This window comes from Lactuca virosa, chromosome 8 (assembly GCF_052849685.1).
Source record: "Lactuca virosa cultivar CGN04683 chromosome 8, Lactuca_virosa_CGN04683_v6, whole genome shotgun sequence".
In the NCBI taxonomy this organism is placed as follows: domain Eukaryota; kingdom Viridiplantae; phylum Streptophyta; class Magnoliopsida; order Asterales; family Asteraceae; genus Lactuca; species Lactuca virosa.
Genome location: NC_136433.1, coordinates 236,829,227 through 236,901,315, shown reverse-complemented (window position 1 = coordinate 236,901,315; position 72,089 = coordinate 236,829,227). Strand labels below are relative to the sequence as shown.

At 38.7% G+C, this 72,089-nt stretch overlaps 4 protein-coding genes and 1 long non-coding RNA gene across 10 annotated transcripts in view; all 5 read left to right on the top strand.

Annotated features, from left to right (window-relative positions):
* The first annotated feature begins 23,763 nt into the window (after positions 1-23,763).
* Positions 23,764-35,260, top strand: LOC145131339 (uncharacterized). The gene is made up of 4 exons (XM_079066043.1): positions 23,764-23,896; positions 24,121-24,161; positions 24,289-24,467; positions 34,141-35,260. Exons 1-4 carry the CDS (start codon positions 23,764-23,766, stop codon positions 35,258-35,260), a joined length of 1,473 nt encoding a protein of 490 aa, XP_078922169.1.
* Positions 35,261-38,569: 3,309 nt separating this feature from the next.
* Positions 38,570-40,865, top strand: REME1 (Pentatricopeptide repeat (PPR) superfamily protein). Its single transcript, XM_079063683.1, has one exon. It carries the CDS (start codon positions 38,677-38,679, stop codon positions 40,612-40,614), a length of 1,938 nt encoding a protein of 645 aa, XP_078919809.1. The 5' UTR covers positions 38,570-38,676; the 3' UTR covers positions 40,615-40,865.
* A 2,763-nt stretch (positions 40,866-43,628) lies between these two features.
* Positions 43,629-46,339, top strand: LOC145133357 (uncharacterized). Of its 2 annotated transcripts, none has more exons than XR_013718558.1 (6): positions 43,629-44,197; positions 44,333-44,407; positions 44,542-44,683; positions 45,255-45,444; positions 45,580-45,725; positions 46,085-46,339. It is a non-coding gene; the product is annotated as an uncharacterized LOC145133357 (long non-coding RNA). The 2 variants fall into 2 exon arrangements; XR_013718557.1 differs by having other exon boundaries at positions 45,243-45,444.
* A 4,220-nt stretch (positions 46,340-50,559) lies between these two features.
* On the top strand, positions 50,560-55,551 carry LOC145133355 (uncharacterized). 5 transcript variants are annotated; one of them, XR_013718555.1, is made up of 10 exons: positions 50,560-50,726; positions 51,320-51,356; positions 51,719-51,890; positions 51,966-52,233; positions 52,330-52,426; positions 52,500-52,630; positions 52,723-52,807; positions 52,918-53,057; positions 53,163-53,332; positions 53,440-53,555. XR_013718555.1 is itself a non-coding variant. In XM_079068300.1 (8 exons), exons 3-8 carry the CDS (start codon positions 53,724-53,726, stop codon positions 55,283-55,285), a joined length of 963 nt encoding a protein of 320 aa, XP_078924426.1. In that variant the 5' UTR covers positions 53,167-53,332; positions 53,440-53,560; positions 53,685-53,723; the 3' UTR covers positions 55,286-55,355. The 5 variants fall into 5 exon arrangements, 3 of the variants coding, with proteins under 3 accessions (XP_078924426.1, XP_078924425.1, XP_078924427.1); XR_013718556.1 differs by lacking the exon at positions 50,560-50,726 and adding an exon at positions 50,821-51,216; XM_079068300.1 differs by lacking the exons at positions 50,560-50,726; positions 51,320-51,356; positions 51,719-51,890; ... (3 more) ...; positions 52,723-52,807; positions 52,918-53,057 and adding exons at positions 53,685-53,912; positions 54,026-54,164; positions 54,278-54,340; ... (1 more) ...; positions 54,707-55,186; positions 55,272-55,355 and having other exon boundaries at positions 53,167-53,332; positions 53,440-53,560.
* Positions 55,552-70,890: 15,339 nt separating this feature from the next.
* LOC145134062 (putative late blight resistance protein homolog R1A-10) overlaps positions 70,891-72,089 on the top strand; it is a 2,970-nt gene continuing 1,771 nt past the window's right edge. The window contains exon 1 of the mRNA XM_079068984.1: positions 70,891-72,089. This exon is cut by the window's right edge and continues 1,771 nt beyond it. Within this exon, the coding sequence (XP_078925110.1) occupies positions 70,923-72,089 (1,167 nt within the window). The 5' untranslated portion in view covers positions 70,891-70,922.

Genomic DNA, 72,089 nt, shown 5'->3' with positions numbered 1-72,089 from the left:
AAGTTATGGAATTTCAAAAGTTTTTTCTTTAAAAGAGTCATAGGTTACACAGTTGAAGAGTTTTTCTCATAAATAGTTTTATGGACTCCATAACTTGTCCTCAAGTTATGGATGTCCAAGAGTCTCTTCATTAAAGTTTTTTTAAAGACCTTATTTAAACTCATAAGTTATGAAAAGCCAAAAGTTTTGAATTGTTCTAAACTTGCCCTCAAGTTTTGGAATTTGTAAATTCTCACAAAAACTTTAATTCCATACACTAGAGTTTAAAAGTTAAAATTCAACCCTTATACTTTATAGTATTATAAGATAATAATATATATATGTATAAGAGCAAGTCAGTTTTACCGTTAGTAGGCCTCATTCACGAAGCCAGTCTATAAGGGGGTATAAGGTTGTTGCCTATAAAATGGCAGCTTAATGGGTGTCCACTATCACCCACCGCTTCCTTGACTGGTGGAGGGTCGTTAGCCGAACGGGTAGGACAAGGACTATAATTCTCATTATAAGTATAATGATGAATACAAAGTAACTAAAACTTTTATAAAAAATTCCCAATCTTAGTTACTTTAGGAAAATGTGAATTTGGTGCTAACCCATGAAATTACACTTTGTACCTTACCAAGTCGTTGGTGAAGCGTGTGTGGTTAACCGGAAGACTAACTTAGACTAGTAAGGATGACAAAGGGTAACTTAATGTTTATCATAGATCGGTGGAGCGCGTTTGGTTAACCGGCACATCGATTAGGTGATAATATTAAGGGTACCAAGTTAATTTGCATGGTTATTCACACCTTGTTTGTGATCATCGGCATCCCAGTCACAAACTTGAGAGGGCACAATCAATATTTAAACATGCCATTAAAAAGTTCAATGAATCTCAAAAGATCTAGGAGTTTCAAACCAATTAAAACCTAATTTCTATTTCGTTTTTCATGGTGGAAATTGGTGAATCGTCATTCGCCTACCTTCAAATATTTTATAGCTTGGATTACAGCATCCCTCTTCCAAGTTATAAAACATTGTGCTAGGTCCTAGCCTTAATATTTCATATTGGGTGTTATATTAGGGGCTTAAATCAACTAACTTGAATTTCTCCCATTGTAGATGTCTGGTTCAGACAACTATGGTCTTCCCAAATCTATTGGAACAATCTTTCCTAATGAAGATGATGTCCCGCGATTGGATCATGGAAATCATACTTCTCTTCCTCCACCTCCGCCAATTATTCTCCCTGACCCACAAGCTCGAAGACTTGAAAAGTTCAAACTCACTCAAGTCCTATTGGATAGTAAACACAAGGATGGAAGGCCAGTGTGTGCACATGTCTTGAAGATGAAGGCACACATTGACAGGCTAAGGATGTTGGTGTCGTTTTCCCAAGGAAGTTGGCTATTGACTGGGTTCTTTAGTCACTTCCTGAGTCATATAGTGAGTTTGTTAAATATTACTATATGACAGATCACGACATGACCCTAATAGATCTTACCTATTTGCTAATTGCTGTTGAATCAGCAATGATTTGACGCAATGGTCAAACAAATTTGATTGGAAGGTCTGCCTCCCAAGCTGACATGGACATCCCAAAATTGATTCCTTCTCCTATAGGGAAGGAATTGGCCATGGTCAAAAGTCATGATCATAAGAGAAAGGCCATTTCTGAGACTGTTCTATGTGCTGGCTCAGATGAGCCTGTGTGTTTCTATTACCAAAGAAAGCAACATTGGAATCGAAGCTGCCCTGACTACCTGATATCTTTAATCAGAATGTATGGTTCTGCTTCAAGTAAGTCCATTATCTAACTCTGTTAAGTTCCTAATTGTTGATTCTTATTACATGATGTGACTAGGTTGCATTTTGATGCTTTGCAGGATCAAGCAAAGGGAAGGAAGCTTAAAAGAAGAGTATGTTGAATCTGATCACGAAGATGGATTTCTATCGCATGGTTCGAAGATTGGATTTTTGAGCTGCTGCTTAGGAGTTATGATAGATTGCTAGGAAATATGTAATAGCATAGTTTTTCACTTGTAATCGCACTGTAAGGGAAAGTTTTTTTCCGCATTTTATAAAGGAATAAAAGTTTTGTTTTATTTTATATTATATCTCCTTACCATGGCATTTATGAAAAATTGATGTTTGTATGTTTCTATGTTAGCAATATGAATTTGATTCTTTCATTTGTGGTAGTGTCTAAATTGACCAAATAAGGAAAGATTCTCATCACCCAAGTTTCAATTGGAAAGAAACTTGGAAGCATGCAGGTTGTATTGTTTGATGAATGAGAATTTTCATCTTTGGTAAATTAAGACTAATTCCCTGTTCACATGTATATGTGAGTCAAGTGAAGGACTAGGGATCGGGTACACTAGGTGTGCGCTGGTCAAAGTCCACCACAAAGATCGATGAGACTATTCGTCATGATTTACTAAAGTTTAGTAAATATGGTTGTACTTACAAGTTTATGTATAATTCTGAAACATTGAAAAAGTTTCAATGTATGGCAGGATGAATGGGAAGAATCAAATTAGGCAGAAAGATAAAAGTTTCTCAAATCTGAAAAGATGGGAGAGTACTTTATTATCATGTTTTATGATCATCTTAATGATTATGGAACCATATCACAATTTGATTCTCTAAGGACATCTTAGTGCTTTTGTATGGCTAAGAAGAGGAATCATGAATTGTTGGAATGGTTAAAATCAAGAAGATGAATCATACTTCGTTCCAAAACAATTCTTAGAGTCATACTCTAAGATTGTAACCTTGAGTGACATAAAGGAAGGTTTAAAACACTTATCAAATGTAGAGTAAAATGTTTTCTACTCTTGAACATTTGAAATTGGTAAGTTGTGATGTGTTGGATAAGATAAAGACCAACTATGACCAATTGTGTGAAGTGTTTGTCTTGATAAGAATCCGCACTAACTCTTGAATATTTGTTTGTTTGTCAAGGAATGGTTCTTGACAAAGAGAAACTTATATGTCAAGAGGACAGTGGGAGTCTTATAGGTGTTGAAAGTTTCAAGAACTAGTCAAGGATGAAACCTATTGTTATCTCTAGCACACGACTTGAGATTTGTAACCTATCGTGTTGACATAATTCTTGTTTCTGTGCCTATTCTGGTAAAGTTGACTATGTATGTGAGTTCTGTGAGTTCTCACTTGTGTGCATAACAACTTGGAAGCAATGGTAGGCCCTTGTGCTACCAGGTGGCAAGAAATTAAGGTTGAACAAGTTCAATCCATATGGTTTGAATTTGTCACTAACCTTGTCTTGTGATTATGGTCGTGACAAATTCTCATGGATGGGAACACATACACCATAAAATCTAAGTGTCGTAAGGTTTCTTTCCGATTCATGAAAATGATGGTGAGGAAACGCTTTCACTAAGAAGATTTTAAGTAGATATCAATTGTGATATTTGCATTCTCAAAGTCGTTAGTGGAGCGTGTGTGGTTAACCGGCATACTAACATGGACTTGTGAGAAATGGAAAAAAGGGTCTAGACATTATGATTAGGGCATCCCTCTTCATAATTGTTTAGACACATACATGTGAGCTATCTAAGGAAAGGTGTATGAGTTTGAGAAGCTTAGATAAAGTTTTGTCAAAGCATGTCGTATCAGAAATCTGAACTTTAGTGATGAAAGTCAGTAAAGTATTGATTTCTAGAAGTCCAGCTAATTTCTAAGTACATGTCAAAGCTAGTGCATGGGAGCATACGTGTTATGCTAGTAAAAGAATAATTATCATGCTAGTGGGAGCATGATTATTATGTTAAGTATTGCAAGTTAGCAATGTTAGTTATAGAAAACAAAAGTCTCAATTCGTGGAGTTGCAGGGGTTGAAAAAGTTGTTTTGCTATAATTAATGGAGAGGAAATTATACTTCATTTCAATTCTAAAAGCTATATATTGAGATTTTAATCAATTTTAGTCAAGGATATATATGAATGTTATGTTGGAATGGTTCAACATAAGGAAATTCTATATATTGTGTTTTCAAAATTCGATTATGATTACTGCATCCCTCTTCATAGTCAAATTATGAAAACATGGCAAATAAAAATATTGTAGCAAAAGACTGGTCCATGATCATGTCTTTATGTGAGACATCATGAATCGTGTCCCATATGCTTCGGATATAGGATCGATTACATGTGCTATAATATTTATCCTTTCTAAATTTTCCAAATGCCTAGGGCATTAAGAGGGGAAAAGGTCTAGAATTGGATATGACTAAAATGATTAAGCAATTGTTGAGGACAATCTGAGGTTTACCAAAGATTGGTTGCTCATGGACAGTTGGAAGTATGGTGCTAAATTTTGGAGAGAAACCATATTGACATATTCTGAAAAGAGACGACTCTTGTTCAGAAATGATAGTCAAAATGAGAATACGGAAATGTTTTCCATATTGGGAGTTGGATTTTAAGAATCTATGAGAAAGTTAGAAACTTTTATGCAAGAAGGATGTTTAAAGGAATGTACTTTGAACTTGAGACTTCATCGCCTTGGAATTGTCTTGTAACAATTTCCAGTGGATTGTATTGTAATATCATTGGTCAAGTCTTTGAGACTCTTGGTGCCTAGACATTACAAAACAATATTGCATAATAGTGTAGAGTTTAACACATTCGAGCAGTGACAAGAGTTTGGAATTCTTACACTTGCAATAAAGATTTGGGATTGTGAAATGAGCATCATTGGAATCATTTCCAATTGATCTATTTCACAAAGTAAGGATCATAGAAAAACATAGTTTGCATACTTGGAGTATGGCATAACTGTTGTTTAGAAAACATAGTGTACATGCTTGGAGCATGGGACAACTATTGTTTTAATTCAATTATTAAGTTGATAAATCGAAACGTTATGCAATGAATAATGTGTAATCAATATGGTGATGAATAAAAGGTGTTTTATTTATATTCATAAGTTCTTAGACCATATTGGATCCAATTATTCTTGTGTTTCACTTTGCATGTTTTGACTTCCAGAATAACTAGGTTATTCTTTCCGAATGACTAAGTTATTTAAACTCTCCACAGTCAGTCATATGTTGGAAGTACGTATGAATCAAGACTGTCATGAATTGGGCTTGTAGATGTCTAATGTGTTGTACATAGCAAGAGTTGCTACAACATTCATGAGTGCTCATAAGTTATGAGTATTAGATTAAACCCACTCTCACTTGTATCACTTCATGGAAGTTATCTCGAGTGATCGTGAGACAGTAATATCATATAAGTCTTCAAACCTAGAGATATGAGTTGTTGCCTATGAGTTGGTTGTACATTGATTGCACGAAAACGAATCAGTAACTTGATGTTATGAAACGTGCCTTTGTGTATAATTCAACAAGTAGTAGAACAAGGATATGAGTCGAAGTTTATCTATTCTTTTTAGTCCTTCGAGGATTAGAAGCGATATATGGGTCCCTCGATGATTTTGTTTTGACCTATGTGTCGGGCCCGGCCAGAACCAAATTGATGTGTTCAGTTTAGTTCTACGTCAAACAAATCGGAAATCGGGAAACAAACTGTTGGACAATAAGTACGACGTTGTTCCATGTATTTTTCCGGATGATATCTTGAGAATAGAGGATTATATGAACACTTATCTAAAATGGCGCTTCATAGTTCAACAAAGTTTAAAGATCTACGATTGTTGGTCGGTTCCTGAAGCCATGCTTGCAACTATAGTTATTAGACTTATCTAAGTGGGAAACTGTTAGATAAGGCGTCTAAGTCCATAACTATATTTGAGATGTACTTGACCCGACCTGGCATGGTCCATTTGGGTTGCACTTCACCATAACAATTTGGATAGTCTTTTGAGAATAGTATAGTTATGATTTGTTAATATATTATAAGTTATAATATATTAATATGAAATAATATTATTTAATTAGTATTGATCTAGAATTAATTTGGAATTAATTTAGTGATCAAAAGTAACTAATTAAATATGGACTCTTATGTTTATATATGGAGTGGGCTAATGTTCATTTTGAATGGGCTAGGCTTGGATGGAAGTCCATGGATAGTCCATGGAGCTTTTCACCCATGGATCCTATGGAAAGGAAGAGTCATGGGTATTAGGGTCTACATGGATGTAACCCTAATCCACCACCATATATAAAAGAGTCTTTGGCACATGAAATGGCACTAGTGTGTAAGATAATCAAGGGTGGCCGATTTCTAGTGTGCTCCATACTATTCTCTTAAAGTTTTCCAAGTGTTTTGGTGATTTGTGATTCCATTTGAGGCATCCACATTATTGGTGCTAGGCTCTCAAACTCCAAGCAATCAATCACAAGCAAAAGGTATGTCATTCTACTAGTCTTTTATGATTCAAGTTCCCCATGCTAGTTAGGATGTAAACCTTGGAAAATTATTATTTGCATGTATTTTGGAGAAAACTTAGATCCAAGGTTTCTAGGGTTGCATCTACACCATAGGAGTGTTAGAATGCTCAAAACTCATCAGTGGTATCAAAGCCTAGGCATGTTTTCTTGATACTTGATGCAAAAGTGTTAAAAAATCGAAAATATTGATGTCTGATCAGTGGACTCGCCGAGTCCATGGGGGGGCTCGACGACTCCAAGTGTTTCTTCATCCTACTCATCGAGTAGGTTCTTGCACTCGACGAGTAGGAGGCCCAGAGTGCAGTTTTTCAAGTTTTTAAGCTGGAATTGGACTAGAATCATTACACTAAACTGTTTTGGACTTATAAAACCTGTTTTTGATGTTGTAATGATTATGCTAATCCAATTTCAAAGGCTATTATCAAAATTTCAAGTTTCGTATGTGTTTATATGATTCTTGAAATTATTGATTATGGATATTCATGCTTATGAGTTTTGGTAGATCATAGGAATTATGTGCAAATTGTTTGTTAGTGTAATTCTTGATCTTGATGACATTGAATGGACTCCATAACTTGTCCTCAAGTTATGGAATTTCAAAAGTTTTTTCTTTAAAAGAGTCATAGGTTACACAGTTGAAGAGTTTTTCTCATAAATAGTTTTATGGACTCCATAACTTGTCCTCAAGTTATGGATGTCCAAGAGTCTCTTCATTAAAGTTTTTTTAAAGACCTTATTTAAACTCATAAGTTATGAAAAGCCAAAAGTTTTGAATTGTTCTAAACTTGCCCTCAAGTTTTGGAATTTGTAAATTCTCACAAAAACTTTAATTCCATACACTAGAGTTTAAAAGTTAAAATTCAACCCTTATACTTTATAGTATTATAAGATAATAATATATATATGTATAAGAGCAAGTCAGTTTTACCGTTAGTAGGCCTCATTCACGAAGCCAGTCTATAAGGGGGTATAAGGTTGTTGCCTATAAAATGGCAGCTTAATGGGTGTCCACTATCACCCACCGCTTCCTTGACTGGTGGAGGGTCGTTAGCCGAACGGGTAGGACAAGGACTATAATTCTCATTATAAGTATAATGATGAATACAAAGTAACTAAAACTTTTATAAAAAATTCCCAATCTTAGTTACTTTAGGAAAATGTGAATTTGGTGCTAACCCATGAAATTACACTTTGTACCTTACCAAGTCGTTGGTGAAGCGTGTGTGGTTAACCGGAAGACTAACTTAGACTAGTAAGGATGACAAAGGGTAACTTAATGTTTATCATAGATCGGTGGAGCGCGTTTGGTTAACCGGCACATCGATTAGGTGATAATATTAAGGGTACCAAGTTAATTTGCATGGTTATTCACACCTTGTTTGTGATCATCGGCATCCCAGTCACAAACTTGAGAGGGCACAATCAATATTTAAACATGCCATTAAAAAGTTCAATGAATCTCAAAAGATCTAGGAGTTTCAAACCAATTAAAACCTAATTTCTATTTCGTTTTTCATGGTGGAAATTGGTGAATCGTCATTCGCCTACCTTCAAATATTTTATAGCTTGGATTACAGCATCCCTCTTCCAAGTTATAAAACATTGTGCTAGGTCCTAGCCTTAATATTTCATATTGGGTGTTATATTAGGGGCTTAAATCAACTAACTTGAATTTCTCCCATTGTAGATGTCTGGTTCAGACAACTATGGTCTTCCCAAATCTATTGGAACAATCTTTCCTAATGAAGATGATGTCCCGCGATTGGATCATGGAAATCATACTTCTCTTCCTCCACCTCCGCCAATTATTCTCCCTGACCCACAAGCTCGAAGACTTGAAAAGTTCAAACTCACTCAAGTCCTATTGGATAGTAAACACAAGGATGGAAGGCCAGTGTGTGCACATGTCTTGAAGATGAAGGCACACATTGACAGGCTAAGGATGTTGGTGTCGTTTTCCCAAGGAAGTTGGCTATTGACTGGGTTCTTTAGTCACTTCCTGAGTCATATAGTGAGTTTGTTAAATATTACTATATGACAGATCACGACATGACCCTAATAGATCTTACCTATTTGCTAATTGCTGTTGAATCAGCAATGATTTGACGCAATGGTCAAACAAATTTGATTGGAAGGTCTGCCTCCCAAGCTGACATGGACATCCCAAAATTGATTCCTTCTCCTATAGGGAAGGAATTGGCCATGGTCAAAAGTCATGATCATAAGAGAAAGGCCATTTCTGAGACTGTTCTATGTGCTGGCTCAGATGAGCCTGTGTGTTTCTATTACCAAAGAAAGCAACATTGGAATCGAAGCTGCCCTGACTACCTGATATCTTTAATCAGAATGTATGGTTCTGCTTCAAGTAAGTCCATTATCTAACTCTGTTAAGTTCCTAATTGTTGATTCTTATTACATGATGTGACTAGGTTGCATTTTGATGCTTTGCAGGATCAAGCAAAGGGAAGGAAGCTTAAAAGAAGAGTATGTTGAATCTGATCACGAAGATGGATTTCTATCGCATGGTTCGAAGATTGGATTTTTGAGCTGCTGCTTAGGAGTTATGATAGATTGCTAGGAAATATGTAATAGCATAGTTTTTCACTTGTAATCGCACTGTAAGGGAAAGTTTTTTTCCGCATTTTATAAAGGAATAAAAGTTTTGTTTTATTTTATATTATATCTCCTTACCATGGCATTTATGAAAAATTGATGTTTGTATGTTTCTATGTTAGCAATATGAATTTGATTCTTTCATTTGTGGTAGTGTCTAAATTGACCAAATAAGGAAAGATTCTCATCACCCAAGTTTCAATTGGAAAGAAACTTGGAAGCATGCAGGTTGTATTGTTTGATGAATGAGAATTTTCATCTTTGGTAAATTAAGACTAATTCCCTGTTCACATGTATATGTGAGTCAAGTGAAGGACTAGGGATCGGGTACACTAGGTGTGCGCTGGTCAAAGTCCACCACAAAGATCGATGAGACTATTCGTCATGATTTACTAAAGTTTAGTAAATATGGTTGTACTTACAAGTTTATGTATAATTCTGAAACATTGAAAAAGTTTCAATGTATGGCAGGATGAATGGGAAGAATCAAATTAGGCAGAAAGATAAAAGTTTCTCAAATCTGAAAAGATGGGAGAGTACTTTATTATCATGTTTTATGATCATCTTAATGATTATGGAACCATATCACAATTTGATTCTCTAAGGACATCTTAGTGCTTTTGTATGGCTAAGAAGAGGAATCATGAATTGTTGGAATGGTTAAAATCAAGAAGATGAATCATACTTCGTTCCAAAACAATTCTTAGAGTCATACTCTAAGATTGTAACCTTGAGTGACATAAAGGAAGGTTTAAAACACTTATCAAATGTAGAGTAAAATGTTTTCTACTCTTGAACATTTGAAATTGGTAAGTTGTGATGTGTTGGATAAGATAAAGACCAACTATGACCAATTGTGTGAAGTGTTTGTCTTGATAAGAATCCGCACTAACTCTTGAATATTTGTTTGTTTGTCAAGGAATGGTTCTTGACAAAGAGAAACTTATATGTCAAGAGGACAGTGGGAGTCTTATAGGTGTTGAAAGTTTCAAGAACTAGTCAAGGATGAAACCTATTGTTATCTCTAGCACACGACTTGAGATTTGTAACCTATCGTGTTGACATAATTCTTGTTTCTGTGCCTATTCTGGTAAAGTTGACTATGTATGTGAGTTCTGTGAGTTCTCACTTGTGTGCATAACAACTTGGAAGCAATGGTAGGCCCTTGTGCTACCAGGTGGCAAGAAATTAAGGTTGAACAAGTTCAATCCATATGGTTTGAATTTGTCACTAACCTTGTCTTGTGATTATGGTCGTGACAAATTCTCATGGATGGGAACACATACACCATAAAATCTAAGTGTCGTAAGGTTTCTTTCCGATTCATGAAAATGATGGTGAGGAAACGCTTTCACTAAGAAGATTTTAAGTAGATATCAATTGTGATATTTGCATTCTCAAAGTCGTTAGTGGAGCGTGTGTGGTTAACCGGCATACTAACATGGACTTGTGAGAAATGGAAAAAAGGGTCTAGACATTATGATTAGGGCATCCCTCTTCATAATTGTTTAGACACATACATGTGAGCTATCTAAGGAAAGGTGTATGAGTTTGAGAAGCTTAGATAAAGTTTTGTCAAAGCATGTCGTATCAGAAATCTGAACTTTAGTGATGAAAGTCAGTAAAGTATTGATTTCTAGAAGTCCAGCTAATTTCTAAGTACATGTCAAAGCTAGTGCATGGGAGCATACGTGTTATGCTAGTAAAAGAATAATTATCATGCTAGTGGGAGCATGATTATTATGTTAAGTATTGCAAGTTAGCAATGTTAGTTATAGAAAACAAAAGTCTCAATTCGTGGAGTTGCAGGGGTTGAAAAAGTTGTTTTGCTATAATTAATGGAGAGGAAATTATACTTCATTTCAATTCTAAAAGCTATATATTGAGATTTTAATCAATTTTAGTCAAGGATATATATGAATGTTATGTTGGAATGGTTCAACATAAGGAAATTCTATATATTGTGTTTTCAAAATTCGATTATGATTACTGCATCCCTCTTCATAGTCAAATTATGAAAACATGGCAAATAAAAATATTGTAGCAAAAGACTGGTCCATGATCATGTCTTTATGTGAGACATCATGAATCGTGTCCCATATGCTTCGGATATAGGATCGATTACATGTGCTATAATATTTATCCTTTCTAAATTTTCCAAATGCCTAGGGCATTAAGAGGGGAAAAGGTCTAGAATTGGATATGACTAAAATGATTAAGCAATTGTTGAGGACAATCTGAGGTTTACCAAAGATTGGTTGCTCATGGACAGTTGGAAGTATGGTGCTAAATTTTGGAGAGAAACCATATTGACATATTCTGAAAAGAGACGACTCTTGTTCAGAAATGATAGTCAAAATGAGAATACGGAAATGTTTTCCATATTGGGAGTTGGATTTTAAGAATCTATGAGAAAGTTAGAAACTTTTATGCAAGAAGGATGTTTAAAGGAATGTACTTTGAACTTGAGACTTCATCGCCTTGGAATTGTCTTGTAACAATTTCCAGTGGATTGTATTGTAATATCGTTGGTCAAGTCTTTGAGACTCTTGGTGCCTAGACATTACAAAACAATATTGCATAATAGTGTAGAGTTTAACACATTCGAGCAGTGACAAGAGTTTGGAATTCTTACACTTGCAATAAAGATTTGGGATTGTGAAATGAGCATCATTGGAATCATTTACAATTGATCTATTTCACAAAGTAAGGATCATAGAAAAACATAGTTTGCATACTTGGAGTATGGCATAACTGTTGTTTAGAAAACATAGTGTACATGCTTGGAGCATGGGACAACTATTGTTTTAATTCAATTATTAAGTTGATAAATCGAAACGTTATGCAATGAATAATGTGTAATCAATATGGTGATGAATAAAAGGTGTTTTATTTATATTCATAAGTTCTTAGACCATATTGGATCCAATTATTCTTGTGTTTCACTTTGCATGTTTTGACTTCCAGAATAACTAGGTTATTCTTTCCGAATGACTAAGTTATTTAAACTCTCCACAGTCAGTCATATGTTGGAAGTAGGTATGAATCAAGACTGTCATGAATTTTGCTTGTAGATGTCTAATGTGTTGTACATTTCTAGCTACAAGCAACCGTGGTGATACCTCTACTAATCGCTTTGATTAATTCTCCCGGCTTAAGTCAGGTGCTACATCGAACTTGGTTCTCGGAACCACGTAACATACTCGTCTTAGTCAGACTCAATTCGATATGACCACTAGGATCGGAATAACAACAATCTCTTAGTCATTACCGAAAGAATGGTAACGACATACTTGAATAAAATGGAATCAATTACTAGCTTCTTGGTAACCTTGTGACTTTCCCTGATCCAAGTGTGAGTCCTATGCTTCCGGTAGTATAGGCCTCTACTACCATTCACACCTACTCATACTCGTCCCAAGTATTGTCTCGCAGCTTTCCAAGTTACTATCACAAAAACAATTTTAACACATAAAAATGTGTCCAATCAATCATAAAATTTTCCCTAGACTCTACTAGGATTTCTTCCATGTGTATCTTCAATAATCAATTCTGCTGCAACTCGGTGGTGAAAATGCCAGAGGGTAGGATAGCTTCAGGAATTACGCCAATCGTTTCATCATCCTGCCAATCGAAGGTGTACTTCGGACGTACCGTACTCCTCTAAACGTACTGTTATTTTTCCTGATGTACTCTAAAGGCAAGATACCACTCTTACGATATCTTCCGATAGGTATCATTCACTATCGTAAGCCTTCTCATTTCCTTCATTTACTCAATTCACTACGAGTCTTCACCATGACATTCTATACACCAAAGCAGGCGTTCGGTGTATCGAGACGAGAATATAGATAAAGGAGGGTTTAGACGTGTAATCCTCCTTATTACTCCGAAAAGTTACATGCCAGTTCTAATACCGTAATTAAACGTTTATAAATCTGAACACATAAAGTTTCCAGATCCGGTCGACAACAGACCATAGATCCGATCATACATTTAGCATCATAAATCATTTAGCACATAAAAGCATGTTAGGCATTTTCCCTAAATTAGCTAGTGTTTGTGTCTATTCAGGTGTATTACCTAAATTTTATTAGACACACTCCTCACAATCATCGCTTAGCATTCTAAGTTTAAGTCTAGAAATCCTACAAATTCCTAGTTCGCTTAAACTAATGATCTGATACCAACTGTGACATCCCCATTTTCACGGCCAGAATAGACCGATTTTGTTTATGCTTTATAAAAATCAGAGTTCTTCTTTCAATAAAAATGTTGCGGAATTTGTTCCCAGTAAAATATGATAAATACGTTATCAAAGCATTTCTAAATAAATGTATTTTTATTCACTTTTAAAACATTTGGGATGTCATCATCAATATAGAAACATAAGCATAAACAGAACTTACATTCATTTACACTAGTGATCTACATCTCTTTTAAATCTCTCAGTATAATGTAACTTCATATCGACACCTGTGATACAAATAAACTGAGTGGGTCAGGTTGGGAAACCTGGTGAGTACATAGGGTTTTCAACCCACAATAATATAATTATTATGTTTAATCATCAAACAATTAACCCAATTACCCATCCCCATTATCTTATTTACTCTTAAGGATCTACCCTAAGAATCAACTATTTCTTGTTCATTCATTCCTAAGGATCATCCTAAGGAATAGGCACGAAATCCATCGTTATCAGGGTTTACTCAACGCGCACTAAATCCATAGTTGCCAGGGTTTACTCAGCAGACACTAAATCCATAGCTGCCAGGGCTATTTCGTTTATCAACAGTATCGTTTCCGAGAATCCACTCGCAATACATGTCAATGGGTTTTTAGAGTACACCGGTGAACACATCGTTCACAACACCTACAGGTTGCGAGTCTGCTAGTGTTCCACTGGACTGTATAGAATAGTCCGTGGTTGTCATCCATACTCTGCTAGATGATGGGGACATCGCTTGGGTCATCGTTTGGCTCATCGTTTGGCTCATCGCTTGGGCTCATCGTTTTGGCTCATCGCTTTGGCTCATCGCTTAGGTCATCGCTTTGCGCCATATTTTATCACTCATATATCATCGCTCATCATTCATCTCATATTTCATCGCTCATCATTTATCTCACCTCTAATCTACCCATGTTTTACCCAACACATTTTGTAGATATAAAATACATATACAGTTTAAATCATTTAAAACATGTATAAAATCGTTCTTCCAGCATATACAACAAGTATTCAGATAATATGCACACATAGCACGTAATTTATATAAAATACTTCATATATATGTGTAAGATGAAAGTAACTATGCACTCACCTGATAAGGTGATGAATCGGTACTCGGACAACACTTCGTTACTGTTAAAACAATTTCCCTCAGACAAAACCTAGTATCATTACCACTAGAGTTTAGCTAACGTTAACCGTGACTAATTAATAGTCTAGCTACTATTACTATTATATAAGCGTTAAGCAACACTCATATATAAATCATAATAATAGCCCAAATACTCATTATAAGTTCCTAATAACGTTACTATATTAAAACATAAGCTATACTAAAGATAGGGTAGGCATAGCTCACTTACAGCGGGTTTTTCGCAAAACCAGGCTTCGCTGGAGCAGCGTTTCCGAGCCGAAAGACCCTTTTTCTCGGGACTACGGGAGCCTCGGGGCTTCCTTCGGGTGCTAGGGGGTTTACCTAGACTTTAGGGGGCTTAAGGGGAGCTAGAGAGAGGTTCTAGAGAGAGAAATAAGGTTTGAGAGGTGTGGAGAAATGGCAATGCCCGACACCTCTATTTATAGGCTGAATTCCTGATGGACTCGCCGAGTCGGTTCACGGACTCGCCGATTCGATGCCACGTGTCATCACCTGATGTCTTTTCTTGGGGAGAAAGCCTTGGCCCATATTCAGTCACGTCGCCCCTTTTGCAGCAGCACCCTGCCAACTTCTAAACCCCGTAACTTTCGCATACGACCTCCGTTTTTTACGTTCTTTTTTTCCACGTGTAGGTAAAAACAAGATCTACAACTTTCATTTTGACTCCGTCGGCTAATTCTCGACCGATCTTAAATTTAACAGTAGGAGGAGATTAGACTGTTAAATGACCGCGAAGAATTCGTAACTCCTTCATACGGACTCCGTTTTCGTCTGTCTTTTTATCGTTGAGTTCCTATTAATGAGATCTTCAACTCTAATTTAGGTCGCGTAGGCCAAAAACCGCTCAAACTAAAATTCGAGTTTCGGGTCGTGCACTGCTATGCCAAATCTTAGAAAATTCATAACTTTCTCATACGAAGTCAGATTTGGACGTTCGTTTTATGGATGTTATCGGTTTAACATATACTACAACTTTTGTTTAGATCACTAAGGCTAAAAAGTCTTCTATTGTAAATTCACTATTTACGTCTCCCGGTGTCGTGCCGGTTTTGCCGTAAAACTTCGACGGGTCATAACTTCTTCGTTATAACTCGGATTTCGGCGTTCTTTATATGTACGGAACCCTTGAGACATATTCTACAACTTAGTTAAGATTATTTATTCTAAATATTCTTTTGTCGAAAAGTCGTTTTCGACCCCTATTATCTCTATATCTACGGGCGTTACAAGTAATATCATATAAATCTTCAAACCTAGAGATATGAGTTGTTGCCTATGAGTTGGTTGTACATTGATTGCACGAAAACGAATCAGTAACTTTATGTTATGAAACGTGCCTTTGTGTATAATTTAACAAGTAGTAGAACAAGCATATGAGTCGAAGTTTATCTATTCCTTTTAGTCCTTCGAGGATTAGAAGCGATATATGGGTCCCTCGATGATTTTGTTTTGACCTATGTGTCGGGCCCGGCCAGAACCAAATTGATGTGTTCAGTTTAGTTCTACGTCAAACAAATCGGAAATCGGGAAACAAACTGTTGGACAATAAGTACGACGTTGTTCCATGTATTTTTCCGGATGATATCTTGAGAACAGAGGATTATATGAACACTTATCTAAAATGACGCTTCATAGTTCAACAAAGTTTTAAGAGCTACGATTGTTGGTCGGTTCCTGAAGCCATGCTTGCAACTATAGTTATTAGACTTATCTAAGTGGGAGACTGTTAGATAAGGCGTCTAAGTCCATAACTATATTTGAGATGTACTTGACCCGACCTGGCATGGTCCATTTGGGTTGCACTTCACCATAACAATTTGGATAGTCTTTTGAGAATAGTATAGTTATGATTTGTTAATATATTATAAGTTATAATATATTAATATGAAATAATATTATTTAATTAGTATTGATCTAGAATTAATTTGGAATTAATTTAGTGATCAAAAGTAACTAATTAAATATGGACTCTTATGTTTATATATGGAGTGGGCTAATGTTCATTTTGAATGGGCTAGGCTTGGATGGAAGTCCATGGATAGTCCATGGAGCTTTTCACCCATGGATCCTATGGAAAGGAAGAGTCATGGGTATTAGGGTCTACATGGATGTAACCCTAATCCACCACCATATATAAAGGAGTCTTTGGCACATGAAATGGCACTAGTGTGTAAGATAATCAAGGGTGGCCGATTTCTAGTGTGCTCCATACTATTCTCTTAAAGTTTTCCAAGTGTTTTGGTGATTTGTGATTCCATTTGAGGCATCCACATTATTGGTGCTAGGCTCTCAAACTCCAAGCAATCAATCACAAGCAAATGGTATGTCATTCTACTAGTCTTTTATGATTCAAGTTCCCCATGCTAGTTAGGATGTAAACCTTGGAAAATTATTATTTGCATGTATTTTAGAGAAAACATAGATCCAAGGTTTATTCGTTGCATGTACACCATAAGAGTGTTAGAATGCTCAAAACTCATTAATTTCAAGCCATATGTCCTTAGCTTCACAGACCAATCTGCCATCCTACCTGACATCTCTGGTTTTCACATAACATTCTTGATGGGGTAATTAGTTCTCATATGTATAGTATGTGTTTCAAAATAGTGTCTTAATTTTTTGGAAATAGTTGCTAATGCAATTAATAGTTTTTCGAGATGGGAATACCTGGTCTCAGGATCCAGGAGACTTTTACTTACATAGTATATGGGATGTTGATCGCCATTGAAATCCTTGGCTAAAACTGCGCTTACAGTATTAGAGGATACTGAAAGGTATAGGAGGAGTGGTTCCCCGTATAGTGGTTTCACTAGCAAGGGTGCAAAACTTAGATAATTTTTAAGTTCCTGCAAAACATCTTCGTGCTCTTTAGTCCACTCAAACCTTTTTTTTTCTTCTTCAAGATATCGTAGAAAGGTTTGCACCTCTCTGAGGATATTGAGATGAACCTATTTAGTGCTGCAACTCTTCCAGTTAGTCTCTGAATATCTTTTGTCGAGGATGGGGATCTTAAATCGATGATGGATTTTATTTTCATTGGACTTGCTTCTATTCCTCTCTTAGTCACAATGTATCCAAGTAAATTTCCTAATCTCATTCCAAAGTGGCACTTGGAAGGGTTCAACTTCATGTTTTATTCGTCTAGTATGTTGAAGGCGTCTTAAAGATCCTTGAGGTGACCTTCAACTCTCTTTGATTTGACCACCATGTCATCGATGTAAACTTCCATGGTGTCCCCCAGTTTAGCGTTGAACATCCGGTTAACTAGCCTTTGGTATGTTGCACCTACATTTTTAAGAACAAAGGGCATATCAGTATAATAATATATACCTGTTGGGGTTATGAATGTGGTATCCTCCTGGTCAGATGGTTCCATTTGACTTTGTTGGAACCTTGTTGATATATCCATGAACTTTGGCAACTCAAGTCCAACCGTGGCAACTATCATGGAGTCTATGTGTGACACGAGGAAAGGATCCTTAGGGAAAGCCTTGTTAAGATCTGTGTAATATATACATACTCTCCATTTGTCGTTCTTCTTTTGCACTACCACCACGTTGGCTACCCACCTAAAGAACTTCGCTTCCTTGATCATCCCTATTTTTAGATGTTTTTCTACTTCTTCTTGGATGATCTGATTTCTTTCCGGTGCAAACTTCCTTCTTTTTTGGTGTATTGGTCTGAAAGAAGGATCAATGTTAAGTTTATGAGTTATAATATTTTTGTCTATACCTATCATGTCCTCGTGCTTCCAGGAAAATGTTTTGCTTCTATCTTTTAGGAACATTATTAGTTCTTGCTCGATATGCTCTGGTAGTAAGGATCCTTTGAGGACTTTGGCTTCAGGATCCTCGAGGTTCAAGGGAACTTCCTTCACATCTTGCTCTCTTGTTTCTAGCACACTTCATGCCCCCTGCTTTAATTGTTATGCTTTTCGTGGTACCATTGAGGGTTTCATTGTGGTCTTGTAGCACTCATTGGATTCTTGTTGATCACCTTTGATTTTCACTGTCCCTCATGGAGTGGGCATCTTAACTCAATGATGGTATGTTGATGGGAAAACCTTTATATCATGGATCCATGGCCTACCTAGTATAAAATTATAAGAGGACAATGTATCAATTACATAGAAGCATTGTATAGAGTTTACCCCCTCTATGTATATATGTAGCTTTATCTTGTCGACCGTATGCTTTTTTTCGCCACTGAATCCTATTAGTACTGAGGATTGTAACGTCCCAAAAATACAAAAAAAAAATTGTTTTTAAATTCATTCAATTCATAAGAAATTGATATCAAAATATTCGAAAGAGTCATATTATAACATGTTAACATAGTACAAATCCCAAAATCACTAAGTGTGGAAAAACATAGAGTGATGCGGTGCGATCAGGTCGGGCCCTTCCCCTTCGAACTGGAAGTATCTGAAACATAAACTGAAACTGTAAGCACAAAGCTTAGTAAGTTTCCTCAAAATATCACATACTAAACAAACATACTGCCAAGCATATATGGGTGCTGACCTACCCCTTTAGTCTATTTCAACCGGATACTGCCAAGCATATCTGGGTGCTTACCTACCCCTTCGGTCTATTTCAACTAGATACTATCAAGCATATTTGGGTTCTTGCAATCCCCTTCGGTCTATTTTAACCGGATACCGAATCTATTTCACCCCTATTACTACCATATAATATCATAACATAAATCACAGAGTCATCAAGCAAATACAGGCACTACTGATAATTGTCAGAAAGACAATCATCACACTACAACATAAACTTGTGGGTCGGCCTTGGTGCCTTCGACCCACTGATACTACGAAGGAAGACTCACCTCAGACTGTGGGTCGCACTCAACGGATGACTCGCGAACTCCTCTCCCTATCGCACAAGCATAAAACCCTAATTAGAAATTAGGTCACATTCTAACTCGAAGGTCTAAAACCCTAATTCTTGACTTAAGGAAAAAAGGGCTCTTTTATCTTTACCTTATTGGGCCTCCTTTCCTCCAAGGACCAAATCCACAAAAACCCAAGAAGGCATCCAAGCCCATTATAGGGCCTCTAAGGCCCAATATGGCCCAAGAAACCCCAAACATGGCCTTAAGCCCAAAAAATGAACTGCTACAATCAGGTGGGCCCGAGGCCCAATTTACTCAAGTCCCAAGCCTAGCACCCAAACGAGCCTAAAATCTTCTCGGCCCACTAACTACGTACGCGCGACGTACTTGGATTGTACGCCCATCGTATGCTGGTGTTGACTAGGAGTCGAGGCGATGACCCAGTACACGCAATGTAAACTGGAGTACACATGGTGTATTGGTCTGCCAACCCATACTCACTTCCATGTCTTAATCCATTAAGACCTAATGTCCAAAACTTAGATCCAGACCCCAAATAACGTCCTAAGCCATAAAGTTGCAAAATTTATGCTTTTACATGTAAGAACGGGGCTCAAATCATAAATCAAGTCCATAAGCACACTTTGATGGTTCTTAACACTTGCATGGTTGTGGCTTAACCATCAAGATCCGATTTTTTTTTACTCAAGGCACCTCCAAGAGTCCAAAAGGACAGCTTATATGGTATGAAATTGCTCATGCTCCAATAATCTAAACTATGGGACCAAAAGATACCATTTTGTACCCTAAACCTATATCTAAGCTTGTAATGATCAAGGTTTAAACTTTATACCTTCAATGGGTCAGAAATTGTGCCAAACGACTAGATCTACAAGCTCTTCCCACGTACTTGCTTCTTCCCAAGCTTCCTTCTTCTTCAAAGACTCTAAAGAAAACCAAAAACTCTCAAGAAAGCTCACAAATGCACTCAAGGTGGCTTAGGGTTCGAGATTAGCACAACAAGGGCAATGGAGGTTGAAAAGGTAAATGGCTTGGGGGACTTAAGGTTCTTAAATAGGTTGCAAAACCTAAAAACTAGGGTTTGTCTCATACTCATGTACGCCATGTGTACTCCACATACGCCCCACGTACATGGTTAAGTCCCGTGACTAGATTATGGCTATTATGCTAAGCGTGCCCAATGAGTACGCCCCACGTACTAACCAAGGGACCAATTTTGAAATAAATTTTCATTAGGGGCTAAAATAGGAACTTACCAAAACCTAAATGTTACAGGGATCTTTTGACTATTTTGGTTTCGGGGATGTTCATTCTTTTCAAAGCATCCAGGAGTATGATGTTGACTGAGGATCCTCAATAGACAAGATTCCTTCTGACAAAATGGTTGGCAATGTAAATAGTGATCACTAGTCCATCGTGGTGGGGACCCTAGATGTCTGCTCTACCTGTTTCGTTGAAGGTTATCTCCTTCTCGCTCATGATCAACGTATTCTTCTGAGGCATTTCTTCTTTCTTTGTTTTTGACACCTTAGCATGTTTTTTGCTGCAGAATAAGAGGTACCACAAATGTCAGATCCACCAGAGATTACATTTATTACCTTATCAATTTTATTACAAGCTATTTTATTTTCTCATACAATCTCATAGCCAATAGGGTGAGTGTTGTTTTTGCATCCGCTACAAAAAAATATTTCATACAAGTAATAAAAAAACATGTCAATTACTAATTAATATAAAAGATTAGTACCTACAAAATTCCCTTTTGAAAACTCCATTGTTGTATTGTTGCACGAAAAAACTCAATCAACATCAATATTGGCATCTTCTTTGCAAATCTTGACATTGAATTTATCGACTCTGCACTATTTGATGTCATAAGAAAATACCGATTCCCAGGAAAATGTGTCATTTCCCTTTTTATTTTTTTCATACCATCATTAAATCTTTAACAATATATGCTTTATAGGTCTCCCAAAACATTGCGGTCATTGTATCGTTGCTTCCGAATTTAGTTGCAATGTTGAAATACTACCACATATTCCATGAAAGGCGTGAGGGTATATATTTCCAATTGATGTTGCTATGGATGGAGCCCTATCAGATATGAATGTAAGGTCCTACACATTGCCTATACATTCGTGCAATTTTTGAAGGAACTATCAACCATGACCATGTCTCCGTACATTCACTTTTGCATATGGCATAAGCAACCTGCATTATTTAGTTTTGTCTGTTCATCGTCACTACAAGAAACATCGTACCATTGAATTCACCGTTTAGGTGGCCAACATCAATAGGGCCAACATCAACTATTAGGGTCGTCCTACAACATCTGACGAAAGTTTGTATCTGCAAAAATCTATAATTGCATTAAAAAATAATAATTAGGATTCATGTGTAATTTTTTTATAAAAAAGTATTACTACTTACCCAGCAACCAAACGCAATATACACGAACTCAAACCAATCATCCTCATCTTTTTTAATTTGAGTAATCGTTCCTGGATTATGTTTGACCATGTTGTGCACATACGTTGGCAGTTTAGTAAATGAATCTTCTTTGGTACCTCTTAACAACAACGATGCATATTGTTGTGCACTTCAAGCCTGTTGGTATGTGATATTAATTGGAAATTTCAAATTGATGTCCCCAACAATTTCATTACCCCGGTAAACTCTCTTATAATCTTTGTCCATAACCTTAGCGATAAAATGGACGAGAACATTTTTCTTTGATTATCGATGATTAGACACAAGTTTGTTGCAGAACATATGTGTTGGTCAACAAATTTTGTGACTTGGAAAATACTAGTAGATTTGATTGCCCTTGCCCTATTCAACCAAGAACAATTTTCAACCAAACAAACCACCTCGAACCTTTCTTTAGTGGATTTGTAGTCCTATATTGCCTACCCTCTACCATGCATTTTTTTCCAATTGCAAGGTTAAGCTTATCTTTGTTATCAAACATGTGAAGAATCTTGATCTCTTGACTTATGTCCACCCTTTGAGATGGAATGTTGACATCAACATTTATGGGACACGAAGGGATACCATGAAACATGGTATCTGAATACATAAGTTTAGGTTCATTATTAGATTCTTCTCCATTTGAATTACTCTCTCTATGTCAGATATATCTAACTTGTCACAATCCGCAAACTCCCTGTATCATTGTACTTCACCATCATTTAAAATATGAACTTCTTGTTTTCCAGATTCATTACCGACCTGATTAACCATGGCTTGTGGTTTGTGGTCAAAATAATCACGTTCACCCACATCATTAAGAAATATACCAAAATCATCATCACCGACATACTTATAATTTTGCGGTTCCACATATATAATCAGTTATGGCACTCTGTTTACATTTTCAGCAACATTATGATATTGAGGTATACTTGGAGTTATAAAATTACCTATTGGATTGTTGCTCCCTTTTCCGCTAGATATGTTAGCTACAAATGTTTTTCCTCTATCAACGATTCTGTTACCCCCAGCACCTTCTTCAACCACCATATACACAGACATAGGTTTACATCCAACGATATTTATTACCTTGATCAACTTTCTAATATCACGATCATCAACAACAGCACAATAATACAGTTGCTTAGGATGTTGATAAGACAGACTAACTTTTGATTCATCGTGAATACCCATCTTACTTTTCATCAAATGAACAAATTTTGTGAATGTGGTGGTGTCGTAAAATTCAACACTGTAACAAAACATTATCGGAATGTATCCCAGTGGCCATACATATGATAGTTGAGAATTAACAAACTCTCATCTTCCATCAGTCATAAGCAATACGGAATACTCATTTGAACTCATACTATGATGTTTGAGAGAAAACAAGATCAAAAACACTAACCTTTATTCTAAAAAACTTTTTCATTGTAATATATACTAGATACGAAATAGTAGTCAAAAGTCATGAATTAGTAGTCAACTCCTACAAAATAGTAGTCAAAAATACCAAAAAGTAGTCAAATACCAAAAAAAACGTAGCTTTTAGGCTTGAAACCGTAACCATAGAGCATATATAGTTTATGGTTTGGGATATCGTAGACCATAAAATGGTCTATGGTTTTGTTTTGCTAAAAAAAACAAAATTAAATAAATAAATTTTAACATCAGTGCCCAAACCATAAGTCATTTAGGGGAAAGAGTATGCAATTTTATTTGTCTACGGTTTTGATGGTTATTATTGGCTAAGTTAACCAAAATACAACTAAATGTATTAAAATATTGCACAAAATATATGATTAAAAGTAGCAATATCACCGACCAACCATAAAGATTAATTATGTAATTTTGACATTTTTTCGAAAGAAAACTTTGATTAGAAAAGAATTAGAACATTGTTTGCAGTTAAAACACGAGTTTTTTACAAAAACATAATAGTTGGAAAAAGTATTTACTTAATAGGGGTAGTTTAAAACTTATTTACCAAGTAATTGTAGTTGAAAAACAAATAATAATAAACCCTAGTTTTTTATTCATTAACTTCACGCGTTATCTCACATGTCTGTCCTCCGTGCGCCGCCACTACGAGAACCACCAGCGACAACGAGTCTCACTGCCCTCATCGTAATTGCCTACAACCCATTTTCCATTACCGGAATTTCTTATAATTGCATTGTTCATGAAGTCGTAGGTAAGTAATTTTTCTTGGCTTTTAGTTTAAGTTGTCATGTGTCAATGGTTTTGGTTGGAGATTGTGTATTGTTTTTTTAATCAACAATTGTTAGTATAGAAATTAATTTCATTATGATTCACTGTTACCGACACAACTTCTTTTGTCACTTTCAATTCCATTATATGTTTGTATATTAATTTAATCTTATGCTAACATACAGTGATTTTTTTATATGTTTATAGGTTTTATAACCAATACAAAACATCATGGAGTGTTTTCTTTTGTATATGTTTATAGGTTTTATAACTAACCGAATATGTTTTATATTAATGTTTTATTTTATATGAAATTTAGTTTTGTATTAATTTGTTATATTATATGAATTTTGTTTTATGTTTTGTTGTTTATAGATTATCATCAATATGCCATCAAAATTTGTTACATTGTTGTGTTATCGTGATGGTAAAATTTGTGATGGGGAAGAAGGTATAACATACAACAAGCCTCCAACTAAAGCTATTAAGGTTCAATATGGAACACAATTCAATGACATAATCAACCAAATTCATATCGCAACATCGATTGATAGGCAACAATGCCATATTAAAGTAATTTGCAGATACCCATCCATTGTTGGAAAGGTTGTAACGCCCTGATTCTCAGGTATTGATTTAAATAAGAATTTATGTGATTCCAAGATCTACACGACGAGTTGGTTGCCCTACTCGTCGAGTAGCAGTGGGTTGGTCCACGTAGTTTAGTGACCTACTCGCCGAGTCCAAAAAGGGACTCGACGAGTAGGAGCTGGCAGATGAAACCCTAAATCCCAGGGTTTTGCACCCTATTTAAAGAATCATAAGCCTCCTTCAGCCTCTTTACAGTCCCTTGAAAGTCCAGAAAACCCTAATCCGTGTGGTGCTTCATTCTTATGTGTTTTAAGCTTTGGAAAGTGTATCTTTGAAAGAAGAACTTGGAGGGAAAGAGGCTAGAAGCAAGGAAAGTGTGGGGGATCAGAAATCTACCTCAGTTAGCATCATTTGAAGGTATCAAGTCGTCACCTTTACCTCATTTCTTTCTAGATCTCATTTGGGTGAGGTTTAGGGTTGTTTTGGCTTGGTTATGATGATATTGTGGTGTATGAGCTAGATCTAAAGTTGCAACTTCAGATCTGGACCCTTCTTGGGTTCTAGGTTCATAAAGTTTCGAGCTTGGTCATGTTTGAAGCCTTCCTTGAGTGTAAAACTCCATTGTAAGCTTGGATTTGTCATTAAGAGCCTTTAGAGCCATGCATGCACGTAAAGTTTGCAACTTTACGTGATAAACATGCCTTGGGAAGCTGGATCTACAATTTGGAGCCTTAGCATGGCTTAAGATCGTCTGTATGAATAAAGGACTGAAGAGACTCAGCGAGTTGTATGAACGACTCGGCGAGTCCAATGAAGATTATCGTAGACTCGGCGAGTTGTATGAACGACTCGGCGAGTCCGATGAAGGTTGTCGTGGGCTTGGCGAGTCAGTCGAGTGACTCGGCGAGTCGGCGAGGGTTTTCCCAACCTTTGGACATGCATGAACTCGGCGAGATATAGGGAAACTCGACGAGTCAACCAAGGATTTTACGACTTCTCGAGTTCAGGAAGGACTCGACGAGTCGGTGAACTGCACTCGACGAGTCGAGTCAACATGGACTGTTGACTTTGACTGTGGACTTTGACTTTGACCAAGGGTTGACCAGTTGACCTTTGGGGGCATTTTGGTAATTTGGAAATTTATGGAAAAAGGGTTTTATGGTAACTATAGGTGGTGGAGTTCGTGTTGGTGATTCGAGAGTTTGAGCCTATCATTTTCAGTGCGACATTGTGAGGTGAGTTATCCTCACTATACTAAGGGGTCTAAGGCACCAAGGCCGGCCCATTGGATATGTTATCCTAGCAGTGGTTATGTTGATTATAAGTTAGTGTTGCATATTAGTGGTTATGCCAGTTAGGTAGATCTATAGGACTACCGGTGATGTTATATGATTATTGCATGCTTTATGAGTTAGTGTTGCATGCTAGTGGTTATGCCAATTAGGTAGATCTATAGGACTACCGATGATGTTATGTGGTTATTGCATGCTCAGTAGTTATGTTACATGATTTATATGCTATGTGGGATGGGTTGAGGTTGTACTGCTCCGTACGGTAACGAACAAACCCTAGGAGCATTCCTGATACGGGCTAAGGGAGACTCGTACTGTGGGCTCGATGGCAATGCAGATGTGAGCTGTGGGCCCGGAAGGCAATCCAGACTCACACTGTGGGACCAGGGGTAATCCAGTCAGTAAAGTTGTGGACCCATTACATGTTGTTCAGTTTATTGTGTTATGATATTGCTGACATGGTTATGTGGACTGTATGTGTATCGGTATTTTGGGGGTAACTCACTAAGCTTTCGGGCTTACAGTTTCAGTTTATTGTTTCAGGTACATCAGGGGATCGTGGCAAGGCGAAGGCGTGATCGTACAGCTCCTCATGTTTTGTTATGTTTCTGGGAAAACTCTGATATTATACATTTTGGAAACCAGATTGTAATGTTTTGATGATTTTGAAATGTTTTTAAAAGTTTAAATTGGCTTGAATTTTTCGGGTGTTACAAGTTGGTATCAGAGCCTTGTTTGAGTGAATTGGAGGAACATGCGTGTGAATCCAGTCTCAAATCAAGGAAAGGTTTTCAAAATGATTTCTAAAATGGTTTTCAAAATAAGTAAATGAGGATACAGGATGTACGATCAGCCGGATCCAGTAAGTAGACCCCAAAATACCATACAGTTATTTGATTATGTGATATGTTAGAACAGCATGCTAGAGATAGGCTAGGGATCTTCAGGGATTGCATGATAGAATTGCATGATTATATGATGTCTGGTAGCCTAGGGTTTTCCTTATATGAGATTGACATCATTATTGTAGTTGCTTAGTGTATGCATCACGGTTATACATAATTAAGATCTTATAGCCTGAGAATGTTTGGCTCGACCTTATGTTCTATTCTTATTGATTAGGGCTTAGGGTAGGATTGGATATTCGAAAGTCTATAGGGTCCAGCGTTATGTGTGGCTAGCATACACTAGTGTTGCAGGGTTGGTGGAAGTTTCATGGATGGGTGGGTTGTGTGAGGTTGGGAGGCAAGTTATGAGATATTTAGCATTCCTCTAGGAGTGAGGATTGAGCGCTCGCCATGTCGTGTATTCAGTTAGGGCGTTGTGGTGATACTTGAGACAAATATGGGTAGGTGTGGAAGGTAGTATGGGCCCGTACTACTAAAAGCACAGGACCCATACGTGTACCAAGGAAGTCACAACCCCTAGGGTTAGTCGGGAGTTGACTCCCAGTTATTTATGTGGATTATCTGATATCTTGTGGTATGTTTCAGAATGGTGATGACGAGATGCTTTGTGGTTGGATCCGGTTTGGGATCAGGATCGAGAGACAGAGGCCAGGAGGAGCCAACAGCACCTGAGTCGGTGGTGCAGATGGGTACAAAGGAGTTGGATGCCAGGATTCGAGAGATCCTGCATGATGAGGTCGCTGCTGCGTTCCGGGCACAGCTGCCGGAGATGTTCGGTTCGATTAAGACCGCCATGGTTGAGTACTTTGATGAGCGCTACGCAGCCCTTGCAGAAACAGCTGCCGCAGCAGCTGCATCAGTTGTATTCGCGACAGGGGGAGGAGCTAGTAGGGACTTCCAGTACAGGGACTTCGATAACACGAAGCCCCCTACTTTTGATGGGACGCAGGATCCCATCAAGGCTATGAGGCGGATATCAGATGTGGAGGGGTGTTTCTTTACCTGCTCGTGTCCTACTGACCAGAAGGTCAGGTGTGATCTGAACCTGCTAAGGTCCGGGGCCAAGGACTGGTGGAGACTTGCGACGGGGTCGTACACTGATGATCAGAGAGCTGCTGTTACTTGGGAGCAGTTCAGGGATATGTTCCACGCCCGATACATTCCACGGGTCGAGCGGGAACGGTTGTCACAGGAGTTTCTGAGTTTGAGACAGGATAGGGAGTCGGTGACGGAGATCACCCGTATGTTCACTGAGCGGGCGATGTTTCACCCGGAGTTTGCTTCCGAGCAGGCCCAGATGACCCGTTATCTGAGCAAGCTCAAAACGGATATCCATCAGTTTGTGTCTACCCAGCGATGTGATACTCTTTTGGAGTTACAGGAGGCCGCTAGACGGCGAGAGTTGGAGATTGAGATGCAGTTAAGAGAGCAGCGGCAGGGCCCGGCACAGTCTCAGCCGGCGCCGAAGCGGTCTTAGACCGCTGATACTAGGACCGGGGGTCAGCAGAGCCGCACTTGTGGGAAGTGTGGCAAGGGTCATTCTGGTGTGTGTCGAGCTGGTAGTGGGTGCCACAGGTGTGGCAAGGAGGGGCATTACGCGAAGGACTGTCGATAGGCAGTCCCAATTCAGGGTATGAGGTTATGTTATCACTGCGATCAGGTTGACCACATAAAGGCCAACTGTCTGTTACTTGCCGCTAAGCCGGCGCAGGCTCCCGCGCCTGCTACATTGAGGATTTCTGATGGGAGGCCAGTAAAGGCAGAGCCTCCGAAGGCTCAGGGGCGTGCCTTCTAGCTTACGGCCGAGGAGGCCAAGGCAGCGTCGGATGTGGTTGTCGGTATGTTTCTATCCCTTATCTCATTTACTATATATGTTGTATACTTATCTGTTGTACCGGTGATTAGGTATGTTTCTAGTGAACTCCTTACCTGCATTGGTTTTATTTGACTCGGGGGCGAGTCGGTCTTTTGTATCTCAGACATTTAGTAGGGAGTTCAGAGTGCCAGTAGGCGAGCTAGAGTGTCCGTTGCGAGTCTCTATCGCCAACGAACACGGGGTTTCTGCTTTTTCGGTCTACCGAGGATGTGAGATGGAGATCTTCGGGATACCTTTTCCGATAGACTTGATTCCGATTCCCATGAGGGATGTATGTGTGATTGTGGGGATGGACTGGCTCAGTCGATTCAGTGTCATGATTGATTGTGAGGGTCAGCGGGTAGTGGTTCGAACCCCAAGTGGGGGAGAACTGATCGTATATGGGTAGGGCACCAGAGTGGGATCAGGGTTCTGTTCAGCCGCCAGATCTCGATAGTACATTCAGCACGGTTGTGCGGGTTACCTAGCGTATGTAGTGGATATGCAGGTTAGAGATCATATTTCGGTTTCAGAGGTTCCAGTGGTTAGGGAGTTTGCCGACGTGTTTCCGGAGGAGTTGCCAGGGATACCTCCGGAGAGGCAGGTCGAGTTCCGGATCGACCTGGTGCCGGGTGCGGCTCCTATTGCTAAGGCGCCATACCGTTTGGCACCACCCGAGATGCAGGAGTTGTCTTCACAGCTGCAGGAACTGTTGGACAAACAGTTCATTCGACCTAGCAGTTCTCCATGGGGAGCACCGATCCTCTTCGTCGGGAAGAAGGATGGATCGCACCGGATGTGCATTGACTATAGGGAGTTGAACAAGTTGACGGTGAAGAACCGTTATCCACTCCCGAGGATAGACGATCTCTTTAATCAGTTACAGGGTGCATCTTGGTTCTCCAAGATTGACTTGAGATCGGGATATCACCAGGTACGGGTTAGAGAGGAGGACGTGGAGAAGACCATGTTTTGGACTCGTTATGGTCACTACGAGTTCGTGGTGATGCCGTTCGGGCTCACCAACGTGCCAGCAGTATTCATGGACCTGATGAATCGGGTCTGCAGACCGATGCTTGATCGCTAGGTTAACGTGTTCATAGATGATATCTTGGTGTATTCCAAGACCCGAGAGCAGCACGAGGAGCATCTCAGGGAGCTATTGGGAGTTCTGAGACGAGAGCGGCTATATGCCAAGTTCTCGAAGTGTGAGTTTTGGTTACGGGAGGTCCAGTTCCTTGGACACCTCGTTAACCAGGAGGGGATTTTGGTCGATCCGGCCAAAATCGAGGCGGTCATGCACTGGGAGGTTCCGAAATCTCCCTCGGACATCAGGAGCTTTTTGGGATTAGCGGGATACTACCGGAGATTCATTCAGGATTTCTCCAAGATTGCAGTACCCCTCACTCATCTGACAAGGAAGGGGGTGGATTTTCGGTGGGGCCCTGAGCAGCAGAGGGCGTTTGAGACCCTTCGACAACGGTTGTGTGAGGCTCCAGTTTTGACACTCCCGGAAGGAGTTGAGGACTTCGTGGTGTTCTGTGATGCATCCATCACAGGTCTAGCGGCAGTCCTCATGCAAAGGGGACGAGTGATAGCTTATGCGTCTCGGCAGTTGAAGCCGCACGAGACGTGATACCCTACGCATGATTTGGAGCTGGGAGAGGTGGTGTTCGCTCTCAAGATATGGAGGCATTACCTTTATGGGGTCCGTTGTACCATATACACGGATCACAAGAGCTTGAGGCATATCATGGATCAGCCGAACCTGAACATGAGACAGCGCAGGTGGATGGATGTAGTCAAGGACTACGACTGCGAGATCCTTTACCACCCTGGTAAAGCGAATGTGGTTGCGGATGCTTTGAGCCGCAAGTCAGCTGGGTCTTCCACCCCAGCGGTATGTATGAGGATAGCAGTGGATTCTCCGCTTGTGAGTTTGATCAGAGATGCCCAGGTTGAGGGCATGCGACCGGAGAATTGGAAGCTGGAGAGGATCAAGGGTGAGAATACCCGGTTCATGCAGGATAGTCGGGGATTATTGACCCGATGCGGTTGGGTCTGGGTTCCGATGTCTGGTGGGGTCAGGCAGACGGTCATGGAGGAGGCTCATAAGTCTCATTTTTCTATTCACCCGGGGGCCACCAAGATGTATAGAGACCTGAGTTTGAGCTACTGGTGGCCATGTATGAAGCGAGAAATCGCTTGGTATGTCGAGAGGTGCTTGACCTGCAGGATGGTCAAGGCTGAACATCAGAGGCCGCATGGTAAGTTGCAGCCTCTAGAGATTCCCATGTGGAAATGGGAACAGATCACGATGGATTTCATTACCAAGTTGCCAAGGACGGCAAAGGGATTTGATGCTATATGGGTCATCGTTGATCGATTGACCAAGAGTGCCCATTTCTTGGCGATTCGGGAGAGTTCGTCGGCCGAGAAGTTGGCCGACACGTACGTTCGTGAGATCGTGTCTCGCCATGGGGTTCCCGTTTCCATTGTATCCGATCGGGATGTCAGGTTTACCTCCCGTTTCTAGCAGAAGTTCCACGAGGAGTTGGGCACGCGGTTGCACTTCAGCACAGCATTTCATCCGCAGACTGACGGTCAGAGCGAGCGGACCATTCAGACCCTCGAGGATATGTTGAGGGCGTGTGTCATTGATTTCGGTGGGAGCTGGGATTCCCACCTACCGCTTGCAGAGTTCGCCTACAACAACAGCTATCATTCCAGCATTGGCGCCCCGCCTTTCGAGCTGTTGTATGGACGGAGATGTTGCACGCCAGTTTGTTGGGGTGAAGTCGGACACAGGGTGATGGGGCGGACGGAGCTAGTATTGCAGACTACCGAGAAGATTCAGCAGATTAGGCAGCGATTGCAGACCGCTCAGATTCGGCAGAAGAGTTACGCCGACAGACGTCGATTTGAGTTAGAATTTCAGGTGGGTGATATGGTTCTCCTGAAGGTCTCGCCCTGGAAGGGTGTGATCCGCTTCAGGAAGAGGGGGAAATTGGGTCCCCATTACATTGGACCGTTCAGGATCATTGTCAGGGTTGGCAAGGTGGCTTACATGCTAGAGCTACCGGAGGAGCTTAGTCGGATCCACAGCACTTTCCACGTTTCGCAGTTGCGAAAGTGCATTATGGATCAGGAGGCAGTGGTATCACTAGATGATATTCAGGTTGATGAACGCCTGAATTATGTGGAGAGGCCTGTGGCCATACTGGAAAGGAAGATGAAAGTTTTGAGGAACAAGGAGATACCCTTGGTGAAGGTACAATGGGAGCATCGTAGGGAGTCTGAGTGGACGTGGGAGCCAGAGGCAGAGATCCGGGAGCACTATCCGGAACTGTTCGCCGCGGCAGACTTTGAGGACGAAGTCTAGTTGTGGGATAATTGTAACGCCCCGATTCTCAGGTATTGATTTAAATAAGAATTTCTGTGATTCCAAGATCTACTCGACGAGTTGGTTGCCCTACTCGTCGAGTAGCAGTGGGTTGGTCCACGTAGTTTAGTGACCTACTCGACGAGTAGGAGCTGGCAGATGAAACCCTAAATCCCGGGGTTTTGCACCCTATTTAAAGAATCATAAGCCTCCTCCAGCCTCTTTACAGTCCCTTGAGAGTCCAGAAAACCCTAATCCGTGTGGTGCTTCATTCTTGTGTGTTTTAAGCTTTGGAAAGTGTATCTTTGAAAGAAGAACTTGGAGGGCAAGAGGCTAGAAGCAAGGAAAGTGTAGGGGATCATAAATCTACCTCAGTTAGCATCATTTGAAGGTATCAAGTCGTCACCTTTACCTCATTTCTTTCTAGATCTCATTTGGGTGAGGTTTAGGGTTGTTTTGGCTTGGTTATGATGATATTGTGGTGTATGAGCTAGATCTGAAGTTGCAACTTCAGATTTGGACCCTTCTTGGGTTCTAGGTTCATAAAGTTTCGAGCTTGGTCATGTTTGAAGCCTTCCTTGAGTGTAAAACTCCATTGTAAGCTTGGATTTGTCATTAAGAGCCTTTAGAGCCATGCATGCACGTAAAGTTTGCAACTTTACGTGATAAACATGCCTTGGGAAGCTGGATCTACAATTTGGAGCCTTAGCATGGCTTAAGATCGTCTGTATGAATAAAGGACTGAAGAGACTCGGCGAGTTGTATGAACGACTCGGCGAGTTGTATGAACGACTCGACGAGTCCGATGAAGGTTGTCGTGGGCTCGGCGAGTCAGTCGAGTGACTCGGCGAGTCGGCGAGGGTTTTCCCAACCTTTGGACATGCATGAACTCGGCGAGATATAGGGAAACTCGACGAGTCAACCAAGGATTTTACGACTTCTCGAGTTCAGGAAGGACTCGACGAGTCGGTGAACTGCACTCGACGAGTCGAGTCAACATAGACTGTTGACTTTGACTGTGGACTTTGACTTTGACCAAGGGTTGACCAGTTGACCTTTGGGGGCATTTTGGTAATTTGGAAATTTATGGAAAAAGGGTTTTATGGTAACTATAGGTGGTGGAGTTCGTGTTGGTGATTCGAGAGTTTGAGCCTATCATTTTCAGTGCGACATTGTGAGGTGAGTTATCCTCACTATACTAAGGGGTCTAAGGCACCAAGGCCGGCCCATTGGATATGTTATCCTAGCAGTGGTTATGTTGATTATAAGTTAGTGTTGCATATTAGTGGTTATGCCAGTTAGGTAGATCTGTAGGACTACCGGTGATGTTATATGATTATTGCATGCTTTATGAGTTAGTGTTGCATGCTAGTGGTTATGCCAATTAGGTAGATCTATAGGACTACCGATGATGTTATGTGGTTATTGCATGCTCAGTAGTTATGTTACATGATTTATATGCTATGTGGGATGGGTTGAGGTTGTACTGCTCCGTACGGTAACGAACAAACCCTAGGAGCATTCCAGATACGGGCTAAGGGAGACTCGTACTGTGAGCTCGATGGCAATGCAGATGTGAGATGTGGGCCCGGAAGGCAATCCAGACTCACACTGTGGGACCAGGGGTAATCCAGTCAGTAAAGCTGTGGACCCATTACATGCTGTTCAGTTTGTTATGTTATGATGTTGCTGACATGTTTATGTGGACTGTATGTGTATCGGTATTTTGGGGGTAACTTACTAAGCTTTCGGGCTTACAGTTTCAGTTTATTGTTTCAGGTACATCAGGGGATCGTGGTAAGGCAAAGGTGTGATCGTACAGCTCCTCATGTTTTGTTATGTTTCTGGGAAAACTCTGATATTATACATTTTGGAAACCAGATTGTAATGTTTTGATGATTTTGAAATGTTTTTAAAAGTTTAAATTGGCTTGAAATTTTCGGGTGTTACAAAGGTAATGAAATATATTCCTCTCCCAATCAAGGACGATAAATGACGTTGAGATCATGTTTGACGTGCTTAGTCTCCATTAAGAACTAAGCAACATAGATCTATACTTAGAGGTTGAAGTTAGTGGCAATAAAAACCACACGAATATAACACCTAGGTATGACGACTTATTTGATACATCATTTTTTAAATTCTTTTTTACTTGTATTATTTTTTTTTTGTTTATTTTGTTTGTAACATTACTTGCAGAACTCAAGAACCAGTTTTGATAGAACAGGAAACAAACATCACTTTATTACCCACTATGAATCACTCTGTCAGCGTGACAGACATGATTCTGAACGAGGACTTCAACATAATTTCCCAATTTGCGGTTATGAACTATGGAATGAATAGTGGGTTTGACACGGACAATGAAGAAGACGAAAGTGGAGATGAATGTGAAATTGAGAAAGGAAGAAATGCAACCGTGGAAAGAGATGACATTGAGGTACCTTCTAGTTTTAATAGTTTAGAAGGAATAAATATGGCAAATGTTAACAATTGGATGGTATCACACTCTGAAAGTAAAAATGATTTAACTCAAAAGTTAGGAGAAAATTCTTTTAAAAATAAGGATGAACTTATCAGAGCTATCAAACTTTATACGATTAAAAAGCATCGACAATATGAAGTGGTTGAAAAATGTCCAACAATTTCGAATGTAAGATGTAAGTTATGCACACAAACCGGTTGTAAGTGGAAACTGCGTGCATCTAAACGTCAACGCATTGGTTATTTTGAAATAACACGATACATTGATCCACATACTTGTTTCCAATATAGAATTACTCAAGACCATCCAAATCTAGATGCAAACTTGATCGCTCAAGAAACTGAACACCTTATAAAGGAACAACCATCTATTAGTATTCCTAATTTAAGAGCTGAAATAGTTGATAAATTAGGATATACTCCTTCATACAGGAAGGTCTGGGTGGGAAAGCAGAAGGCAATTGAACACATATTTGGAAAGTGGGAGGAATCTTATATTGTTTTACCAAAGTTTCTTGCTGCACTTCAGTATTTCAATCCAGGGACTATAGTTGAATGGTGCACTGCTAGATTGACCAATATGGATCAAGTGGAGAGTAGTAATGTTGATAAGGTAGAGTTCAAACGTGTTTTTTGGGCTTTTGCACCATCTATCCATGGATATGAGCACTGTCGACCTGTCATTGTCATTAGCATTGATGCGACACATTTATATGGTAAATACAAGGGCAAGATGATGATTGGAATGGGGGTTGATGGTAACAATCAGATTTTTCCTCTTGCATTTGCTATTGTCGACAATGAATCATATAATAGTTGGTATTGGATTGTATAGACAAAGCGGTCATAATAAAAAAAATGTCCTTCTAAACCTAGAAAACGACCTGCTAATGTGTAATTGTGGTTGACGGAGTAGGATTTATTAGAGTTTTTTTTAGTGATGATTGATTATATAAGATTTATGCAAGGTATATTTGTATTTATGACCTTTGATGACTGTTTTCAGTTTTGTTACTTTTGTGATTATGCTTTTATTCATAAAAGTTAGAAAAAAAAAATGAAACTAGATGTCGTTTTGTCAAGAATATAACAGCCGTTAATATAGAATGTTTAAGAAAAAATAACATTTGCAATATTTATTACTTTATATTTTAGCTTAAAATTCTTTTAGACAACTTTAAGTGATTTTATTAATCACTCGAGCAAATATGCTCTTAATTAAGAACTATTTTAACAAAGAAAAAAAAGAAAAAAACTTTGATATAATAAAGACATGATCATTTATTTTAATTTTAATTTTATATTATAAATTCATACTATAGAAGTTATGGTGGATAGATATTATCTATAGCTCATTTTTTATTGTAAAAATAATTTAAATCCTAAGTAAAAATTCAGGTGAGATCTATTTATGTATATTCCATTTAATTTAAATTGGTAAGTACTAAGTAATGGCAAATACCAAAATACCATGTTTTGGTAATTATGTTTGGAACTACCACACATTTGTAAATATTTTTAAAAGACAAAACTTCAGAAATGGTTCCTGTGGTTTCCGAAAATCTGAAGTTTAGTCCCTAATTTAAAAAAACCTCACGGATCGTCCATGTGGTTTCAAAACTTTTAACATTTGGTCCTTCCGGCTCACTCTGTTACCATTTATCCGTTAAGTAAGGGGCATTTTTGTTATTTCACTACCCATGGACCATTTATGAGGTTTTCTATTACTTTTTTTAAATAAATAAGTAAATAAATAAAATTTAATATGCAAGGGGTCCCACCCCATCTCTCTCTCTCTCTCTCTCTCTCTCTCTCTCTCTCTCTCTCTCTCTCTCTCTCTCTCTCTCTCTCTCTCTCTCTCTCTCTCTCTCTCTCTCTCCAATACATGATCAAGTGCCAGATCATGTTAAGCCCGATAATTACATCCCCCATTATTCGCTAATAATCAACAGCCCTTGAAGAATGAAAATAAACACAGAAGAAATCAAACTTCCTTTCTTTATTCACTTGTAACCGGATGTTGTATGATGATGTTCTTGTTGCTTTTTGGTGCTAGTTTCGATTGATCTGCAGAAATGATGAGAAGTGTATACTCCACAGTGAATAATTCCAATCTCGCCTCCAATTTCCTACTATAACATGTTGAATTTCTTCACTCGATTCATAACCCATTTTAATGGCATAAAACCCGACTACTTTTGAATCTTTCTTCTTGGAATCGATCAGATTCATAACCCATTCTTCATTGTGTTTCTGCAACTAAAAACACCCCCCCCCCTATAGGACACCTTCTTTATCAGATCTACTTCATCAACTTCATTATCAGATCTACTTTTGATTACCAAATTTCCACCTGTCGTCGATCTCCTTCTTTTTCATCTTCTCCAACTCCTGTAATTTCTTTACATTCAAGAAGAAATCAATCATGACAGTTTCATAAGAAGGCAATTTCTCGTAACCAGGGAAGTAATTCATATTAATCACCAGATACCCATCTTCTTCACCATCTCTAATCATATCGAAATTAAACAGGTACAATCTAAGAGCCTTTCTCAGGCCCTTCACTACCTCAACGAGGAATTCAGACGTCTGCATCTTTAGCTCCTCACCGGAGTTATTATCACTCCTTCTGTCGTCACCAACGATTACAACACCTGATATCCGAGAGAAACTTATAGTGCCTGGGAGAAGACGATTTTGAATCGGTTTTCAAGGGTTGGATCGATGAGACTACTAATCCTGGAACCGGTCTTGTTGTTGCTGTCAAAAAGCTTAATCAAGAAAGGGGAGAAGAGAGTAGAAGCGAAAGGGGAAGCCGACAGTCAAAAAACAGAGATGGGTTTGCTTTGTAGGTGGAGAGAGAGAGAGAGAGAGAGAGAGAGAGAGAGAGAGAGATGGGGTGGGACCCATTGCATATTAAATTTTATTTCTTTATTTATTTATTTTTAAAAAGTACTAGAAAACCTCATAAATGGTCCCTGGTAGTGAAATGACAAAAATGCCCCTTACTTAACGGCTAAATGGTAACGGAGTGAGCTGGAAGGACCAAATGTTAAAAGTTTTGAAACCACAGGGACGATCCGTGAGGTTTTTGTAAATTAGGGACTAAACTTCAGATTTTCAAAAACCACAGGGACCATTTTTGAAGTTTTGTCTTTTTAAAAAGTACTATGCCTTAGGGGGGAAAGAATCGTAGCGGGCTGGAGGAGGAGAGGGATAAGCGGGAGGAGATCAATATAGAAAGAGAAGGGTGTTTCGGTTTAAGGAACCCGCTGGAGGTTGAAACCAAAGAAGAAATTTGGGGAAGACGGGTTGGGAGGCATCCGGCTTGGGCGAGTTCGACTCCCTTCACCTTGGGTCCAGCGGCTTGAGCGGGAGGAGAGAAACGATTTCGTCCTCCCTTAGGCAGACGAAATCGTTGTTGGGTTCGCCGGCGGTTTAGGAATTTAGTGGCGGTACCGCCGGCTCATGTTTCCTTCACATGCGGGTTCTAGTGGGATGAAATATTTATTGTATTTAGCGGGTTCGCCAACCCACTGTTAGGGAGGACGAAATCGTTTCTCTCCTCCCGCTCAAGCCGTTGGACCCAAGGTGAAGGGACTCGAACTTGCCCAAGCCGGATGCCTCCCAACCCGTCTTCCCCAAATTTCTTCTTTGGTTTCAACCTCCAGCGGGTTCCTCAAACCGAAACACCCTTCTCTTTCTATATTGCTCTCCTCCCACTTATCCCTCTCCTCCTCCAGCCCGCTACGACTCCTCCCCCCCCCCTATACATGCATATTGAGATGAATAGCCAATAACATAATTTGCTTCCTGTCATTATTCTTTTTCATTCGATGCAAGATGTAATTTTCTATGTTTGTTTTTTTTTTATTAAAAAAACAAATTATGTACAACATTTATTGTTTTTTTTCTTTTAATAGAACAAATTATTTTAGCAATTTTTTTTTAGTTTTAAATTAACAAAACTCTATTTTTAAAGAAAACAAATAAATATTATGTTTTATTTTATTTTATATTTTTTAATTAAATTAAATAAAAAAGAATGACGGGGTAAGTGGGTTGAAAAAAATAGGGTTTTCATGTGTGGTGGGAGAAAGAAAAGCTGAGGCTGGCGCTGGGAATGGTGGGTTGGGAGGGAAGGAGTACAAAACTCGTTAAAACACTACGTGCTTCTTCAGATGTTCGGCAATCATCAGTGATTGTGATTCTGTTCGTCTCAATTTTGATTCAGTTTACACTTACACACAAATGAAATCAATCTCTATCTGCAACCCCAAATCCATATCTGCTACTGTTGCTTTTGCATTACAATCGTTGCTACAATTTCATCATCAATGCCACCCAACTCCCCTCCGATCACACTCACCGAATACACTACTTGATGAATTCACTGCCTCCTGTTATCGCAAAGACCTCCCGGTTGCCATGAAAGCTTTGGCTTTCATGCAAAAGCACCAAATTTGGGCCGATTCCGTCACATATTCTGAACTCATTAAGTGTTGTCTCGCTCGTGGCGCCATCCAAGAAGCCAGACTAGTCCATAAACACGTTTTCTCTAATGGGTACAACCCCAAAACTTTCTTGATTAATACTCTCATGAATATGTACGTCAAATTTAACTTATTAAACGAAGCACAGGAACTGTTCGATGAAATGCCTGAGAGAAACGTAGTCTCTTGGACCACCATGATAGCTGCTTTCTCTAATGCAAAAATGAACGACAAAGCCATGGAGTTCTTGATTCTTATGATCAGAAACGGAATTCGCCCCAACATGTTTACTTATTCTTCTGTTTTGCGATCCTGCAATGGCTTACCCATCCTCAAGCAAATCCATTGCAGCATAACTAAAGCTGGTTTGGAGTCTGATGTATTTGTCAGAAGTTCACTCATTGATAAATATTCCAAATGGGGTGAACTCCAAAACGCATTAACCACTTTCAACGAAATGGAAACAAGTGATTTAATCGTCTGGAACACAATAATCGGTGCATTCACTCAAAACAACAATGGAGATGAAGCTTTGAATCTCTTCAAACGAATGAAGAAATCCGGATTCATGTCAGATCAAGCAACATTAACCAGTGTCTTAAGTGCTGTCACAGGGATGGCTTTATTAGAACTTGGAAGACAAGTACATGTTCATGTCCTCAAGTACAACAACCAAGACTTGATTCTTGGAAACGCGCTTCTTGACATGTATTGCAAGTGTGGAAGCATGGAAGATGCAAGATTTGAGTTTACAAAAATGGTGGAAAAAGATGTAATCTCATGGAGCACAATGATAAATGGTCTAGCACAAAACGGTTTCAGCCATGAAGCTTTGAAAATGTTTCAAACCATGGAAGCTTCCGGAAGCAAACCTAACTACATCACAATGGTTGGAATCCTATTTGCTTGTAGCCATGCGGGATTAGTAGAAAAGGGTCGATTTTACTTTGAAAAAATGGAAACTATTTATGGGATTAAACCGGGAAGAGAGCATTATGGTTGCATGGTTGACCTACTTGGAAGAGCTGGTCAACTCAATGAGGCTGTAAAATTGATACACAACATGGAGCCGGGACCCGATGTGGTGACGTGGCGGACTCTGCTCGGTGCATGTGGGATGCACCGAGACACAGGGTTAGCCGCGTATGCGGCTAACCGAGTCCTGGACCTTGACCCTGATGATTCGGGTACATATAGTTTGCTATCAAACATATACGCAAATACTCAAAGGTGGGAAGATGTGGAAAAAGTGAGGAGAACAATGAGGGGTAAAAACGTCAAAAAGGAACCCGGGTGTAGTTGGATTGAAGTGAATAAAGAGATTCATGCGTTTATAGTGAGGGATGATTCGCATCCGGAGATAGAAAAGATTATGAGAGAGGTGAATTGTTATGTGAAGAGGTTAAGGGAAGTGGGGTATGTTCATGATACGAGTTTTGTGTTGCAAGATGTTGAAGGAGAACAAATGGAAGATCCGTTGTTGTGTCATAGTGAAAAGTTGGCGATTGTTTATGGTTTAATGGTTTTGGTTAAGGGAAAGACTATTAGGATTAGGAAAAATATTAGAATTTGTGGAGATTGTCATCTTTTTGCTAAACTTTTGGCGAAAATGGAGAATAGGAATATAGTTATTAGAGATCCGATTCGTTATCATCACTTTCAAGGAGGAGTTTGCTCCTGTGGGGATTATTGGTAGTAACATTAGGATCGATTTTGCTTTCAAATTTTCTTACTTACTAAGGTATTATACCTTGGAAATCTACTTAGATTATAGTATTGTACTTTCAAAAAAAGAAAAAAAAATCTAATTGGACATTATACACATCAAGAAATCCACCCAATTATAGGAGTGAATATGCTTTGTGTTTGGATGACATTAGTATAATTGGGTAGATTTTTCCAAATATAGTTTTGTAACAGGATGAAATGAAAGTAGATGATTTAATAAACAAATGAGTAAATTACACGAATGGTCCTTATGGTTTGGGTTAATTTGCGTGTTGGTCCCTAACTTTTTTTTTTTTTAAAGACAAAACTACAAAAATAGTCCCTGTGGTATGCATTTTTTGGGGGTTTTAGTCCAAACCACGACTTTTTTGGATTCGTGGTCCTTTTGAGCTAGTTTTGTTGCGTTTTTGGTCCCTCTGAATAGTGAAATGACTGTAATACCCTTGTGTTATTTATTTTTCATTTTTGTTTCATTTCTTTTTAAATCTAATACTAATATATTTATTTTAATAATTAATAAATTAAGAAGGGGCCCACCCTCTCTCTCTCTAGATAAAAACTCATGAACTGGTTCAAACACTCTTTCACGATTCCTTTCCTCTGTTCCTCACCAAAAACCCACCAAAAACCCATCAACACTAGCACCATCATCACCATTGACATTCACCTTCATCATCCTGTCACCATTAGAACCCAATTCCACATTGCTCACCAAGAAAAACAAAACCTTTTTATCAAGAACAACATCAGCATACTCTAAACCTCCGATTGTTAACATCATATACAAACATTTAAAGAAAGAGACTGACATGTGGATTTGGTTATCAAAATTGACGATGTGATGAAGCGATAGTCAAAATTGAATACTAATTAGTCAAAGAAGTTTTTGGATAGTCAAAATTTATGTTTCACATGTAATGATATCGTCAAAGTGACTGGCATGTGAATTTGATTATCAAATTGGTTGACTCAAACGAAGAAAACGATTCATTCTGGTGTTCTAATGATTGTGGATTGACGCATGTTTGGTATCCCCATCAATGGAAGAAGAAGCTTCACCTACTTTCCCCAAATCTTCGAGTCCAGTGCCAACATCACTGATACCTAAATTAGCAAAAGCTTTAGCATCATCAGAATCGTTCCCATTAGCTAATTTGGTTCTTTTCGTGGTCCATCATCATCTTCCTCAAACACCTACAACTTCGATTTTTGATTTGGGTTATGATCAATTCTTGAACACATAACAGTTGCATCTCGATTTATCCTTTTACCCCTGAATCAATCGGAGCAGATCACCAGAAAACCTTTTAAGATCTCACCGGAGAGGTTGCCACTGGATGAAGATGAAGCAGGTGCTAGTAATTGAGGAATGATGTTTTTTTATTGTCTTTTCTCCACTCTTCTAGTATCTTTCTCGTCTTCCAAGTCTAAATCAACGACCCTTTCCGATGTCGTAATCTCGTTCTTCATCTTTGACTTAAATCCCCTCTCGTCGTCTCCTTCTGAAATCACCCATCAAGAACCCTCTGTACTTTTATTCGTCACCTGCAGATCACACAGATCCTCCATCTCCCCCTTTAGCTCTATCAATAAAAAAAACTGAATCGAGCCCCAAAACTTTTCTCTTTCTTTTTGATAAACCCCAACACACCACCACTCTAGTTTCTCTAGTATCATCCTTTTTACTAATCTGATTTTTAATGGCTTTGAGTTATAGGTGAGGTAGGGAGAAAAAGATACGTGGGTTTTTTCTTAGAGAGAGAGAGAGAGGCCCAAATTAATTAATTATTTTTTTCATTTAAATTAAATAGAAAAAAAAAATAAAAAATAAATCAGAAGGGCATTACAGTCATTTCAGTTTACCGAGGGACCTAATCCGCAATGAAACTAGCTCAAAAGGACCACTAATCCAAAAAAGTCAAGGTTTGGACTAAAACCCCAAAAAAATGCATACCACAGGGACCATTTTTGCAATTTTGTCTTTTTTAAATTCGGATCATCCCCACTATTTGTCTTTGTTGCGCCCTTGGTCCTTCCTAAATATAAAAAGACTATTTTGTCCTGAGTTGTTTATTCTTTTTATTAAATTGTATTATATATTTATTTAAATAATAAAATAAATTAAAATAAAACCTAACCCTGTATTTATTTTGATTTTTGGTTTGAAAGAGTTTCTGATTCTAGTGGGTTCGGTGGGATGTTTTTTCGGTGGAAAAGGTGGTGAAGATTTTCATATAACCTCATAATTATTAATATATTATTATATATATTAAAGTTGTGGAAGAAAAGAATAGTAAAGTTGGGATACTTTGTCCAGGTTTGGTCCCTTGATTTACATATCCGGTCTCTGTACTTCTTTAATTAATTTATTCATATCCTTTTGTTTGTGTTCCATTCAACTTCCCATTTTTTTGGCAGAATTGGTCCATGTATTATTGTTGGAGGTTAGGAATACTAAATTTGGATGTTTTTTGGCAACTTTGCTCATTATTCTTTACCCATTTTGACACTTTTGGTCCTTGCAATCAATATTTTTACAATTTTTTGGAACCTTTTAATATTTAAAGTTTGGCCACAAAACTTTAACGGTTTGACAACTTTGATCCCTTTCCTAAAAAGTTGCTAATTCCTACCCCTTTAATTCTTTAGCCATTTTCACACTTCTAGTCCTTGCAGTCAAAACTTTTACATTTTTTGTCTGGGGCAAAGCCCGGACTTTTCATCCTTGCACTTTCTATGTCTGTCATCGGGTAACCTTTCTAGTATATATTAAAATTGTCTCACCTTAGGAACAGTAAAGTTCCTAAGGATTTGACAGAATTGGTCCTTTGTTTATTTCTCTATTGTCACTTGTGGCTGGCTTTTCATGTCTGTCAAAATTGTCCCAGTTCTTTTTTGAAATTACAATTTGCTCCCTCTAACTTTTTGTAGAAATTAAACATACAATTAAAGCACAACGTTCTTATGAACATTGGTTTCGGTAAAACAAAATTACGGTGGAGCTGATGCGTTGTCTTCTTCTTGACAATGGTGTCCTCCACCGTTTCTGTTCCCCAATTAAATTACTCCACCACACCACCACCGACTCCCCTCGATCTCCGGTGTGCCCTGCATTGAAACTGGTTCTTCAATCCACGAATTGTTGTCGTCTCCACCACTTGAAGACTCCGGTGAAGAAAATTTGTCGGAATCGCCGACACACCATAAGGTCGGTGTTCTTTACATTCTCCGTCGCCACCGTGCTTACCACTGCCATCGATAGAGATTTGGGACCAGTACAAGAGTATCCATAGGAAGCTGCCTTTCGACGAGGCTACGTTGACTCTCTCGCACTCCTCAGACAACCGGTTCATCCAATCAGCTTCCATCCTCCGTCTCTCAGTCCTCTTTCTATCTAACCCTACACGCCATCGTCAACGAACAACCATCCTCAGCATTGTTACTGGCTATGGCGCTACTTGAGGTACTTTACTCTTCAGCTTCGCTTCTTCTTCAACATCTGATGCCAACTGAGTTCAGGCCATCGGCGGAGCTAATCCGGCAGACCGCAGGTGAAGTATTAATTCGGCTTTTTATGGGAAACAACCACCAGTTCTTAATTTCTTCCACCAACAGAAATTGAATGGTAATTTTATAAACCCTAGATAATTGGTTATATGAAATTGACTAATATTTCTTTCATACAGGGTGTAAAAAGTTGAAATTGTGCCCAAACTTGACTTGTGCGCTTCTTCTACAGTTATGCAAATTTGCGACTTCAGGTAAACAGCAATAGACATGTCAACTCATGTGAGCTTCGCTACTCACGACTATCGTTTCTATTTTGAATGCTTTTTAAACTTTTATCGTTTAAATTTTATACATTTTGGAACTTATTATCATTTGTTTTTTCAAGTGATCAAGACAGAGAAACAGGATATGTTAAAGAAAAGGAATCTAATTATTTCATAATACTAGACAATCTTGGAACCATATGTTCTTCAAAGATCCTGAACAGGACCATATGAAGCTTCAAATAATTCGATGCTTCTTATAAGGTGAACAAAATCATCTCTTTCAATGAATTCTTTTCAATCTTAGCCATTTTATACTTAATTGTCCTTTGTTTGAAGGAAATTGTGGAAGCAGTTTTCGCATATCAGAAGAACTTTAACATCTTAGGATTAGAGACTTCTTTAAAGCTTGATAGAGATTTGGAGTAAAGAAGAAACCTTATTTTTACTATGATCTCAAACCAGGACCATGATATCTTGAGGTGTAAATGAACTAATTAAACCAACATCAAAATTCATAACACCACATATTCATATCTTTAGTTAATCATGGAGTTTTTATTGATCTCAGTCAAACATAGCCTTAACTTTGCAACAAGAGAAGAGGTTGAAAGTTGAAACAAATAGGAACAACAGCTACAAGCTGCATTTTTCATGCTTTTTCATTGATGAATTTTTAATTAAATTTTGGGATATGGATTGTTTTAATTTATTAAAAATTATTGATGATGAGGGTGGTTTATGGGTGATTATCCGACTATTTCTTTTAAATAGAATTCTTTATAACTCTATGTTAATAACTTATGTTTCTTTTGTTAAAAAGTTCATTTTTCAGGTGTCTCCTTGCATACGGTTTAACAAATTAGGAATTTTATTAGTTGTTTCAACAAATGAAATGAACATGTTTATTTTACCTGAGGACATTGATTCTACAACAAGAGCATATTGGGAAATCGGGGTTTGATTGCTGATGTTTTGACAAAGGAGGATAGTGATGGTGCATATACAAGTCGAGGTTAGAAGAGGTGATTCTCTTATTGATATTTTCGTTATTTCAACTTTTTCAACTTCTCTTTTTTGTTTTGTAAGAATGTTATTGTAGAGTATTAACCTATAACTATCCACATGTCTTTATACAAATACGCATATATACTTCCCAGTTTACTATTGATTCTGTAAGGAGGGCATATTGGGAAATCAAGGTTTCACTGCTGATGCTTTGACAGAGTAGGATAGGATAGGAGGGTAAAGGGGTTGTTACCACATACCAGCATAGATGCAGATTACACTGTACAAAGAATCCAAGGTAATCATTTTTCTTGAATCTTGATAACTCTTATAATCAAAATGATATCAAAAACGGATAAATGGATTCTTTATGTGTTCACATGTTCTTTTGCTCTATCTTCTTCATATATATTCTGGTTTTCGTTTCCCAAAGATTCAGTGTGTTTGTTTCTTTTTTGTTTAATCCTTACACTTCAAATTTGTAAACACCCAAATATCAGCTCCTCAAACGGCTTGCACCTTATGAGGTTTGTTGATCCTTTCAGCGACAAATTGTGCTATAATTTATGTTGAATAATCGTAGTTGCTAAAACTGATAATCCAGGTATGGCAATGCAATCCCATTTATGTTGTTTTTTGTTTTACTTGTATTTCCAGGAAAATCATCATAGATATTGGTTGATTCAGTTGCTGTATTTGGGGTTAGATACTTAGATGGTACTTTCTTTTTTTCATCCAACACAACTACATTTGACACCAACAAATCTGGAAAAAAAAAAAATGCCTTCCGACCCATGCGAAGCCATGGGTTCCTATACTAGTTCATATGCTTATTATCTTGAACAAGTTGTAACGTGATTTGGAAAAATGGTTCCTCTCGTCCTCACTTAAAATGCTCTGCAGCTAGTCCAATTCACTTTGTATGAACCTCCTTGACTAGGAACACCTAAAGATATAGATGCCATGATTTTTAAAACTGTTACGAAACAATTAACCTAATACTGTATTATAAAGCCACCTAAATAATAAAAAGGCAACATAAAAACACCAAACTTGAAAATATATTTCAGAACAGGCCACACGTTGAGTTACTCCGATAAATAGAGCACCCAATGAACCAAATGTTGGAAGTCTGGAAGAGACAAGGGGGTGGGTGTGTAATTATTAGCTTAATCATAAATATATAAATTACAATAATTAAAAAAAATACATAAATAAATAAATAAGGGCAAAGTAATCTTTTTATGTCTGGCAAGGACTACAGACGCAACAAAAACAAATAATAGAGACGGTCTGAATTAAAAATATAAGTTAGGAACCAAACATTTAAATTATTCAAAACCATATGCTATTCATGTAATTTACTTAGAAATCGAAGAAGAACCAAAGAAGGAGGAGGAGGCTGACGATCGATTTTTGTTGCTGGGGTACTGCTAGATAGGGTTGTTCACTATTTGGATAAAACCGAATTATCCAATTGGACAATTTGGATTGGACTGTTTGGTTCGGATATTCGGATTTTTGGATTGGTTTTCAACAAAACCGAATTATTATTTTTGATTTCGGATTGATTTTGGTTATAAAATAAGAACCGAATAGTCCAAAAAAACCAAATAAACATTTATTATTTATTTATTTTTAATATATATCTATAGTTATTTATTAATTTTGTAATTTATTTTTTCAAATAGGTTCTAAACGTTTTACCCGATAAAAAAACATTAATATGCATTTTCTCTCAAAAGTTTTATATCTATAAAATATTTAACTATAAAATACCTTTTTAGTAGTTGTTTATAAATTTCAAATCACAACTAAATATGTTTTCACTTCTTGTGTAAAATTGGGTAATATTATAATTATATGTCGTTTAAAATGTTTAAGTTTTTCAAAACCGAATTATAAAACCGATCCAACCGAATTGTAATTAGATCAGATCGGATCGGATTTGAATTTACTTTGGGCTATTCGGATCCATGTTTTGAAAGTCGAAATCAATTTGGATTTACTTGATTGGATCGGATCAAACCGATCCATCCAAACAAACACCTACTGCTAGATGTGGAGTCGGGCCGCCAAGGGGTAGAAGGGTGTTTGGGCTCTTATTGTGGGTTAGCTAACATTTTGTTGTGGAGTGTGAAGTTGGGCTAACATTTTCTTTTTCGTCTACGCAACAAAAAGGGGAGTATTATTTTTTTTTCACACAAACGGATGGTTTAAAATCAAAAATATAATGTAGATTTGGTCCTTGAAAATTAGAAACCATTTGAAATGACTACTTTGACCTTTCGATTTTGTTTTTCATTTTATTTGATTTACTTAAATATTTTTATAATTAAAAATATATATAAAATAAAATAAAACCCCTAATAACCCCACCCAACCAACACATCTCTATTTAAAACACAACCAATCAACCACTCCATTTCTCTATCATGTTTATTACGGGTGTGTTTGACTTATCTTTTGAGATGCCAGAAGTCCTTTTAGGAAAAGGTAAAAAGTAAAAGATGTTTGATAAAAGCACTTTTAAAAGCTACTTTTGGATTTTGGATATAAGGAAAATGAACTTTTTGGAAAAGTCAGGAAAACCTGACTTTTTGCAACTTTTCCTAAAAGGACTTTTGGCCTCTCAAAAGATAAGTCAAACACACCCTACATAAAATTACCATCAACCACCGTCGGCAACCTTAGCCACCACTAGGCACCACTGTCATGTCGGAAACCACCGCCATACTCGCGGAGAACCACTGCCACGGACGGAAACCACCAAAGTTCCCACCTACTCCAACCACCTTCACCACCACCTTCATCGACGTAACTAGCACAGACCGGAAGTCGATATGTAATCAGTCGATAGAAATTTCATTGAAACGGTAAGTAAATAAAAATTTCTCCCCTTAAACAAATTCTTTACTTTCAACTTTCAGTATGTCGGAACTTCCAATCCTGATTCTTTTCTCCTCTTTTGATCTCTGTAATATGTTAGTCTTGTCAAATAATTTAGATTTTTGAATTATATTTCCAATTTGTTAGCTTTGATTATTTTCTCCTCTTCTACTTTTCTCCGTAACATAATCTTGAGGTAAATTTCAGATTTCTTATGATTCGAATCTTGTTTGGTATTTTGGTAATTTATTCTCTGTAATATAATGTGCTAAATAGTAATTGACTAATTGTTTCTATTAATATATCTTATTTGTTACTTCTTTTAACATAATTAATGTCTATTTATTAAAAAAAAAATCAATGACTATATGGTGTTTCGAACAAAATCAATGCTTTGGACTTTTGAGTAACAGTTAATAAAAAACAGAAGCTTATTTCACTTTCAGATCACTAATTTATGGTTTATATGGTCCGTTGGTATGAGGCTAAGGCTGGAAGGTATTGGCTCGGCAAGGAGCTCGGTAGGTTCGGCGCACACCGGGCCGAGTGCTCTGCATGCCGAGCTCCGGTGACCAAACGCCGGTTATGTCCTTTCATATTTAATATTAATTCAAGTAAATTAATTCTATATAAGTTAATTTTTATTAATATTCTTTTGTGTACCCATTTTAAATTCTATGATGTTTTTACTTGTTGTAATTTTATTTTTCTATGTTTTTTTTGTGTTTGTTGTATTTTTCGTTGAATTTTAATGAAATTATAGTTTTAGTTTTATATTAAGTTGGTTAAATTGATTATTTTTAAAATAAATAAATTTTAAAAAAATGGTGGCAAGTGTGGCAACCCACGCCATGAAAATGACAAGTGTGGCAAACAGATATGATGTGACGCTGATGTGGACGGTGGTAAATGTGGCACCATACCCACTAGCCTAAGCCTAATGGACCTTTTAATTGCTTTTCACATTGTAGTTTGATATTTATGTTTTTATTTGCCTCTGCCTCACATACATCCCTCTCACCTTCGATGTCTCCCCAACTCCAGTAAGCTCTCTCATCCCTGTTTGTTTCGGATCTGGATGTTAATTTTATTTCAAGAGTAACATTTTTTAGTATTAGGGTTTTTTGGTACTTTTCCAATTTGAAGTCAAATTCTTTGTTTTGGATGAGTACATTTTGGTACTTTGATATACTTTACTTATCTTTCCATTATTTGGGGTTTCACAATCTCATTACAAAGGATGTTAATCTAAGGATGTTGGATGTTTTTTGATAATTAAATATCCAGTTTGAGCATGGCGGTAGTGGAACGGATTCCACAACCTTTGAATTTGCTAATGATCATTCTTTTTATGTTCTGCAAGTAACATCCCAAAATCTATATATATATATATATATATATATATATATATATATATATATATATATATATATATATATATATATATATACTTAGGTTATTTTGTTTTTACTAACTATTGTGTGCCAGAATGCACAGATCTGGACCAACGGATGGAATTAATCAATGGACATGATTTGAGAGTGTATGATATTACAATGGGATAACATGTATCATATAATCATACAAATTTTAGCAAAAGGGTATTTTGGAAAATTAACTACATTTATAAAAGGAAATTTTTGGATTTTTAGGGATAATTAATTCTCCTAATTTTAAAAATCTAATTTTTTTAGTTAATTAATTTTAATTCTAACGTAATTTGTAAACATAACCGATTTTATTCTGTCAGAATATTTTTTTTGTTAGAATGATGTTCTTTCAGAATTTTATTCTATTAGAATATTATTGAAGAATAACAAAAGTCTTGAATCCGAGGTTGAAATATAACAACATTCAAATATATTATTATACATCCGAACTTAAATACAAAATCATACATATTCTTACAGACTAAAAGTCTTAATACATTTTAATATAATTATACATATTCTAAAAGAATATCAACAAAAATGAATAAAATTCTATAAAAATAACAACATTCTTAAATTGTGAGTATGATCAAACTTTATTCATTCTTCAAGTTATTCATATTAGGTCTTCAATGCATTCTTTCAGCCATTCCTATCACAAATACAACAAAAACTAATAATGGTTAAAAACATGTTACTTGCAATTAACTATCACTTTATATATTCTGGTAGAATACATAGAATATGACAGAATACATAGACTTCATTTTGGCAGAATACATATATTTTATTCTGGTAGAATACATTCTGACAGAATTTATAGAATACATTCAAAAGTATCGTATTTATTGCTGGATGACATAGATGCCTCCAAAGAATCATGGAATATTCGTGTTCAAGTTGTCATGATTTGGAAACAGACATACAAAAACAACTCAAACATAGTCAGCAGCTTGGACATGATTTTAATGGACCAGGAGGTAAGATTAAAATAATATGAAAAAAACTTATGTTTTTTTTTATATAATAATATTCTTTATCACCTACAGGGCACTAGAATACATGCAACAATCAAAAAAATCTCATAAATGCATTTCAAGCCCTTGGATTTCTTTGATTGATTTCAACCCTTAGATCGTACTTAATATTTCCGGTGATGTCATCCTAACAAAACAATTCACTATTTATTTCCGTCTATCATAACTACTTCCCATATTCAAATCGAAAAATCAGCCACCAAAGACGGGAACTTAACTAACCATCAACATTATCCAAATTTTAAATTTTAAAAAATAATCCTAAAATGTTCTACATTATCTATCCGAACTACATTTTGAAATTCAACATTTAAGGGATAAGATAAAAATGACTTTTATCTTATCCCTCCAAAACCAACTTCGATTTAATACACATATATGACATATTCCGCCAAAACCCATTTTAATTTTTCCTTCAACGCTCCTGCAAAATGTGAGTTTTTATTGTGTTTTATCTATGTTTTTACATTTTCGTTTATATTGATATTTACGATACTAAATCAATACTTCTTCCTTTCTACAACCTTCTATTGCAGTAAACAATTGTTAGCTTGGTTAATCAAAGGAAAAAAGGTACGCATTTCATTGTTTATCAATACTTCTTCCTTTCTACAGCCTTCTATATGATAAGTGTTCATACTCATTTTTTTTTGCTTTGTTGTTTTCTGTGAAATATATCAACATATTATGTATGTTTTGATTTGATATCATCCTACTTCCATTAATCCATAATTGCAGCAAACTATTATTTTGCAAAATACAATTAATGTTTATTTTTGTTTTTTTTTCATGGTTAAGTATGCCAACCAAGAATGTCTATGTTAATTGAACAACATCATATTTACATTTAACAAAAACCTTGTGAATCTTTGAATTACTTTTTTCACTATATCTCATAATTATCTCTAATACTTTTCTATTTCTCATTGCACAAGTGAAATGACACATAACAGTGACAGTGAAATCATCATTCATAAGTTGGCTGACATAGATGCCTCCAAAGAATCATGAAATATTCGTGTTCAAGTTGTCATGATTTGGAAACAGACATACAAAAACAACTCAAACATGGTCAGCAGCTTGGACATGATTTTAATGGACCAGGAGGTAAAATTAAAATAATATGAAAAAAACTTATGTTTTATTTTTGTTTCATATAATAATATTCTTTATCACCTACAGGGCACTAGAATACATGCAACAATCAAAAAGAATATCATAAATGCATTTCAAGCCCTCCTGGAAGAAGGAGCTGTAAGGCAAATCACTAACTTTGGTATGACCATAAACGAAAGAGATTACATGTTGGTTGCTCACAAGCATAATATAAATTCCTACAAAACAACCACAATTTGTGTATCAACTCATTTTGTTGATAGGATCGATCCTTTTAATTTTGTGAGTTTTCATGATCTAACAGCCAGAAATTTTGACACTCGTGTTGCATTTGGTGAGCTTTTTCCCCTTAACAGTTTTGCATTTATTATATTATATATTTTTTAACCATTTTATATTATAATAATTGATTCAAATTTACCTTTTGTAGATTTTATTGGTCAAGTTGTATCTACTGAACTCATGAGAGTGATTAAGGAGAATGCAAGGGAAACAAGGCTAATGAGTATTGTTGCACAAGATCTGAGGTACTTTTCTTTATTTTTCATTAATTTATCATGTTTAATATTTTATTCATATAACCCAAACAATCAATTACAGTGGTAGGAAAATGCAAGTTGCTTTGTGGGATGGTTTTGCATTGAAGTTGAACAGCTACATATTTGAACATCAAAATGAAAATGCTCTTGTGATCATCCTCCTACGTATGGCAAAGCTCAAGACTTGGGGTGGTAAGAATAATTATTTTTAGATGTTTATGCTCATTACATTAATATTTTATTTATAATATGAAATAATCTATTACTTCATTTGCTATTTATAGGTCAGCCACAAGTCGGTAACTATTTATTTGGGTCGAAATTGCATATTAATGATGATATGCATCATATTTCAGAATTTAAAAAGGCGTATGTATTTGATGACTATGATATAACTATTTACTATTTTATTTCTACTTATTCTTAATCAATAATTATTATTATTGTTGATCTTCTTCATTTTTCCTTCTTATATGTAGCATTGTTGATATCAATTTGAATGTTGAGTCTTCCATTAATACTACACAACCTAACACAAAAACTGTTGTGGCCAAGCCAGAAGATTACTACCTCCTTTTTTCAAATCAAAAACATTGATGATATTTCAGATTACAATGAGGTATACTTAATATTATTCATATTTTTCCATTATATATAACAATTTTTTTAATGTGTGTGTGTGTGTGTGTGTGTATATATATATATATATATATATACCAATCAGGAAATTGGTTTGTCTATCATTGCTACTATAATCAGTTTCGATTTAGAGGAAGGATGGTATTCTTTTTATTGTCGTGACTGTTCAAAAAAGGTAACTAAAAATGGTGATGATAGTGATGGTGAACCATTTAATTGTAATGGTTGCGGAGGAGTTTCTGATGTATTCAACAAGTAAGTTCATAATTTTACATTTGTAAACTTCTTGTCTCATGAATCTTTATTACAATGTTTCAATTTTTATTTCATTGTCCACTAACGTGTCATACAATAATATTTAGGGTAAGGGTCGTAATACGTGTTTAACATGAAACTGGGTCTGCTTCTTTTGTATTGTTTGGCCATCATATTAAAGATCTTATTCACCGCGGTAATCATTGGTTGATGGAAAAGATATGAAAGGTAGCGTTATATTATACTATTCTATTAATTTGTACACACGACAAGTTAACTGTATATTGTTATTGCATTTTATTTTAATCGGGATTTATTAACTACTCACATGTTTTATTATAATATTCTTTAGGATCAAGGACGCCAAAAGATCCCCGATGAGTTCAATACGATGCTTAATAGGAAGTTTGTTTTTAAAGTTCAGATTTCAAAGTTTAATCACGAGAACAATTATCACGCCTACACCGTTCATAAGATGACTGATGATGAACTTGTAGTTGGTGCAGTTTTCAAACATTCACCTGCATACGAAGAAAACATTATTCATTCTGATGGTACTCCTATCAACAAGTCTATTAAGGTAAAATTAAATTCATATAATTTAACATTTTAACATTGTTAATAAACATTTATTCTTGATGCGGTGACAATCTTAATGTTGTTAATTAACATTGTTTTATTAATTTGATACAGGAAAAGAGTCTTTCTGTTAAAGGTGACAATATTAATGTTGTTGATCTTGATGCGGTGACACCGACAACTACTTCACTGAAACGCCCTATTGAGATTGTTACCACCACTGAATCGTTTGAATGGTCTTCCTCAAAAGATGGTGTTGCTCCTCATACCCTTAAGATTCCAAAAATGGAAAAACTCGAATAAATTTAGCAGTTATGATTATTTGATATTTATCATTGACGATTTTTCTTTCTGGTGGTAGGACAGCGTATTCAAGATTTCATATACCAATTAACTTGAATGAGAAATCGTTTTGTTCTATTACGCCAGGTAACGATGTAGCTGCCATGTTTAACAAAGCGAGCCTTATAATTTAGGATGAAGCCCTAATGATGCATCGTCATTGTTTCGAAGCAGCTGATAGGACACTTAGAGATATTATCCTTCCTAAGAACAATGATAAACCATTTGGATGCAAGACCATTGTATTTGGAGGTGACTTTCGACAAATTCTTCCAGTAATACAAAAAGGAAATCGTTCAGATATTGTGTAGTCATCATTGCATTCATCAAGATTATGGCGTGAATGTACAGTTTTACGTTTGACTGTAAACATGAGACTTCAGTTCGGTTGTCCAAACAATGATTTCGAAGAGACAAAATCATTTGCTAATTGGATTCTTAAAATTGGTGAAGGTACTATCGGTGGTCCTAATGATGGTGAAGTTGAAGTTGAATTTCCAGAAGATGTGATCGTTCCCTCTACGGGTGACCATATTCATTCAATTGTATCCTGCATTTATTCATCTTTTCAGAACAATCTTGATGATCCATCGTATTTTCAAGATAAAACTATTTTGGTCCCTACTAATGAAGAAGTTAATGTTATCAACGACTACATGTTAGAATTGATGAAAGATGAAGGGAAAACATATCTGAGATCAGATTCCTTATGTGAGACCGAGACAGAAGATTCTTTTGAGGAATCAGTATACTCTCTGGATGTATTGAACGCTTTTAAGGCCTCCGGAATTCCCAACCATAAACTTATACTAAAAAAAGGTGTTTCGGTCATGTTGCTTCGTAATATCGACCAAACCAGAGGGCTATGCAATGGTACCAGATTACAAATCGTAAGGCTTGGAAGGCACGTCATTGAAGCACAAATCATATCTGGTAGATTTTTCAACGAGACTACTTATATGCCTCGCATGAAGTTGACCCCATCCGATAAAAAAATTCCATTCTGTTTTCAATGTAGGAAATTCCCAATAGCAGTTTGTTTCGCTATGACCATTAACAAAAGTCAAGGACAGTCATTATCAAATGTTGGATTATACTTGCATAGACCTGTCTTCACCCATGGTCAGTTATATGTAGCTGTTTCTCGTGTAACAAACAAAAAAAGGTTTGAAGGTACTCATATGTGACGAGGAAGGTCGCTCAACTAATAAAACAAAAAACGTTGTCTACAAAAAGGTCCTGCAACGTTTATAGTTATTTATCGATTTCAGTGTTTCTTCTTCACCTTTTAATAATAACAGTAGCCATAAACTTTCTTTTATAATTATTATGCAATATATATAAATGTTTTGGTAATTTTTTTAATACGTTCCCCCGCGTTTAACGCAGGTTATAATCTAGTTTTAATATAATTATACATATTCTAAAAGAATATCAACAAAAATGAATAAAATTCTATAAAAATAACAACATTCTTAAATTGTGAGTATGATCAAACTTTATTCATTCTTCAAGTTATTCATATTAGGTCTTCAATGCATTCTTTCAGCCATTCCTATCACAAATACAACAAAAACTAATAATGGTTAAAAACATGTTACTTGCAATTAACTATCACTTTATATATTCTGGTAGAATACATAGAATATGACAGAATACATAGACTTCATTTTGGCAGAATACATATATTTTATTCTGGTAGAATACATTCTGACAGAATTTATAAAATACATTCAAAAGTATCGTATTTACTGCTAATATAATTTTAGATTCCAAATATACAATAATGAGGGACAATAGAAATTGGAATTCAAAATCACAAATTGAACCAAAATAATACACAGACAAATTAATTACCTTTTTAAACAATTACATAAAACATATGTTGCTAGTAATTCTGACAGAATGCATACCACAATGTTAAATTCTGACAGAATGCATTCTCTGAGAAACTTGTTATAATAAAAACTAGTTTCATAATCCATCAACAAAAAATTCAACGAAGATATATAAACAGTAAATTGGTAAAGAGGCTAAGAAAAACACAAAATTAAACTGTTAAAGTAACCTAAGGAGTTGTAATCCTTGAATGTAGTTTTAGCAAACACATAAGCATCAAGCGATTCAATAATTTCTGCATAGAAAACAGTGCTTACAGCATACCAATACATTCTAATAAAGTGAGGGTGGTGTTCAAGAACAACCCATTTTCCCAATGGTGTTACTACAAGAGCATATCTTAAAGCATCTACCATTTCAACGCATCTGACATTTCAACAAACACCTGGCAGACATGTTTAACTCAGAGTTTATCTTGAAGCATCTGTCAATGCTGATGTAAAAATTAGCGATCCCAAATGCAAACTAAGTACAAATTGGACCTATTTGGACATCGATGAAAACGACTAATAATGATTTGCAAGAGATCATTTTTGGGACAAAGGGAACAAGAGTCAATTAGAGCCACGCAAAAAAGAAAATAGATAGCAAAATCAGACCTGATGAGCAAAAACTTAATGCTAATCGAACATTTGTAGTTGTTATATTGAATTAATAAAGCCAAATCGACCTCACGTTCTTCTCCAATCTCTAATTGTTCAAAGTATTATGCCCTTTCTTCTTGGTATAAAGTAGTTGCGTCAGTCTTGATGTAATCAGAGGGGATTAATGGGGTTATCAGGTGGGTTGTAGTAGAGAAGATGATGACCACGTTGAGTTTTGACGATGGTTGTTGGGTGGAGAAGATGATGACTTCTTAGAGGCATAGGGTTACAGATGGCTTGATTTAAGGGGACTGATCCATGAATCAAGGGATTTAAATTTGGTTATTATTTATTTTATATGCAAAATTACATATCTATCCTTATTTTGATTATTTATTTATTCCTAAATTCATATTGGTTCCTATGAGCACACAATAGATGCTAGGAACATTTGAACCTAACTATATATATATATATATATATATATATATATATATATATATATATATATATATATATATATATATATATATCGAATTCATTTAGACAGAAATTACAATAAGTTAATCAGTTATATTTAAAGAGGACAAAATTATTGAGATGAGTTTCTTCCTTCAAACTCCTAATCATCTGAAAATCGGAACAAACAATCGTTTCCTAGTTTTCACAGAACTCAACCTTACATTAGTGCATGATACAAAAAGGTAAAATGTTTGAACTTTGTTACATTTGATACCTTCTTGATGATTTACTTCTAATAATAAGTATTTTTGGTTTTATATTAGATGAATCCTGAGACACATGAAAGCTAAGGTGCAATAGATTATTGGCACAAGACAGATTATAAGCCAAATCATGGATGGGCAAGTGAGCAATCGAGACTAGCTCATGTAAATAATTGTTTAAAAAGATTTAACAAAATAAATATAAGTATTTTAGAATTCAACAAGCTTCAACAAGGAAAGATTTAAAGTTCATTGTATCCCTTCGGATAATAGTATGTTATCCACTGTTCTTATTTTGTGATGACCAAAAAGAGTAATTAGTTAACTGTGTAACACCCCGATTCTCAGGTATGGATTTAAATAAAAGGTTCTTTGGTTTTAAGTCCTACTCGACGAGTTGGTTGCCCTACTCGTCGAGTAGCAGCGGGGTGGGATCGCGTGATAAGTGACCTACTCGCCGAGTCCAGGGAGGGACTCGACGAGTAGGAGCTGGCAGAGGAAACCCTAAATCGCGGGGTTTTACACCCTATTTAAGGAGGCCTAAGCCTCCTTTGGCCTCTTTACAGTCTTTGAGAGCTCAGTGAAACCCTAATTCGTGTGATACTCTTTTTGGTGTGTTTTAAGCTTTAGAAAGAAGGTTGGCTAGGAGGGAAAAGCTTGAAGAGCAAAGGAGTTGAAGCAAGGAAGGTGTGGGAAACAGAACTTACCTCAGCTAGCATCTTTTGGAGGTATCAAGTTACAATCTTTACTCCCCTTTTCTTCTAGATCTCTTGGTGGTTGAGTTTTAGGGTTTTATGGATTTTTGGAGTCATATGGGTGAGCTATGGACTAGATCTGAAGTTGTAACTTCAGATCTGGACCCTTCTCAAGTTCTAGAATCATAAAGTTTCTGTTTTGGTCGTGGATGAGGCCCTCCTTGTGCATGAAATCCCATTAAGAGCTTAGATTTGGCATTAAGAGCCTTTTTAGTCATGCATGCACGTAAAGTCTGCAACTTTACGTGAAAAGCATGCCCTAGAAGCTTGGATCTGTAATTTGGAGCCATTACATGGCTTAAATGAGTCTGTATGGCTTAAGGACCGAAGGAACTCGGCGAGTCGCAAGGTTGACTCGGCGAGTCATATGAAGATGGCCATTTAACTCGACGAGTTGGATGAACAACTCGGCGAGTCCGATGAAGATTGTTATAGACTCGACGAGTTGTATGAACAACTCGGCGAGTTGGATGAGTTTTCCCCAAGTTATGAATGCGTGTGTATCCGTCGTGTTGCAAGAAGGAAACTCGGCGGGTGGCCTTAGGGTTTCGATCGGAAACCGTAGGAACTCGACGAGTCACCCCGGTGACTCGGCGAGTGGGAAAGAACTTCAAGGAACTCGGCGAGTAGCCAAGGGTACTCGGCGAGTTAAGGTCAACATGGACTGTTGACCTTGACTGAGGACTTTGACTTTGACCAGGGGTTGACTAGTTGGTTTATGGAGTACCTTGTGAGGTTGACGACTTATGAGTATATTCGTACAATGGCAATAGGTGGTGGAGTCTTTGGCAAGTGATCTGAGGGTTGGGAATTATCTATCGAGTCGACATCTGCGAGGTGAGTTATCCTCACTATATCAAAAAGGGTCTAAGGCACTAAGGCCGGCCCTTTAGTTGTTATCGTTATGATATATGTGGTTATGATCTGATAGATCGGAATCAGGATAGACGGTATGTTATAATTGTATGATCCTTAGGGATCGGTATGTTAGTGGCCTGCTAGGTCGATGATTTAGCTATGAGAGATTGATATGATTTATGATCATGAGATAGATATGTTTGATGCTTATGTATGCCAGTATATGTTAGTTATGCGCACATGATTAGTTGCTCGTTGATTGGGTTGAGGCGGTCCTGCTTTGTGCTGAAGGCCAACATACCCTATGAGCGGTCCGGGGAGACGGTAGGCCCGTGTGGCGGTCCCGTCATACCGAAGGCTCGTTATTGATTCAGTTAGACTGTAGGCCGTGTAGGGCGGTCCAGTCAGGCCGATGGCCCAGTATGCATGTTGTTGTTTGATTGTTACCGATTTTGGTATTTCAGTGTGGTATCGGTATTTTGGGGGTAGCTCACTAAGCCCTTGGGCTTATAGTTTTCAGTTATTTGTTTCAGGTACTTCAGGAGATCGTGGCAAGGCAAAGGCGTGACCGTACCACTCCTCATCCTTATGACCTGTTTTGGGACACTCTGATGAATAATGATTTGAAAACAATTTGTAAACAAATAATATTTGGGTTTTAATTATGATTGGAAAAGTTTAAATTTGGCATAAAATCTATGGATGTTATCCCAAGATCATATATATAACAAGCTCCTCATGTGTGTACTGATCATTCCGGCGCCTTCCCGCGATCCTCACTGGTACCTGAAACACATAACACAACATTGTAAGCATAAATGCTTAGTGAGTTCCCCAAAATACCACACACAACACATATTAGCCACTCAAGGCTATAACTCTGTTTGACCCTCTGGTCAATGTGTCTCAGTGGGACCCTCCAGTCCCATAACTCTGTGGGCCCTCTGGCCCTAACTCTGTGGACCTTTCGGTCCTAACTCTGTAAACTCTGTAACATACATAACATAAAGCACATAGAAATCACATCATGCAAAAACATACAAATACTCTGACACATAACACTAATTACCACTCTAGGTAAAGTATAGTGAGAAGACTCACTTCGGGTGACTCGGTAACATCCGGATTCCCAGGTATCTTATTTTATGTATTTATATTGAATTTCAGAGAGGGACTCGGCGAGTAGACGCTCAGACTCGCCGAGTGGGATCGCGCATGTATTGGTCTGGTTTAATGAAGGACTCGGCGAGTCCATTCGTGGACTCGGCGAGTCCACGCTGTTTAATGAAACCCTAATTCTCGGCGCCTGAGCCTTATTTAAGGGCCTTTATAGCCACCATTTGCGGCTACCATACCCCTGAGAAACCCTAGAGAGCAGAGAGAAGGCTTGTTGTGCAAGAGGAGGGCTAACTCATCATTCTAAGTGTAATTTTTGCAAGAAAGAGGAAGGAGGACAAACAAGGAAGGTTGAGGAGCTCAGATCTATCACCCATTTCATCAGAGGAGGCTACTAGAGGTACTAATCTGTGCTCAAACTCGTGTATTTGGTGTTCTAGTTGAATCTAGGGTTTTCTTATGTCTTCTTTGGCTTGGATTCGAAGTATGTGAGGTCCCAAGGTGGAGTTCTTCTTAGATCTGGACCTTAAGAGGTCCAGAGAGTCCTATCCATCTTGCTTTTTGCTATTCCATTAGAGATATGGCCCTAGGGTGCCATTTTAGGGGATATTTCACCCAAAGAAGATTTATGGTCATTGCATGAGTGTAAAGGTCGGACCTTTACGTGATTATAGTGGTTGGGAAGGCCAGATCTATGGATTAGAGGAACAGATCTGACCTCAGAAGGTCGTTTGAGTGTGAGCATGGAATGAACTCGCCGAGTCCATGAGCAGACTCGACGAGTTGAGTCGGGTTGCCCCGCGACTCGCGACCTGTGACGACCCATGGAGCACCGGGTTGACCAGCGAGTCAAGGAAGGACCGGGGACGAAGAGTACAGGCATGTACTCGCCGAGTCACTATATTGCACTCGGCGAGTCCGGTCAATGTTGACCGTTGACTTTTGTTGACTTTTAGGGTTTAGTCAGTGGTTGGACTTATGAGCCATTAGAGGGGTAGATTGGTCTTTTGCCCTTCTTAGAGAACTTATAGAGAGGGGTTGACCTAGCCTTTAAAAGTTGTATTAATTGGAGAAATTATTTATGTGATTAGGCGAAGGCTAGCGCAGTAATTCAGGGTTCGAGATTTACCGAGTCACCCAAGGTGAGTCTTCTCACTATACTTTACCTAGAGTGGTAATTAGTGTTATGCGACAGAGTATTTGTATGTTTTTGCATGATGTGATTTCTATGTGCTTTATGTTATGTATGTTACAGAGTTTACAGAGTTAGGACCGAAAGGTCCACAGAGTTAGGGCCAGAGGGCCCACAGAGTTATGGGACTGGAGGGTCCCACTGAGACACATTGACCAGAGGGTCAAACAGAGTTATAGCCTTGAGTGGCTAATATGTGTTGTGTGTGGTATTTTGGGGAACTCACTAAGCATTTATGTTTACAGTGTTGTGTTATGTGTTTCAGGTACCAGTGAGGATCGCGGGAAGGCGCCGGCATGATCAGTACACACATGAGGAGCTTGTTATATATATGATCTTGGGATATGTTTTATGGAGTGTTATGTGATACATTGAGATTTTTATAATATTGTGAATGAAAGTATGTTTTTAAAATGTGAAAATTTTGTTTGAAAAATTTGGGTGTTACAAGTTGGTATCAGAGTCTTGGTTTGAGGGATTCGGGTGCACCTCCGGGCGTATCTGAACTCAAACTGAGGATTTGAGAAATTTTTCAAAATAAAATTCGCAAAATTTTTCGCAAGAGTAAAAAGTTTTTGAAAGATCAGAGCAGAGCAGTGTGTACGATCAGCCAGCGCCCGAACGGTGATTTCCCAAAATACCCTTACATTATGAGTTATGAGATATGTTATGATATGATATGCATGCTAGAGTAGGATAGGTATTCTTATTAGGACTAGAGTGGCCTGATTTGTGATGCCTTAGCCTAGAAATTTTGCTGCTAGGAGATGCTTGAGAATGAATAGATAGCAGCGAGGAGCTTATGAGAGATCTGCTAGAGAGTAGACTATGTATAGAGAGAGCAGAGTATTTGGGATTTCGGACCCTAGGAGGAGGACTTGGGGTGAATATTGATGCGGTGTGGACGGTAGTATTGGGCCCGTACTACCGAAGGTACCAGATCAGTGCGCAGCCCAAGTAAGAATCCTTAGGGTACCAGGGATCAAGTAGGAGTGGGATATCGAGTGTGTGTACACTCGAGTGAGTGTCTGATATCTTGTGTTGTATTTCAGAGAGACATCATGGTTGGGACACGCCACAGGCCAGGGACTAGCGAGGGGGGTGTGAGCGATGAGGAGCTCCGCCAGATGATTCATGATGAGGTGGCTGTTGCCATCCGCGCTGAGATTCCAGAGATGTTCGGGTCTATCAAGACCACACTGATTGAGACTTTTTATGAGCGGTATGCTGCTCTTACCGATGTTGCTATTGTTGCAGCCACTGCAGCCGTTGCTGCTGCCAGGCCGCAGGGGGGTGACGCGTTGTTGTACCGGGAGTTCAGCAACACGAAGCCACCAGAGTTTGATGGGACTCAGGATCCAATAGCCGCGATGAGGTGGATCTCTGACATTGAGGGGTGCTTCTACACATGTTCATGTCCGGAGCATCTGAGGGTACGGTTCTCTTTGAACCAGCTTCGCTTGAGAGCGAAGGACTGGTGGAAGTTTGTGACAGCACACTTCACTTCTGCAGAGCACGCTGCGGTGACCTGGGAGAGGTTCACCACTATGTTTCGAGATGAGTACGTTCCCTCGGTGGAGAGGGAACGTTTGGCCCAGGAGTTTCTGACCCTCAAGCAGGGTACCGAGTCTGTTATAGTGATCACCAGGATGTTTCATGAGAGGGCGATGTTCTGCCCTAAGCACGTGTCTTCCGAACAGACACGCATGAGCAAATATTTGATTATTTTGAGGAGAGACATCCGCGAGTTCGTGGGGAACTCGACATACCGGACATTTGCCGAGCTTCAGGAAAATGCCCGGAAGAGGGAGATTGAGCTAGAGACTCAGGTCAGGGAGGAGGCGGAGTCTCAGGGGAGGGATCGGCGACCGGCACAGTCCCAGCCGGCTGCCAAGCGGGCTAAGCCCGCCGATTCGAGATCAGGGAACCAGAAGGGTCGCACTTGTGGCAAGTGCGGCAAGAGTCATGAGGGGGTGTGCAGAGCAGGGTCTTGCTACAAGTGTGGCAAGGAGGGGCACATGGCCAAGGATTGCCCCAAGGGGTTTGCAGTTTGTTTTCACTGCAACCAGACCGGACACCGGAAGGCCGAGTGTCCGTAGTTACGAGGATCAACTCAGGGAGCTTCTCAGGGATCTGTCCCTGCTGCTGTTCGAGCTACGGAGAGTCGACCGGTGAAGGCCGAGGCGCTGAAGGCTCGCGGGAGAGCCTTCCAGTTGACAGCGGAGGAGGTCCGCGCAGCACCCGATGTTGTGGCTGGTATGTATTCTTTCATCTGTTTATTTTGAGTTTGTGGTGTTATGCTTATATTGTGATATGCATAGGTACATTTCTTGTGTGTTTTGTACCTACTTTGGTGTTATTTGACTCGGGTGCGAGTCGGTCTTTTGTGTCGTTAGCCTTTAGTCAGCACATCAGTATTCATCGAGAGGCGTTGAGTCGGCCTTTGCGAGTTTCCATAGCTGACGAGAGAGCAGTGTATGCCACTGATGTGATTCGAGGATGTGTACTCAAGATCTTCGGCGTTGAGTTTCCGATTGATTTGGTCCCGATTTCTATGGGAGATGTTTGTGTCATCGTGGGCATGGACTGATTGAGCAGATTTGGAGCAGTTATCGACTGCGAGCGACAGCTGGTGACCATATGAGACCCTAGTGGGGGAGTTCTTACGGTGTATGGTGAGGGTACCCGTTCTGGGTCGGCATTTTGTTCAGCCGCGAGAGCGAGGCAGAGTCTACAGCAGGGCTGTAGTGGGTTTGTGGCTTATGTGGTGGATACGAGGACAAGTGCAGAGAGACCGAGGTCGGTCGATGAGGTCCCGATAGTGCGTGAGTTCCCGGATGTTTTCCCCGAGGAGTTGCCGGGTGTGCCTCCCGAGAGGCAGGTGGAGTTCCGTATCGATTTGGTTCCGGGGGCAGCACCTATCGCCAAGGCACCCTATCGCCTTGCACCTCCAGAGATGCAGGAGTTATCCTTGCAGCTTCAGGAGCTGCTGGGGAAGGGGTTTATACGGCCGAGTAGCTCGCCGTGGGGAGCGCCGATCCTTTTTGTCAAGAAAAAGGATGGTTCACACCGGATGTGTATTGATTACCGGGAGTTGAACAAGTTGACAGTCAAAAACCGTTATCCATTACCGAGGATCGACGATTTGTTCGATCAGTTGCAGGGAGCGTCTTGGTTTTCCAAGATTGATCTGAGGACTGGATATCATCAGATGAGAGTGCGTGATGAGGATATCCAGAAGACAACGTTCAGGACTCGTTACGGGCATTACGAGTTCGTGGTGATGCCTTTTGGGCTCACCAATGCACCGACAACGTTCATGGATCTCATGAACAGGATGTGCAGACCGATGTTGGATCGTTCGGTAATCGTGTTCATTGATGATATTCTGGTATATTCGAGATCTAGAGAGCAGCATGAGGAGCATTTGAGGGAGATCCTCGGAGTTTTGAGATCGGAGAGGCTTTATGCCAAATTCTCCAAGTGTGAGTTCTGGTTACGGGAGGTCCAGTTCTTGGGGCATCTCGTCAACCAGAATGGGATTTTGGTCGATCCGGCCAAGATTGAGGCAGTCATGAGGTGGGAGGTGCCGAGATCGCCCACCGAGATCAGGAGCTTTTTAGGATTGGCCGGCTATTATCGGAGATTTATCAGGGATTTCTCCAAGATCGCCGTGCCACTCACCAGGTTGACCCGGAAGGGTGTTGCTTTTTCATGGGGTCCGGAGCAGCAGACCTCGTTTGAGACACTTCACCAGAGATTATGCGAGGCCCCAGTGTTATCTCTCCCGGAAGGGATGGAGGATTTTGTAGTGTATTGTGACGCATCGATATCGGGGTTGGGTGCGGTGCTTATGCAAAGGGGGCATGTGATAGCGTATGCATCGAGGCAGCTGAAGCCTCATGAGACGAGATATCCCACCCACGATCTGGAGTTGGGGGCAGTGGTGTTCGCCCTCAAGATATGGCGTCACTATATGTATGGGGTTCGGTGTATCATATACATGGACCACAAGAGCCTGAAGTATTTGATGGATCAGCTCAATCTGAATATGCGTCAGAGGAGATGGTTGGACGTGGTAAAGGATTACGATTGTGAGATCCTGTACCACACGGGCAAAGCTAATGTTGTAGCTGATGCGCTGAGCCGAAGGGCGGAAAGTGCCCCGATTCGAGGCACTTGTATGAGATTGACAGTGATGACTCCGATGTTGGACTCCATTCGGGAGGCCCAGGCTGAGGCCGTGAGACCGGAGAATCGCAAGAGGGAGCGGGTGATTGGACAGGTACCTGGGTTTGTTACCGATAGTCGAGGGCTGATGACCTTTCAAGGTCGGATTTGGGTGCCGTATGCAGGCGAGGTACGTACCATTCTGATGGAGGAAGCGCATAGATCGAGGTTCTCGATCCATCCCGGGGCCATGAAGATGTATTTGGACCTGAAGAAAGATTATTGGTGGCCCTGTATGAAGAGGGATGTCGCGTGGTTTGTTGAGAGGTGCTTAACCTGTCGCAAGGTTAAGGCCGAGCACCAGCGTCCGCATGGCAAGTTGCAGCCGCTTGAGGTTCCCCAGTGGAAGTGGGAACAGATTTCCATGGACTTCATCACCAAATTGCCGAGGACCGCGAGGGGTGTCGATGCAATTTGAGTGATCGTCGACCGACTGACGAAGAGCGCGCATTTTCTTGCTATCAGTGAGAGCTCTTCTGCCGAGAGGTTGGCAGAGTTGTATGTGAGGGTGGTGGTATCGCGTCATGGGGTACCGATCTCGATCGTGTCAGATCGAGATGTACGTTTCACTTTCAGGTTCTGGAAGAAGTTCCACGAGGAGTTGGGTACGAGGTTGCATTTCAGTACCGCCTACCACCCCCAGACGGACGAACAGAGTGAGCGGACGATTCAGACGCTCGAGGACATGCTCCGGGGATGTGTGTTGGACTTCGGAGGAAGTTGGGACACGTATCTGCTGTTGGCTGAGTTTTCCTACAACAACAGCCACCATTCTAGCATTGGTATGCCTCCCTTCGAGTTGTTGTACGGGAGGAGGTGTCGGACTCCCATTTGTTGGAGAGAGGTAGGGCAGCGTGTGATGGGTAGCACTGAGATAGTGCTTCAGACGACAGAGCAGATACAACAGGTTAGACAGAGGTTACTGACGGCTCAGAGCCGTCATAAGAGTTATGCGGATCGGCGACGATCCAAGCTGGAGTTCCAGGTGGGGGACTTTGTACTCCTGAAAGTATCTCCTTGGAAAGGAGTGATCCGATTCAGGAAGAGGGGCAAGCTGGGGCCCCGGTACATCGGTCCATTCAGGGTGACCGCGAGAGTGGGCAAGGTAGCATATCGGTTGGAGCTACCTGCGGAGTTGAGCCAGATTCATGATACCTTCCACGTGTCCCAGTTGAGGAAGTGTATAGCCGACGAGTCGGCGGTAGTACCACTGGAGGATATTCAGGTGGATGCGAGCCTGAATTATGTGGAAAGGCCAATCGCGATCCGGGATCGGAAGATCAAGGTTCTGAGGAACAAGGAGGTGTCACTGGTGCAGGTCCAGTGGCAACATCGGAAGGGGTCCGAGCTGACCTGGGAGCCGGAGTGGGAGATGCAGGAGCAGCATCCGGAGTTGTTTATCGAGCAGGACTTCGAGGGCGAAGTCTGATTCTAGTGGGGGAGAATTGTAACATCCGGATTCCCAGGTATCTTATTTTATGTATTTATATCGAATTTCAGAGAGGGACTCGGCGAGTAGACGCTCAGACTCGCCGAGTGGGATCGCGCATGTATTGGTCTGGTTTAATGAAGGACTCGGCGAGTCCATTCATGGACTCGGCGAGTCCACGCTGTTTAATGAAACCCTAATTCTCGGGGACTAAGCCCTATTTAAGGGCCTTTATAGCCACCATTTGCGGCTACCATACCCCTGAGAAACCCTAGAGAGCAGAGAGAAGGCTTGTTGTGCAAGAGGAGGGCTAACTCATCATTCTAAGTGTAATTTTTGCAAGAAAGAGGAAGGAGGACAAACAAGGAAGGTTGAGGAGCTCAGATCTATCACCCATTTCATCAGAGGAGGCTACTAGAGGTACTAATATGTGCTCAAACTCGTGTATTTGGTGTTCTAGTTGAATCTAGGGTTTTCTTATGTCTTCTTTGGCTTGGATTCGAAGTATGTGAGGTCCCAAGGTGGAGTTCTTCTTAGATCTGGACCTTAAGAGGTCCAGAGAGTCCTATCCATCTTGCTTTTTGCTATTCCATTAGAGATATGGCCCTAGGGTGCCATTTTAGGGGATATTTCACCCAAAGAAGCTTTATGGTCATTGCATGAGTGTAAAGGTCGGACCTTTACGTGATTATAGTGGTTGGGAAGGCCAGATCTATGGATTAGAGGAACAGATCTGACCTCAGAAGGTCGTTTGAGTGTGAGCATGGAATGAACTCGCCGAGTCCATGAGCAGACTCGACGAGTTGAGTCGGGTTGCCCCGCGACTCGCGACCTGTGACGACCCATGGAGCACCGGGTTGACCAACGAGTCAAGGAAGGACCGGGGACGAAGAGTACAGGCATGTACTCGCCGAGTCACTATATTGCACTCGGCGAGTCCGGTCAATGTTGACCGTTGACTTTTATTGACTTTTAGGGTTTAGTCAGTGGTTGGACTTATGAGCCATTAGAGGGGTAGATTGGTCTTTTGCCCTTCTTAGAGAACTTATAGAGAGGGGTTGACCTAGCCTTTAAAAGTTGTATTAATTGGAGAAATTATTTATGTGATTAGGCGAAGGCTAGCACAGTAATTCAGGGTTCGAGATTTACCGAGTCACCCGAGGTGAGTCTTCTCACTATACTTTACCTAGAGTGGTAATTAGTGTTATGTGACAGAGTATTTGTATGTTTTTGCATGATGTGATTTCTATGTGCTTTATGCTATGTATGTTACAGAGTTTACAGAGTTAGGACCGAAAGGTCCACAGAGTTAGGGCCAGAGGGCCCATAGAGTTATGGGACTGGAGGGTCCCACTGAGACACATTGACCAGAGGGTCAAACAGAGTTATAGCCTTGAGTGGCTAATATGTGTTGTGTGTGGTATTTTGGGGAACTCACTAAGCATTTATGCTTACAGTGTTGTGTTATGTGTTTCAGGTACCAGTGAGGATCGCGGGAAGGCGCCGGCATGATCAGTACACACGTGAGGAGCTTGTTATATATATGATCTTGGGATATGTTTTATGGAGTGTTATGTGATACATTGAGATTTTTATAATATTGTGAATGAAAGTATGTTTTTAAAATGTGAAAAATTTGTTTGAAAAATTTGGGTGTTACATGTTACAAACTGGTTAGCTTTAATATAAGTCTTTCTTTTGAAAATTTCACTAAAGATATTTCATAAGTTGTTAGATTCCCAGATCATTACTTTCATTGATAACAAAATTATCAATATATTCTTTAAATTTATACATTCTTTGTAAATTCCTTGTAGAAAACTTTATTATCCGTCTTACACTTCTACATCCTACCCGAATGCCACTTTAAATTTGCTTGGGGGAGTATGATGAGATTACTTGAAGCTTCTTTGGCACTGTTTCAAATGCTATTATCGGAGTGTAAAACTGGTAATATTGTCCTACGATGGGTTTGATTGATTTTGTAGCTTCCATGGCATTATAATAGGAAAATTGGGAGATGGGAGATGGGAGGGGATAACAATGGGGTGGGTGGGGTGGTGGTTGTGTGTGGGCCCTTTAAATTTGATTAGTACAAAAAAAATTTAAAATAGAAAGAGTAAATTAATATCCAAAAGCAAACCAACCAATGATATTTTATTGGGAAAATGACATATATGCCCTATTATGTTTCTAAGATTTACCCATTTAGCCACTTAACTTATTTTGTGGCTTTATAAGGGAACAAATTACACTTTGTTGGGTCGATTAGGTCCTTTTAGGCAAAATGAAGGGGTCATCCGGTTACCCCTTTGACACATCAGATGTTTGTTGACCAAGTATTCCTTAACCCAGTACTATTCATCTTCTTCGTCCCATTTTTTCCTATTTCTAAATCGTCCAACAGAGAGCCTTCTTACTGTCGTTCTAATGTCGATCGACAACTTCTCATCTTCTACGCTACCGGTTCTCACGCGAATTGTGAACGCCAATAACCTGGAACACGAGTTTGGTATAAGTTTCATTCTTCATCGATGATTACCCTTTTGTTTCGTTGGATACGAAGTTTGTCGGCGTCATTTTACGTCCATCAGCTGAACAGCGTCGTCTTCCGTCATGTGTTTCTGTGTGTGGGAGGAGAATCCAATAGACTTGTAAGTTTTACCTCATGCATTAGCAACTTGTACCCCCTGGATTTCTTTGACTTGGTGGTAGTGGGGTTATCTTAATTCAACCCAGCACTGTTGTTTTTGTATGTAAAACTAGTCTTCTTCAGCTTTGCTGCAGTCTGAACCCACCTTCCAAAACACTAATTTATTATTCCTCATGATTCAAATATATGTGTTCGTTATCACTCAAACATTATCGATTGCAAAGATTTTGATTTGAGAAGATGTGTGATAGAGCCACGATGTAGAAACTTGGATTCGTGGGTAGAACCTATAGATGTTGGAGAAGGGATGATGATGAAGCTACCAACAAAACGAGACTGTAACACAATATCCAAACAAAAAATTCAAAATTGAAACCCTAACTTTTAACCAATCAAAACCCAAAATCGAGACAGTAAATATATTGAAACCAAAGCCTTATTCCAAAATCAAAACCACCGGATCGAGCAAGCCACTCTGTTTCGTTTCTGGTCTCCAGTTGTTGGACGGAGCAGGTTAAATATATGTGATGACATTGGTGGGACGTACGACGCCATCTAAAACTCTCCCACATTCACCTTCATGATATGCCCTCCTTTCTTTCAAACTGCGTCCACATTCACCTTCAGGAAAAGGCGTCTGATTTTGAGAAGAATCGTGATTACGGGATAGATTCGGCTGCCCATAAAGTATTAAGGGGAGGTTTATGGTTTATTTGTATATAATAAGAACAAAATGGAAATCAATTTTGAGAAGGTCAAAATGTGATTTTGACTTTTAAATGGAAAATAGCCGATGTGTCCCTGAAACCTGCTACAATAGGTTAGAAGGACTAAAAAGACAGGTTACTTCTAACCTTATGCCCCTATAAAGACACGAAATTAGTTTTAAGACTTAAAAGGTCAACTCTAAAAAGTTTGTAGGACATTTATGTCATTTTCCCTATTTTATTTGATCAAGACCAACGTCACTATGAATTAAAGACTTTTTTTAAAAAGAAATTCATCTTGGACCGGAATAAAAAAAACAACATAACATAGCCACATAGGGCCTGTTTCTGCATTATATTCAAAAAATAATTGTTATTATAAAAATGACATTGGACTTTTTCAGAGTTAGTGGATCGGTGGGACCATAGCCCTATTTTGCAAACATAAACCCACCTAATTTTACAAGGAAAATTCAAAAAGGAACTAATCTACTCTGCTCTTCACGAGAGGAATAAACAAGATGTATGCAAATGTGCAGATGTTCATGGGAAAGTTGCAGCAGCTGATATACTGCAACGATAATGAATTGATCAACAACCAATCAATTTTATGTGAAAGGCCGCAATTCCAACTTCTTTATGAAGAGCTTGGCTCCATGATCCAAACCCTTTTCAACAAAGAAGACCAACATCTACAGAACTTTGAAGAAATGAGAAAACTGAAGAAAAGATTCAAAGCTGCAGCTGAAGAGGCAGAAGATATCGTCGATATCTTTCTATCCGCTGTCCACTGTAGAAACAACAGGTATTCACCTATATCTAATGTCTTTCAACCCTATCTCCGCCTTGAGGTTGTTATTCGATCAATCGAGTCTATCAAGATAGAGTTTATGACCATGAACATCGATAACATGAAGATGGACTCTTCTCTGAGAACTGACAGACTGCATATGCAATCTTCTGGAACTTCCCGCGGTAGAAATTCAATCGGATCGAAGAAAGTAAAGGAAGAAATGGTTGTGGGGTTTGATCGTGATGCTGAGATAATACGGGACAAACTTGTTGAAGATGGAAAGCATCTGGATGTGGTCTCTATTGTTGGCATGGGTGGAATTGGTAAGTCAACCCTTGCTAACAAAGTGTTCACTGATCCTTTTGTTGTTTATCATTTTCATGTCCGTGGATGGGCAACTGTGTCGCAGACATATGACAAACGTGATCTACTGATTCAAGTTCTTTCATCCATTGATGATCGGTTAGAGCTTGAGGAAGCAACAGACTCTCAACTTCATCAAATCTTGCACAGGAGCCTATACTGTAAGAGATACTTAATTGTTATTGATGATATCTGGAGTACACAGACATGGGATAAGTTGAAGTTGTTTTTCCCTGACCATAACAATGGAAGTCGGATTCTGCTTACTAGTCGCCTCACTGAAGTTGCTTGGCATGCAAAATCACATGGACTTATTCATCATTTACAACATTTGACAGAAGAAGAAAGTTGGAAGTTGCTGTGTGAGAAGGTGTTCAAAGGAGATGAATGTCCCAAATGGTTGATAAAACCTGGAAAGCAAATTACAAAAAACTGTCATGGATTGCCGCTTTCTGTGGTTATAATGGCAGGAGTTCTAGCAAAAGAACCAAGAAGAAAAGATGTATGGCTAAAAATTTCTTACAGTGTTCAT

Excerpts from the sequence above, each read along its gene's own strand:
- REME1 (XM_079063683.1), top strand. The coding sequence starts at position 38,677 with ATGAAATCAATCTCTATCTGCAACCCCAAATCCATATCTGCTACTGTT.
- LOC145131339 (XM_079066043.1), top strand. The coding sequence starts at position 23,764 with ATGTCTGTCCTCCGTGCGCCGCCACTACGAGAACCACCAGCGACAACG. Across the intron at positions 24,162-24,288 it reads ATCATGGAGTGTTTTCTTTT|ATTATCATCAATATGCCATC; the intron begins GTATATGTTTAT and ends TGTTGTTTATAG. Across the intron at positions 24,468-34,140 it reads ATCGCAACATCGATTGATAG|AACTCAAGAACCAGTTTTGA; the intron begins GCAACAATGCCA and ends CATTACTTGCAG.
- LOC145133355 (XM_079068299.1), top strand. The coding sequence starts at position 53,724 with ATGCTTAATAGGAAGTTTGTTTTTAAAGTTCAGATTTCAAAGTTTAAT. Across the intron at positions 54,165-54,277 it reads ATGGTCTTCCTCAAAAGATG|CGTATTCAAGATTTCATATA; the intron begins GTGTTGCTCCTC and ends GTGGTAGGACAG. Across the intron at positions 54,341-54,427 it reads GTTTTGTTCTATTACGCCAG|CTGATAGGACACTTAGAGAT; the intron begins GTAACGATGTAG and ends GTTTCGAAGCAG.